Here is a 55,000-nt window from a genome sequence, read left to right as displayed (position 1 = left end):
AAAAAAAAAAAAATAAATAAAAAAAACAAAAAAAAAAAAAAAAAAAAAAAAAAAAAAAAAAAAAAAAAAAAACAATTAGAATCACTCCCCGACAACAACACCAAAATCTGGTGTCCTGTCGTAGGCAACCAAGATTAAAACCTAAAAACACATGTAGTAGTGTTAGTCAGGGTCATTCCCACGGAGAGTGTCTAGTCGAATTTAATGTTATTTGAACAAGGCTGAGGGCGGTTTTAGTAAAACGGAAACAATTTCAGAAAACGCAATTCAAACTAAATTACTGAAATCAATCAAAATGATGAAACTTGGTCTCAGTCAACATCCACCATCGGAATCTTACTACTGATCATTGATGCAAATATAGATCAATTCATACATTGAGTATTCACCGTTGGAACTATTTTCCTATCTCTCCTTATTTGTAATTAATTAGGAAACAAGCGATCTAATTAATCTTACCACTAAACAACCCTAGACAAGCGCTACAGATTTAATCTAGTGGCAGCCTTAAGAACTAGAGAGATTGATGAAGCTAAACAACACAAACTCAAGCAGTTGTATTTAATTTTGTCGGGTGTTCTTCGTAAGATTACTAATTCCTGACGTAGCAAATTATTAACCCTAATTGCTTCACAAGTTGGAGGAATCAAACAATTACCGATTTGATATCTAACTTAGCAATAGATTGCAACAATTAATAAACTAGTAGGCCTCCTAGTAATTAAATGCAACAATCATGACAATAAGCAGAGAAGAACATCCAATACTCAAACATGAAAATTGAACACTAACAAAAATAGATTAGATCTCATAGTTTATTGATTCTGAGGCCTCCGTTTCCTTCGACCAAGTTATAAAAATTAGCCGCTCATGGCCATCACAAAAATTCAAAGAGAAAATTTGCAGAAGAGAGAAAAAGAGGCGTGGTCTGTGTGTCTAAGAAAACCTAATCTGCAGTGCCTCCCTCTTAAGAATATCCAATTCGAATTTTAATTCTACTAAATCTCCTCAAAATATTCTAAAATCCTAAAATAACCTTTATCCTAATCTGACTAATTTGCAAATAAAATAAAGTCTTAATAAAAAATAGGAAAGTGGTGATTCCAGCTGTAACTTGCGTGCAACAGGTCTTCAAATCTTTCAATAATAAACTGCCCAATTGACTTGCATGACAAGGCAGAATGTTCCAGATTGTCGGCAGTGCAGGTGCGTCAACTTGAAGCCTAATTCCAATCTTGATGCAGCGATTATCTCTCCAAACTCAAAACATGAAAGTTGTAGATGTATTTCTTAGAATTCCATATTATTTTGAATCATCTGAATCGAAGCTCAGATGAGAGAGTTATGCCCAGATTATGAAGCAGTGTCAAAACTGTCCAAATTCACTTAGTTAGTTCCGTTTTGCAATTAACGCCTCCATTTGCATCCTAAATCAAAATACAATAATAATGAGTACATTTAGGCAGCAAATAAGTATAAAAGACTAGACATTAAGGGGGGTAAATATGACATTTTGCATTCCCATCAATTACCTTGGAAATCTTTAACATTCATTGAAGTAACTATTATGACAATTGGGCTGGTACTCGCTAATTGCAAATGTTCACCTATTTCTTCAGAAAACTTTCCCCATAACATAATGTCACCTACTTCCCTGAAATTAATATCAGCGTAAATTATTTAATGTGGAAGAAGAATGTAAAAATATTAACAAAAGAACTTACTCTGCCATCTACAATCTGATGTCTCTTTTTTTAGTCTTCGTTGATCTGATCTCTTCAATTTCTCCTATTGCATTCAAAACTCCAATGATATATGCATATAATTTATCATATTTGATGTACAAAAATAATTATCACGCATTTAAAATATAAATATTCAAATTAACTGTACCTGATAATAACCTTGTATCATTTGTCATATTCTGAAGATCATCAAGACCAACAAAATCAAATTTATATCTCGGAATAACAATCCTTGGTTCTTTTAATTCTTCTATAGTCGTGATCATCAGAAATTGTATACCATATTTTCCCTCAACCGGTCTGTAAGAGGGAGCAAATGGTATAACTTTTATATGTCTGATCAAATATATCGACCTTTCATGAAGCTGATTTTTAAACTTTGCAATCCTATTCTTTGGTATCGAGCCGTGCATAACTTAATTCTAAAAAACCAATGAAAACTACAAATTTCAACAAGCTTGTATAAATCGCAAATAAAAATCTTTACATTATTTTTAAAGTATATTTTATACCTGTTGATCAATCAAAATCATGCCAAGGCTCATAAGTTCATCACCCATTCTGAAATTCCTACACTCCCACAATCTAGATACTCTGACAGTAACTATCCAATCATCTCTTGATTCATCAATATCTTTAAGAAAATTATTAGACATTGATAAGAATTGCAAACAAAAAAAAATTCATCATTAATACAATAAAATAAAAGAAATAACGATACCCAATGGAGATTTTACAATTAAAGCAAATGTTATAATCTAATTCATACTATAAATATTTCTTATCACAATCTAATAGTATCTGGGATTTTTTATTCAGCATTGTAATTTTAAACTCTAGAAAAGAACTTACTGATTTACAATCGTCACTACAATATTGTTCGTCAATTTCTTTATTACAATTGTATAATATTATTATACGCAAGTTAGTAGCTTTTATAGACGAATTCATAACCCAACACATATATGCAGTATCACAATAGAAGAATGCAAATAATTGAAGGTATCACATTTACCAGTAACACGAACTATATCTAAACTATGCCAGCAATCTGTTTGCTTTTTTTTTTTTTTTTTTGAAACAATTTGATGATGTACTTTCAAATACCTCTACTTATTCCTCTTAATCGTGTACGACAACATAAACAACCACATATATATCAACACATTAATTTCAAAAGTTATGTTAAATCTTTTCACATTCGATAAACACTTTTCACACTTCGCATTAATTTCGCATTAACGATAATGCATAGCAATACAATGTATCGATCTCTTCTGGATAAATATCTATCCACAAAATTGCATCACACAATAACACTTAATAAAAAATAACAATAATAACAAAATTAAATAACATTTGGGATCTTTTTATCTTTTTAATTTTTTAATGTGACATTTGTATTCTTATTTAAATTGCATTTGACACAAATTTATACTTTATGTGACATAACAATACCATTTATTTCATCACAACACTTAATGAGAACACTACATTAAGACGACTTAAATACAGAATACCAAACATCATCATAATACCAACACACATCATCAAAGGAAATACATAACTCATATTAAACCAAATTATGATATCTTGACCATTAACAACAATATCACTTGAAAGTATCACATAACAGTACAATGCATCAATCAACTTTGCTACTACAAACTCAAAGAGAAAATAGGTCACTCCATGTTTTATTAATATTATAGTTCGGCATCGTAAAAAATTTGACTAACAAATTGTATGGAATTCGTTGCCTAACCATTGTCCATAATTATAATTGTTCAAAGCCTCCTGTGATTGATAATTTCACTGTCAAACCATTGATTTGGCTATAGAATGGTAATATTGCAAATACCAATCCATAATCTATCCATCATTTAAGAATGCTTAGAATTTCATCAAGACCCTCATTCCATTGCCGAACCATAATCACGATACATTACATTTATAATTTCTTACAACTTTTCTAGGAACAATGCTAAACCATGGATTTGCATACTCACCCATGATTTAAGGATGGACAAAATTCGGATAGCTTGATATACGAATTAATGATGTACAAACACATTAATTTCAAGAGTTATCTATAAAACCCTTCACATTCAGATAAACACTCTTCACAATTCACATTAATTTCGCATTAACAATAATACATAGCAAATACAATGTATTGATTTCTTTCAGATAAATATATATCCACAAAATTGCATCAACTTCAATAACACATAATAAACAACAAAACAATAATAACAAAATTAAATTCTAATTGTTATGTAGAAAGCTGTAATTCTTATTTAAATCGCATATGACACAAACTTATACTATTATGTGACAAACAATACCACCTATTTTATCAACACTTTAATAAAAACACAATATTAAGAACCACATTAAATATCAGAATACCAAACATCATTGTAATACCGAACACATCAATAAAAAAGAAAGTACACTAACCATTCATACTAATATCACATTGAAAGTATCACATTACATTAAATATCAAAATACCAAACATCATCGTAATACCGAACACTTCAATAAAAAAGAAAGTACATTAACCCATAATTAAACCCAAATTCTCATATCCTGACCATTAATACTAATATCACATTGAAAGTATCACATTACATTAAATATCAGAATACCAAACATCATCATAATACTGAACACATCAATAAAAAAAAAGTACATTAACCCATAGTTAAACCAAAATTCTGATATCCTGACTATTAATACTAATATCACATTGAAAGTATCACATAACAGTACACTGTACCTATCAATTTTGATTAAATATATATCTTACAGGAAATGGTCTATTACAATGCAAGTCATAAACTTTATCGTTTATATATTGATACTGAAATTTTCAACAGAAAGAGACTTCAAATCGTTTCAATTTTTTTATTAATATTATATTTAGGCACCTTTAAAAATTGTCTAACAAATTCTATGGAATTCGTTGCCTAACCATCGTCCATAATTATGATTCCTCAAAGCCGGCTGTGGTCGATAACTTCATTGTCAAACCATCAATTTGGCTATAGAATGGTAATAATAAGGCAAACACTGATATATAATTCATCCATCATTTAAGAATGCTTGAAATTTCAACAGATGAAGGTATCATGGAGGTCTACATTGCATTGTCGAACCATAACCATGATGTAATTAATTGCATTTATAATTTGTTTAAAATATTGATTTTTTGTTATAATTCATTCTCATAAAATATTATGATTCAGAAAGCACACCTTTGATATATTGCCTAAGTATTAATAAATACATAGATGATTGAGACACAGTTGAATATCTCAAAATCACCTTATATTGAATACAACCAATAAACCTTTACATAATTAAATTTCAAACCGCAAATGTTCATGCAGGTAAAATAACTTGCACAAAAGCAACTATCACAATCTAGCAACACTGAACCGGAATAACCAAATCTTATGTCGTGGACTTTCCTGCTGACTTGAATGAATCATTGACATCCACAATGACCAACTCCGATACAATAAGATTCCGTTCATAAATCACAAAATCAAACCTAAACTACTATCGGATAATGCTACTTTCTGACAACGATGCACCAAGCAGCACAAATCGATAATAGTTGAGGGCTGATTGTGTCACCTAAGAATAGAGCCAGTAGAAACAATACTCGTACAAGCCTTGTTAACATAAAACGTTCAGTCCCAAAACAAATACTCACATATCGACTGGAACAAATAGATAGCATGATAGAAAAAACAGTAAAGCAAAATTTAAACAAAATACAAACTATCAACGTTTAATGTTACTCAGCGTCAACAATACAGGGAAAAACTAATTGTCCATAGTATGAATATACCGTCAATAAATGCTCACTGCTCGGCCGAAGCTGTAAGCCAATCGATTCATGTTATTTCATGTACTTCACACAGTTCAGCTGCAACCACAGACATACCAAATCAATAACCTTACCGAAGACTTACTCAACACAACTTGATATAGAAAATTGATGCATTGTAACTACAACATGCATAAATAGCAAGTGCACTAATCGTAAAAAATAATAAAGTGATGAGTGAGTATCGTTCCCACGAGGATAGTGTTACTAAGTATCGATTTTTCTAGTTCAAGTCCTAATTGAAGCAACAATAAATTGGATTGATGGAAGATTAACAAACTAAATACAAATGCAAAACCCAACAACTTAACTAATTAAACAATGCTAAAAAATTGCTAGGGTGTTGATTTCACCTAGATATGCTAACCCAAATCATAGAATCTATTATCCAAGTTCTAATTCCTTGATTGAAAATCGAATTCCCTAAGTTGTAAAACATACCTTNGATAGCCTTTTAATTAAATGTAAACTTCAAATGTCTTTTTAATAAACTCCCCCAATTTTCGATGAAGACTTAAGGTGCGTTTGGTTTAGTATTTTGGATAGGATTTTGGGGATAGTATTGGGTTATTGGATAGGGGAGTATTACGAGGTAAATTTTAAAAATTTGTGAAAAAGCCCTTAGGTTTACTAATTTAATTAAAGACCCTAATATATAAAATGACAAAAACACCCCCACCACCTACAGTGCCAGATTCCGGCCACCACCGCCGGAATCTGGCAGAAAAATTTCGTTACGGCACAGACCGGTCGGATCTGTGCCGTAACACGTCGTTATGGCCTTTTCTGGCCAGATCCATGGTGGATCTGGCCGGAAAAGGCCAGATCTACGGTCTGTTATGGCAGTCGACGGCCGGAAAAGGCCAAACGATGGCCATCTTTGGCCGTCAGCGACGGCCAAAGATGTGGCCGTCGTTGACCGTCAATGACGGCCATTTCTTTGGTCGTCGCTGATGGCCAGATCTGGCCGGAAAAGGCCACATCGGTGAACTTCCGGTCATTTATGGTCGGAAGTTAGGCCGTTGTACAGATTCCGGCTATCACCGACGGTGGTTGCTGGAATCTGACAAGTTGGGTTGATAGGGGTATTTTTGTTAATTTTTAAACTTTTTTTTAGGGGGTATTTAGTAAAATTAATAACCTTATGGGGTTTAAAAATAATTAAAAAAATAGGGTAATATTTTTGGAATAATGTGCCAAACATTATTTGGAGAATAGGATCCAGAATATGGATAAAAATATTACGCCAAATACAGCCTTATATTTTAATAGCTGTCTCCTGTACCTTGTCGTTGAAAACCATCGCCAATTTTTCTGAATAAAAAATCCCCTTTTCCCGAAGATTGAAATTCGTCTTGTTTTGAGGGCTTTCAGAATTGTTTCATAAACCAAATTGTTGAGAAATTTGTAGAAGAATAATGGGCCAACCTGTAGAGGAATGGTACAAACAGATGCCAATCACCTGCACCTATCTCACAGCCACTATCGTCACCACAATCGGTTGCTCTCTCGATGTTTTTATCTCTCTCTCTTTCCTTTCTTTGTGTGTTTTTTATTTTCTTTTCAATAGAAAGGGCTTGAATTTTTTATTGTTTTGGTGTGCTTTTTAAGGGTTTTGGGGGTTTGATGGTGTAATGCGTGGTGATTTTGTTCCTGGGTAAATGGGTTTCTTTGTTTTGAGAGGATTTTAACTGCGTTTGGTTCATATTTGAGAATTTTGGTGCTTTCATTGAATGATAGATCCTGAGTTTTAGTTTTGTATTTAGCATGAAAATGATTGGTTTTGATTTTTTTATTAAGATTTATTATTATTGCTTGGTTTTTTGTTTTGATTGGGTTGTAATTTTGAGGAGCTATTGTTTACTATTCTTATGTATTTGCTGTTTTGTGTTACAATTTCATAGATAATATCACCCTTTAATCTGTGCTTGCATCCAACACTTGTGGTTAAGCAGTATCAGTTCTGGCGCCCAATCACTAATTTTCTTTTCTTCTGAAAAATGGTTAAGTTTCTGATTGATATTGGTAAAAATTTGTTGTTTCCTTTGAGTGTCTCTTTTGCATCTTGATTATACTGCTTGAGATTTACTGTCGAAACATGGGTTCGTTAGCATGTAGAGGAAGGCACATCAAGTATACCTCTACATTTACACATGCTCCACAGTAACAACAATGTTCTTGTTTGTCAAAACCTGTGAATTGTTGATCAAATGAAGTTACTAGGCTTGGAAATGATTTGCGGATTTTCTTCATACCTGTAATGTCTGAGTATGACTATATGAGCATCTCTGCATTAATTTTTATGAGCATCTCTGCATTAAATTTTTACGTTCACAAATAGCTACATTACCAAATTAGCAAGTTTATGGTTAATACATGATGGTAATGTAGGTTTTGTTTCTCTATAAAAGTTTAGATAGTCAAGTTTGTCGTTAAGACATGCTGACCTATAGCTTTTTCACTATTAAGTAACCTTCTTGTCCTGTCTGATGCCTTTAACGTAGTCCCGAGGTTAGATTTTATTAATTCAAATAACTATGGGGAGTCTGAAGTCTATATTTGTCACTCTCTCATCTCTCTTCCAACAAAAAAAGTTATTTATATTCAATAACTTGACATGACTTTCATGTTGCAGTATGAAGTGTATTTATTGACATCGAAGTGAGAATAATTTTTTTCTTAATTTCTTTCTTCTCACATACCCCCTATTTCGTCAGTTCATGCTTCAATATAATATTATAATGTAGAGAGATATGGGAGCAGAAGAGGTTCGTGCTGAGATATATGATATATATGGTTACAACTTACAATGTGGTGACAATGATTTTAATTTGGATAAATTCAATGCTTAGTGACATCTGACATCTTGCTTTTGCAATGAATGGTTCCATCTATTTTTAATCTTTTAGAGCTCAGACAACTAAGTTTTATTTCAGAAACTTTTGAGCCTAGGATCAAAATGTATTTACTTCTGACGTTTAATATGCAAAAGTAATATTAATTATTTGTTTATGTTTCGGATACAATCGTAATAAGTTCATACTGATTTTTGTGAATTACTTAGTCCTCATTTTCTGATAGCTGTATGAGTGTAATTAGGGGGTGTGGTGTGGGAACTGGAAAAACTTGTCAATTACGAGCTTATATATTCCGGAGGAAGTGTTTTGTTTCAAATACAAATACTTACAAGGACGGGTTTCACGTTCATTCTTCCACAATCACGTAAACACTGTAAACTAAACTAGTGGGCTTATCATGTATCAAAAATAAAGATTTAGTTTGGGATGAGCCTTGACCCAAAATCAATGTTTCTCACAGAGCCCAAACTTAATACGATTCTGTGAATATTCTTTAGCCCTGGGCTCCTGGATAATTGACTATATTTACTTGGCCCTGTATTTTTTGCCTCATTCACAAATTTACGCTGATGAAATTATTCAGTCAAGAGCCATAATTAGAAGCCACCTACAAATGATTGTTGTTCTCAACTACGATGATGAAGGAACAAGTACAAGCGTATGTTCTATGTACAGTGGAAGATGTTTAAATTTAGCATTCAAAAGAGCAGGGCATTTATTGACATGTTTGTTTCATTGTAATGCCAGATTTGGACTATTTGTTCCATATGTTCTTTCTTGGTCGATACTGCAAGCTTGTTGAGGAGAACTCTTTCAGGGGAAGGACTGTAGATTTCTTTTACATGCTTTTGTTTGGAGCAACATTTTTAACAGACACTGTTCTTATTGGGGGAATGATACCTTATTTGTCAGAATCATTTGCGAAATTCATATTCCTTAACAATTCATTGACACTCATGATGGTTAGTTTTCATTTTTCCAATTTGCAACATTGTTTTATTGGTGATATTGTTGTTGATAATCACCTAGTGGCCATCTAATTTTCTTAAACCATACAGGTGTATGTGTGGAGCAAACAAAATCCTTTCATCCATATGAGTTTTTTGGGTTTGTTTACATTTACCGCAGCTTAGCTACCATGGGTGAGTAAGTTCTTTGTAAGGTTCCAATAGTTTCTGGTTTTTATTATTTTATTCTTCATTATTTGTAACTATGTACTGAATTTATCTACTTTTAATCTTTTATAGTTCATGGGGGAAAAAATATACATAGATGCAGAGATCGAAGAGAATGGACGATGTACGTATCAAACGTTTTTTAGTTATTGATGTTTCATTGATGTCAAGGCGTCAATGATGGAAGAAATATGTATCAAACTTTTGTTGAATGATATGCTACTATTGTTGAATTTTGTTTACTAAATTAATTGAAAGATTGTTGAATGTTTAAATTTATTTATGAATTGTGATAATTGTTGTTGGTTGAGGAATATTATGAAGAATTTCATTGTATTATTCCATTATTTAATTGGTAATAATCAGGAAAATAAATTAATTACAAAAAATAAAAATAAAAAATTCCTTGACGGTTTAAGACTATCAAAGATGAAAAATTATTGTTAATAAAATTTGATTATTATTATTATTACTAAATTAAATTTTTCATTTTTTATTTTTGTTAAAATCTCTTGACAATTCGAAGACTGTCAAGGATTGGTTAAAATTCAGTTAAATTCTTGACGGGTTATAATTGGCAAGAGATCTGTCAAGAAATTTTTGACAGTTCAAAGATGGTCACCACCCTTTCTTGACACTGGCTTCAATGATGGGTGAAGAACTATCAAGAAACCCTCTTCTTGACAGTTATTACCCATCAAGAAAGGGGTTTTTTCTAGTAATGTAATACCAGTACTATCATATGAAGACATTAAACTATAAGGAACAGTATCACTTAAATGAATTTTAAACAAACTATCAATCATAGTACCATTTCCTATTAAGAAAATTTTCTAACTGTGAGCTAACATTAATTATATGTTAGTTTTGATTAAAACTGGGTAAATTGATAGGCCACTGCTTTACTAATGGGTTTAATGTGATCATATTAAAGTTTAGCCTATTACACTTCATTTGATTAATCTGGATTGACAACAAAGTGTGGGCCTTAGGGTTTATTGGGTCTTTAATGGGAGGGCCCAACAAACTATTATTAAATTGGCTAAGTCCCCTTTCCATATGAGATAAAAGATAACTGAAACCCATTTTGGAAGTTATCATTAGGTTGCATTATTGGAAATGAAGACTTACGCTCTCTACCTTTTGGGGAAAAAACAGTCGCTCCTCTTCTAAGAAATTCAAAGATCAAGAATCATGGCACAACCAAGTTTGTCAATAACCCTTGACTATAAATTTTAGCATTCTATAATTTAAGTGTTGATCTTTTGGATGTTGTTTTTAATTTAATTCTATTCACATTGTCAATAGAATGAAGTAGAATTCATGTTTTAATTTTATAATGTGTGGTATCAAAGCCAAACACTTTAGATTATAGGATCTGGATTTTTTAAAATTGAAATCAAGGTCTTATTCAATTTTGTGTAATTAGGGTTCTTGTATAAATTAGGTTTTCTTTTAATTCTTAGATAATCCCAATTTGGGGTTTCTATAATTTGAACCCATAATGGGTTTTTTTGGCCATTAGAAAGGCTTTTCTAGCCATTAAAGGTGATAAAGGGACGAATTTTGGCCTTTAGAGTGTAAATATTGAGATCTGTTTTTTTTTAGATTGTAGGGGTGAAAATGCAGTTTTATAAAACTTTTGGGGCTACATGAAATTTTATAAACCTTCATGGGGCAAACAATATTATCGTATATATCGAGTCATAGCGACCCGCGACCCAGTCCAATCGGGTCAACTCGACCTAGTCAAATCGGGTCATTGACCGCGTGTGTGGAAGCATGTTGGTGCGTGGAGATGAATGCGGGCATGTGGAGGCACGTGGGTACAGTTCTCTAACGCATGAAGGCGCGTGGAAGTGATATATAGGTGTGTGGAAGCGCGTGAATGCATGTGAGACTCTTTTCAAGCACGTGATCGTGTTTTTCAGCGTGTGAAGTTGATCTTCTAGCACGTGGCAACGCGTGCGAGCATGTATGGGGGCATGTCAACACGTGATATGATGTTTCTGGCATGCAAGAGTGCGTGTGACTGTTTTTTCGATGCGTGTGGTTGCGCGTGAGCCTATTCTAGTACCGTTGAAGATGAAATTACCTTTAAATCATATTTCCCTCTATTGTTTTTAAAGTTATACTCCATTCACATGCAACAATTATATAGAGTACAATTTATAAGGAGTGATTGTTCTTTTGGTTGGAATAATTATCAAATTAAGATTGTCAAAGATAATAAGGTTTTATATCTCGAGAAATCTTAATTATGACTATTAAAATCCAAAAAGGTTATTGAATTAAGATTGCTAGAGATAATTAAGTGTATATCTCAGAAATCTTAGTATTTAAGGCAATATCATTTAGTATCAGTAGAACAATTTTGTGAGTCGTCAGAATGTTTAATTGCCAAAGCGATACATTCATTGAAGCTTGCAAGATTTTTCATTAGATAAATGATACATTGTTTTAGTTTATGGAAATATTACTCAGTATCATGAGAATATTTTTTGAGTTGTCGGAATGTTTATTCGCCAAAGCAGAGCATTCATTGAAACTTGTAAAATTATTCATTTGGAAAATGATACATTCTTCAATTTTAATGCACATAATTTCCTGCCAAAGTAGGTTATTATTTGTATTAAAATTAAAAGGTTGCATAAGGTTGAATTTGGGAAATGCACTGGTCCTGAAAAATTCAATACACATATAAGTGGATGATTTTTCAATTGACATGCATTTTCCTCTTAAGTGGAGGATGAACTATGACCTAGAAAGTTTTATCTACCCAAAAAGGGCAATAGTCTTTTGAATATCGCATGTTCTCATTAGTTATTTTTGATAACCTTATGTGTAGGGACCTAAAAGTATGTCATTTTCACTGCCAAAGTGGAGTTAATGATGATGCACCAAGAATCCCTATAAGATGTAGCTTATCAAGTTTTAAAGCTACTTTGATTATTTATTGCCTATAGTTTTATACTTGGGATCCTAATAGCGTGTCATTTTCTCCGCCCAAAGGGGAGTTAACGGTGATGTACCTAATGTCCTTATGTAAAATAACTTATGAAGTTTAAAGCTATTTTAATTGTTTATTATCTATAATCCTGGGATAGTAATAGCATGTCATTTTCTCTACCCAAAGGGGAGTTAATGGTACTGAGAATCTCTATAAAAAAAATAGCTTATAAGGTTTTAAAGCTATTTTTATTATTTGTTGCTTCTAATGCTGAATTGTTGCATCATTTTTTTTTTTTTTTTTAAGTGGTGGATTCAAGATATTGAGTTAGACCTGAGAATGTTCCATAAATCATGTTATTGTTAAGAAAATTTCATAATTCCCATGTTTCATAATTTATTATTACTGTTGTTTTATATATGCATGAATGATTGTGTATTTGTGGGAATATGTTAAAGTGAATTTATGTGCATGTTGTTAAGTACATGAATTTTATGTTTGAAGGATTTATGGGTGAGATAAACGGTAATTTCCAAAGCAATCCATTTATTAATACTCATAAATTTCTGTATCATTAATTTGGGAAGGTTGATTCCTTATACAGTAATCTACCCAAAGGGTTTTTTGTGTATTTTATAGTAAAACCATGGGTAAATCAATAGTAGCGTATCGCCAAGGTAATTTTTCATCCTAAATGAGATTAATTATCCGAAAGTTGGGCATTATTGTTGATTGGTTTATTATGAGATTTAGTTGTTACATTCCATGCATAAGGTAAGTGTGCAATATTTCAACTTGAGATCCTGTGAGAATAATAACCCCATGGTGATATATTATTAATAAAGTATTGATATTCCTTTTAAGTTATTTCTTGTTCATCTTACCATACGACTCTCCCCATGCAGTTGATTGGTTAAAGATAATCTTTAACACTTAAATAGACAAATGAGATTCAATAAATTGATCTTTATATTTGTCTTCAAAGGGAAGAGAATTTGTTCTTGATAAAAGTGCGAATGTCCTTATTAGCTTTGTCTTATTTAGATTTCTTAAAGGCTCAATTTGCTTGTAATGAGAATCAAGGTAATATGTTGAAATTGAGATCCTTTGATAAAAAGGTGTACATTTTTGTATGAAGGAAGGATACAGGAAAATTATTTTTCTATTTTTATTTATTATTATCATTATTATTATTATTATTATTATTATTATTTGTAATGCTAATTTTGTTTAACTCCTTCCTTGATGCACTACATATAGTTGAATTCTTTTCCTTGACTATCTCTGAAATTTGTTCAAGAAAATGTGAATTTTTAAGATGAAGATTTTCTTCATGCTTGTTTTAGCAATTTTGAAACCATGTTTTAAAGATGTTAAAAATTGTCAAGATTAAAAATTTTCTGCATAAAAGTTTTCTTTTTTTTTTTAAATAAATAAAACTTTAGTTTATTCTTGACAATCCCTTTATCTCTTTTAAGGGGAAGGTTTTTTTGCTATATTTTTTTTTATATATCATGATTCATATATGAGTCTTGAAAGGTTTCAAAGTATTTGTTTAAACCTTTAGTTGAAGGTTATAAATAAATTTTGAGGTAATCAGTATTGTGACGAACATGCAACTATTATTTATATATAGTTGTCTCGTACACCTAAGCAGATTGAGATGGCTGAGAGACAAAGTCGCACTAGTAAAGGTAAAGTGTTTAGGGTACAGGGATTGGACAATTTTTGGTTTGCAAGACAAATAAGACAATGATAATCTCATAAGGTTCAAATGGGTGACTAGGGAGGGATTCATTCATGGGTCGGCTGGAAAGGCTCAAACGTTCCGAAAAATGCCTAAATCATTTCCTCAACAATGTCTAATCCTAGAATTTCGCCTCAAACACTTATTAACTGGGTCTTAGAGTCCACCAACATTATCAAGACTTCACCTAACCACATAAAATGTTTCTAAGCATGTTGAAAGAATGAAAATGGTGGTTGAACCACTCAATGAACCTCAAGCTAAATCAAGTCAACCAACCTAAACTTGAAGCAATGCTTCGCATTTTCTATAAATAAAATCCCAACAATCAAAATCTCATCATGGTCTTATGCAAATCATTTAGGCAACAAACTAAATCAACACCCAACCTAAAAACAATAAAACACACAAAGATAAAAGTTAATTAAAACATACAAATACTTTCAAAAATTTTCTCTACCCCCCAAACAAAAAAAGACATTGTCCTCAATGTCAATCGATAATGAACATTGGAGTAAAGAAAAACAAGCTTAAGGTATGAGATACTCCCCCAATTAATCCATGATGATCGAAGTGCGCTCAAAACTGGGCATCCCTTCATCGTCTTCTCCATTAGCGAAATTTGTCAAAACACATAAACTCAAGGGTCCAAAATGTGTTAGAAAACCTCACAGATTATGGAAAAATTACATCTCATTCTCAAACCTTAGCAAACTAAACCTAAAACCTAAGATTGGAAAACAAAGTAACAGTAAAAAAAAAAAAAAAGAAAAAAAAAAAAAAACTGAGTTCCACTATACAAAAATAAAACAAAACAAAATGTATTCCAAGCTTCATTCATCAGCACCCACTCCGTCATCGTCGTCCTCTTCTTCCATGGCATCATTCTGAATTTGATCTTCCTCTTCCTCTGGCATTCTTGCCATTGGAAATCGGCTAAATAAATGCCCAGTTTGGAGTAGCACTTTGATTGCATCTCATACAATGTGCAAGTCTAATTTGACATCCAATCTAGACGCCTTTCCATTCTATCCATCTTTTTCAGGATATGTTGTAACAACTCTTTTATCGTGGAAGATGGAGCAGGAGCTATGGTAGAGGTTGTGGTTCTTGGTCTTTTTGAGCTTGAACTGGCTCTTCCAATGGTAGGACGATCTAGGAGCTTATGAAAATAGACTTGGTCGAAGACTGGGGCAAGATGAAGAAGTGGTTCATCATCTGCCTTCTTGACTCCAGCTTTCATACAAATCTCAGTGATGAGATGTGGGAAGGCAAAACTCGCTCTCACTGGTTTGGCTGCATGCCTTATATTCTCCATTATGATATTCCCCACATCCATCTTCTTTCCAGTGGCAATGGCATAAAGTAAGACTGCTCTCTCAAAATCCACTGAATTGTAGTGTGTTTCTGGAATCAACCTCGCACAAATAAAGTATTGCCAAATTCTAGCCATGGGAGTCAAATTAGTCCCTTTTATGCTTCTCCTTCCCTTCTTCGAGAATTCCTAAGAGGTACTTGGCTTTGCTAAAACCTTAATTATTTCATTATAATTAATCTCCTTAGCCTTGATTCTACGTACTCATCACGTTCAACTGGATCAATTTGGTAGAATTCATTGATGATCTTTGCACTAAATGGCACTTTTATACCCCTCACATACACATGCCTAGGCTCACACTCAGGGAAGTTTGCATAAAAATCTCTTACAATGGGCTCAATGGCTAGATGCTTAGGTTTGAGCATAAAGATTCCCCAATCTCTCCCTTTGATCTAATCTTCCACATTGATACTGGTCAACCCTCTCTTGGCAATAAAACTCTTGTCTTTTCTCTGAATTCCTACTTCATATCGCTCCCTAGCCTTATCGTTCACAAATCTGTTATCAACTTGCTTGCCTTTACCCTTTGGAACAGTTTTAAGCGACATTTTCTCTCAATAATGTTCTTTTCACTGTACCACCAAAATCAGCAATTCAACTGCCTAATCTAATACTACTACACACTTCTCACAGCTTCAAATCAATTCCTCAGTTCACCTTATAAATTTTGAAATCTGCACTTACACCCCAAAAATCACCAAACAGCCAAATGCACTCAACAAACTTCACAAGCACACACCCAAACTTCCTTAACAACAAATCAATCAAAATCAACATTTCCTACACTCCAAACACGAATCACAACTCTAAACACGCAAGTCAAATCAAAATTTCGAGTTCATGCATAAATATAAAGATTAATCATTCAAACATTGAGGTCTGTAAAAACAAAAGCATGAAAACTCAAAATCTTACCACGCCAAGCTTGATGGACCTTCAATTGCTCCAATTTTTCTCCAAATCGCAAAACCCCTAATTTTGGAAAACCTAGGGTTTCCAAATTTTTCTTCAAAATTTTGGTGCAAGGGAAGGTTGTTTAAGTGTTTATGGGAGTGATGGTGTGGAATGGTGAAAGAAATTTTGCTAGAAAAGGGCTGAAATTGAAAGTGAAATTCTTTTGTTCTTGGAAGCTTTTTGGACACGCATGAAAAAATGAAGAACTAACGCGAGTTTATATAGAAAATGGTTTTCGCCGTGGCGAAGTTCTTGAATTACTTGTGCAAACTGCTTGATGTCGTGGCGAAGTATTTTTTTTGTCGCGGCAAAATTTGGGAAATTTTTCCTTAAGGATCACAATGCATACAATGCCGCAGGCGAAAATTTTATTTTACCGTAGTGAAATCTAGAAATTCCTGAACTACGCATTTGGCAGTGCATACAATGCCACGGTGAAAATATTATTTTGCCGCAACGAACTCTAGAATTTTAAGAACACATAGTTGGTAGTGTAGACGTTGCCGCGACGAGATTTTTCTTTTGCCGCTGCACAATTTGGAATTGCATGAGCACATATTTGGCAGTGTAGACGTTGCCGCAACAAGATTTTTCTTTTGCTGCGGCAAACTCTGGAATTGCATGAGCACATATTGGCAGTGTAGACGTTGCCACGGCGAGATTTTCTTTTGCCACAGTGAAGTCTAAAAAATATTGTTTCATGCCAAATTTTGATTATTCACCTGAAACACCAAAAGGAAAACAAAATTAAACTATTTCCTAAGTCAGAAAACACATACACAAATTTAAAACACTAAAAAATGAGAATAATTGGTTGCCTCCCAAGAAGCGCTTGTTTATAGTCGAAAGCTCGACTTTCTCAAGTCCTTCATCAATCTGGACTATCCACATGCATCTAGTTTCTTATTACATCGGGTCTTTGTTGAGAGTTTAACCACCCATCTCCATCCCTTGGTCATTCCTTTTAGGATTTGAGCATTCTCATCGACACCTTTTCAATTTTTTAACTTTCCATCAGCATTCTTGAACTGAGAAGGTGTTGAAGTGATCTCCCGGTTAGCATTCTTTCTTAGCCCCACTTTCGTCTTGTATGATCTTATACCTAAATCTTTACAACTTCGTCCCTTGTGAAGCCAAATGCTAGATTGTGGCTCGTCTAGGTATGTTGTGTCGTCTCTTGGTTTATGCTCTTCATCTTCGATTTGCTTTGATTTGACCGTGCATTCCTTAAATGGTGGTTGAAGATCATCAATCTTGGAAGTTTTAACTGCCGACTAATCCACCGAGTCAATTTTGAAACATGAGTCTTACTTTGGCGGAAATTTTAAAGTCTCAAGGACATTGAATGTCACTTCTTCATCTTGCACCCTCATGATCAACTTCCCCTCTTATACATCAATTAAGGCTCTTCTAGTAGCAAGAAATGGTCATCCCAAGATGAGAGGTATCTCATTGTCTTCTTCCACATCTAACACAAAAAAATCTGCCGAAAATATGAATTTGTCCACCTTAACCAGTACATCTTCAATAATGCCCCTTGGATGCTTGATGGATCTATCTGTAAGCTGCAAAGATATAGTTGTAGGCTTCACTTCACCAATCCCTAGTTTCTTGAAAATAGAAAAAGGCATTAGATAAATACTAGTACCCAGATCACATAAAACTCTATCAAATGTAATATCTCCTATGACACAAGGGACAATGAAACTCCCTGGATCTTTGAGCTTTGGAGGTAGCTTCTTCTGTAGAATGGCATTGCATCCTCTGTAAGCATCACTGTTTCCTCCTCTTCCAACTTTCTTTTGTTTGCTAGAATTTCCTTGAGGAACTTAGCGTAGCTTGGCATTTGTTGCAAGGCATCAGCAAAAGGAATGTTAATGTGTAATTTTTTTAAATACCTTAAGGTATTTCGTGAACTGCTTATCCTGATTTTGTTTTCTGAGCCTCTGAGGAAAAGGAATAGGAGGGGTATGATGTGCCAACTTTGGCGGTATATCAGGAAATGACAATTTTTCCTTCTTTTGCTTTGGCATCTTTTCCCTCTTTTGTTCTTCTTCTCTGGGACTCTTTAGCTTTTCTTCAACAATGATTTCTTCCTCGATTTCTTCATTAGACTATTCCTTTTCTTCTGGTGGGTTCTCATCTTTCCCTTTTTGTTCAACCTCTTCCAAAAAAGACTGATCCACTTCTTAAAGTTATTACATTTACTTGTTCACATGGATTTGTCAATGTGTTGCTTGGTAGGGAACCTTGAGTTCACTCATTCAAATTTTCGGCTATTTGACCCATTTGTACTTCCAAGTTTCGAACCAACACCCCTTGGTTTTCGAAATTCGTCCTCATCTCACTTATAAAACCTGTGGTCTCTTGCATGAACTTTCCGAACATATCCTCCAGTTTCGAAACTCTTTGATCCCATGGTTGATGATTCACCCCTACTTGATTGTTTGGCACTGTTCTTTGATTCCGTTGATTATTCTTATAGCCCAAGGACAAGTTTGGATGATTTCTCCAACCAGGATTGTACGTGTTGGAAAAAGGATTGTTCTGTTGTCTCTAACTCCCAACCAAATAGTTGACTTGTTCTGATGATAAGGACGCTGAAGCAAAATTATTCCCCACTTGGCATTCAATGCTCGCATGATTACCTGCACAAAAATCACATGTTACTTGAGGTGTTTGAATTGAATTTACTTGCATACCTCCTAATTGTTTCTGAATTGCTGTTAGTTGGGCTGAAATGGCCATGTAAGCATCAACTTCATGAATACCCATAGACTTCTTCGGTTGAATTCTTTCATTGGGTCTCTAATAGTTGTTACTTGCCAGGACTCCAGGGAACTCAGAAGCTTCTTCAGGTTTCTTGTTTCGCAATGCTCCTCCAGATGTTGCATCCACCATTGTTTGCACATTTGTCAGCAACCCATTATAAAAGGTTTGGCTTGCATCCAAACAGGCAAACCATGGTGTGGACACTTTCTCAGCAATTCCTTATATCTCTCCCATGCTTCATAAAGTGACTAGTTCTCTTCTTGCAAAAATGACGTGATATCATTTATCATCTTTGCTGATTTCACTGGTGGGAAGTATTTAGTCAGGAACCTTTGTGCCAATTCATTCTAGGTTGTGATTGTTCCTGCTGGTAGTGCCATTAACCATCCCTTTGCTTTATCTCTCAATGAAAAGGGGAATAATCTTAACCTGATGGCGTCATCTAACACTCCATTTTCCTTGAATGTGTCGCATATCTCTAAGAAGTTTTCAATGTGTGAATTTGGATCTTCCTTTGCATCTTTCCCAAATTGTACTGACTGTCGGATCATTTGGATGATTGTCGGCTTTATTTCAAAATTGTTGGCTTGCACCGGTGGTCTAGTGATACTTGGACCACTACCATCAACGGAGGGTACTGAGAATTCCCTCAAAGTTCTGTTTTCAGCCATTTCAATGACTATTGCCTCTAATTCTCTTCTCTCTCTAACAAGTCTTCTTGTGGTTCTTTCAATCTCTGAATCAATGGGAACCACTGGATCTTATCTTGCTCTTCGCATAAACTACACAAGAGCACAAGTGAATGAAAAGAAACACAAAATTAAACTAAAATTAATTAAAACAAAAATAAAACTCCAATCTAGTGAAAACTAGAAAACTTCAATATTAACACTAAATCAATCCCTGGCAATGGCGCCAAAAACTTGATGCATTGATTTTACAACATGCAATATGTAGGAAGTGCACTATGTAAGTAATTGATCTACCATACGCAGCGGAAAACAAAAATTCAGTCGATAAATCAATTACCTTTCCTTGCCTAGATCCGAGTATAGATTATACCGTTTACATATTTATAAACAAAAATCTGTATAAAGTAAATCCATTCAAGGATTAGAATACTTACGTATGTTTGGAGGCTCCTTCGAATATCTCTGATTTCGGACAAGAACATTGTTCACGGTATTGTTCACCATCTACTTTTCATGATATTGTTCACCATCTACTGTTTATGGTTACTGTTCACCATATATTGTTTACTGTTCATCATCTACTCTTCACGTGATTTTTTGCCAATTGATCCAAAGTAGGATCGCACTCACGGAAGTCCACACGAAGATAATCTGCAGAACCCTTGATTATTTTGCTAGAACAATCAAGGGCTTTAAGAATCAAGAAAGAAGAACAAAAAAAGTTTTCTTCTTGAAAGAGAGAGAGATAGGGTGGCTAGGGTTTTTCTTGAATGAATAATTCTCTTATGTTTTAATTTTAAGTTGCACTTATATAGTGCAACAATTAAAACTTTATTCCACTCAGGAATAGCCATGGGCTCCAACCCTAGTTTACCCTTGTAACCAAACACACCCTTTATGGTATTTTAATTAATTATTATTATAATTAAAATCAATTAATATATAATAATATATTAATATTTAATTAATAATAATAATTCATTTAAATATATACAGAGATATATTTAAATATAATCTCACTAATTTAATTTTAATATTAAAATTAAATACAAGCAATAATCTCAGCAAATTTAATTGCACTATGAGATTACCAAAATACGTTTTCATCCTAAAAGACGAAAATACCTTCTCACAAATTGATTCTTAAATTATCTTCTAAGTGTGTGACCCGTAGGCTCCTCATCATATCGGCAGTGTGTAGTATCGCAACTAACACCAATTAATCGTTTCACTACACACAGACCAAGATTGACCTCTAGCAAGGCATCATGGCCACCCGATAGATTCAGTATAGAAGAATATGGAAACCACAGCCTATCAACGGTATGGTTACCGTGCAATTAAATTCTTTCATCAACTGTTATCTCATCGAGACTGAGGTATAGAAATAATGTCAACCTCAGATATCTTGACATGTTTGTATTTAGTTACTGGACCAATGACAGGAATATTAAATTGGATTGAGCATCAACTCAATCCCACTGTGGCCACAAATTTAGTATCATTGCCATTTACTAAATTACCCAGTGAGATAACTTCTCCCGTACTCAGGAGTGATGAATCCTTTGTCGATCCACCATAGTCTCGATACACTTTTCAATGTAGCCAATCACTACCGTATTGATAGCTATGAATAAAACTACGTTGGGCTAGTGTCAAACTACACCAATCTTGCGCTCCGATGATCTCAAGGCTAAAGATCATATGCACCACCATCCGTTAGAGGATTTATTCCATAGACATTGGGGTTACCATCCATATGGAATCCTCTGGTGGGTTTGTCTATTGAACTTGCCTCTAGTAAGCACCCATGCGTTGCACCAGGTTGTCGACAAACAACCTTGACAAGTGAGACCAGTCACTGCCTTTCGATAGGGTCATTCAACACTATGATAGCCTTACCGTATTATTTGTGTCATTGGTCAGAATAATATTGGAGCTACGGACGTTTCTAGAATGGCCACCATATGTAATCATAGGGTTCTCACTATCAAGATTTGAAAAACTTGATATCCTCGTCACGGTTCTACCATCCTAAGGACATATATCATTACATACACGATATAGAAGAATATGCCTTTTATTGATAAATAAACATTTATTACAGAGTCAATTTTACAATAATTGATTGGCTCTAGGGCACCTACTCTAACACACTATTTGCAAAAAGTAATAAAATGATGAGAAAAGTATCGGTCCCACGAGGATTGCATGTTAAGTACTAATTTTCCTAGTTTTGTAACCAGTTGAAGGACACAAAGATTGTTGGATTTGCGGGAGACAAAAACGGAAATTAACACAAAATCAATAACGTAAATTAAAATCTAACTAATTAAGAAAATATCATCTAATCACGAAAATATCAATTCAAGACAAAGAAGTTAGGGTTTCGACTTCACTAGTTACTCTGATTCAATCTACGGTTGATGTTGCCTTTAAACTCACATGCCAGGATTACAAATCGGGTACCCTAATCTGCAGAATATACTTTCTCAGGCTATATTCTCCTACTTATCCCTATTAAGCTTCCGCACCCAACAAAATGAAGATTAACAATTCTAAGTCTATTAAGCCAAATGGAATCCTAAAGTGATTTCATAGATCTCTGAGCCTATCTCTAGCGTTCATTAATCTATGGTATTTACTCTAAGAGGCTAATACATGAATCACTTCTCATTCTCATCATGCTCAATAATGAATTGAAACGAAGAAACGTCAACATTCAATTGCATTAAGAACAAGAATAAATACAAAATCCAAGTAATAGAACTTAAAAATAACATCTATTATAGATTAAACCATTGTAATCAAAGTTAGGTCAAAACCCTAACCCAAAAGTGGGTTAGTTCATATTCAAATTAAAGAAATTCGGAAAATAAACTGTAAGTAAAGAATTCAACATGCTAAAACAATAAAAAAATGATGAAATCTTCCCTAAATTAAGACCCTAAATGCTCCAATCTCCAGTTTCTTCCTTTTCTTCTCTCAAAATTCGAACTCCCCAACAAAAGGAGCTAAGGCTCTCTTAAATAGTCAGCCAAAACCCTAAGATTCTAATACAATACAATTAAAACACAACGTTTTAAAAACAGAAAAATTGTAGTTTTCACCGCGGCGAAGAATAAACTTCGCTGCGGCATCAAGTTGAAATCTCGCTGAATCATTTGACCCGAGGCTAGCTTGTCGCGGTAGAGAATTATCTTCGTCGTGGCGAACTTTGCTGATCCTTTTTTGAAATTACAAAATTGCCCTCTGCTTGCTTCTTCGCTTGAGTCTTTGATCTTCGTGATCCCCGATAGGAACAAGCTTCATAGTGCTTCCACACCGCATCAGAATTTCCCCAATTCCTGAATTTCTCTTGATTTCGGGTCCTGAAACTCAATTTTACTCGGTTTTGCTCCAATTGCATGTTTTGGCCTAAAACGTAAAATATATGAATTTAAGTTGCAATTCAGGCACAAAACGACATAAGACGTATCCAAAATCCTACCAAAAAGTATAGAAAATATAGTATAATCCTAGGATTATCAATCATCTTTGACTTTGATACTTGACAAAATATATATTGTCCATCCTTTAAAAATGTATCAATAAGATTTTATTATTAGTAAATCACATTGTTTATTTATCATAATAATTTAACATTTTGCCGAACCATTATTAACTACCTAACTAATATGTTGCACACTTAACAAAATATTGTTTACTGTTTTCTTTAATATTGTATAGATAGTCTACTAAGGTTTCGTATTACCTTATCCAAATCATTATTAACACTTTTTCGATCGACATGTTTATTTCTGTTCATATTCCACCTTTTCGTATCCTATTCTCCTATAAATTTTGCTCATACATCAATCACCCATTTAATTTTCTTCAGATACTATAAACTTTAATTGTTCATTTCCTCTCCCAAACTTAATTCGAAAATGGCTAACAAAACATCACAACCAAAAGAATCTGCAACGAATACCATCAACGACCTCAACAACAATAATTCTCCACCGAGGCAACCAGAAGGTATAAATGTTCCACATCTTTTGTATCCTAAATTACAAATTGCAAACAAAACAATGATACGTATTTGCGAGAATATAAAAACCATTAAAAAATTTTTTTGATATGTCAAGAGTTCATCTCATAATTATATTTACACATTCATATTACCGTTTCCATATATTTATAAAATTTGATTGTATACTGTTTATGCAATTGGTTTAGACATTTTTCAGGGAATGCTGGAATTGAGGGAGATTTTCAAAAAAGTTGAGAGCAATCTAGATGATCTATATACTGCAAGAGACAAATTCAGAGAAATTATTGACCAGATGTTACAAATCATGGAATCTATCATCGATATTATTTATAACCTAAACAAAAGAGAGCATGCATATGCACTAGAGGAACTGAGCAACTATAAGAAAAATAGAAAATAAAGTTTATATCGTCCAAACCCACTTCACAATATGAAAAAGCGATGTACGTATTTCTTTTATAATAAAAGTGTTATTCTCTATATTCAATTTTATCTTCATTTTGGTGTTACTCATTAATTGATTGAAAATTGTTCTCCATCATAACACATTAGTTTTGATTTAATTCTTCCATCTTCACACATTGGATGAGTACTAATAATAATTATATAAGTACATTACATAGGCATTCCAAAAATATAACAATTTTCAAGAAAAAACGTATAAAGATGGAAGTTAGTCTGTTTTCAAACCTTGGTTGGAAAGAATCCTATACTGTAAGAAAAAAATTTACCAATCAATGTCAAACGTGAGAATGAACTCAATATAAATTCAAATAATTGATCTTTATAATATTAATTGATATTAATGATTATAAAGGTATAATTATTAATTTTATGTTAACTCAACTATGTACATATATAGAAATTATATTTACTCTACAACTTGTATAATCTAACAATTATCATCTCTTAATCTAATTATTTTATTCTGTTAGAATAAATTTGTTTACAACCTATTTTAAAAATATTAAATAAATATATCCACGCAACATACGGACCCCATGTCTAGTTGTATGATCTACTTGGAAATGCTTGGACATAATTGCTTTTTTTTTTTTTTTTTTTTTCCTTTTTGTTTAATCTCAAGTTTACAAAATGTTTTTAATAAAAAATATTTAATGCGGCTTACAAAGAGACTTGGTTTTTTTTTTTTTTTTTTCCTTTTTGTTTAATCTCAAGTTTACAAAATGTTTTTAATCGAAAATATTTAATGCGGCTTACAAAGAGACTTGGTCGAGTGGTGCTATTTAAGCCCCACTCAAACTCTTTACAAGCCCCAAAATTAATTAAAAATATATATTTTAATTTATTCCATAATTATCCTTTTCTTAATTTTTTTTTAACTTAGTTCTCTTCTTTCAAATCGTAGTGAGAAACAACAAAATAAATATTTTAGCATCTATTGACTTTGAACTTTTTATTATAATATTGCAATAATGTTAGATGTATAAACAAAACTTACAAAATTTTTTATACAAAATAATGTGATAAAAAATGAATGAAATAATTAATGTAAAAAGTCAAACTCATCAAATTTACTTTTTCATTCATTTTCTTCCCTATCACTTTATATAAAAATCTTTGTATGATTTCTTTGTATAATATCACTCTATATAAAGTGATGTGGCATAATATTATAGAATAATGCACATTAAATAAAAAGTATTATTGTTTTATAATACTTTACAATATTATTTATAACATTTTATGTTATTAATCTGCTAACTGTAAATCAAAACATATAGCATTGAAAATAATAATATGATTTTTATTTATACAATTTAAAGTTAATTTAAATTTTTTCATGAAATACTTTAAATTCGAACATAATTTTGCATAAATAATTTTAATGGATTCTATTAGAAGTGGGGGAAAAAAAAAAAAAAAAAAAACCAAAAAACCCTTTTTTTTTTTTTTTAAACCGGTTCGGTTTCAGCCAATTTGAGAAACCGGTTTTTCAAAATTCCTAAATCTAAGACAAAAGTTCCGAAATCCAGTTCTTCTTCTTCTTTGTTTCTCTTTATCTCCATTTCTCTCTTTTTTTCTTCTTCTTCCTCCTCCTTTCTCATGCCCCCCTCTCTCCTTATCTTTTCTTTTTCTCCTCTTTCCTTCTTCTCTTTCTCTTCCTTTCATTTCTTTCCTCTTCCCCCGTTCACTCCCTCTAGTTGCCACTATTTGGCAGCCCAATCTAGCCAACCAGCCAGATCGGCCGGATTCTGACTGAAGACTAAAGCTACTAAAGCTGTGAAGCCGTGAAGACTGAAGACTGAAGCTGAAGACTGAGACTAGACTAACAGCTTCCCTGCATCTTCAAAGTTTTTAAGTTATTGGGTTTTGAGCTTTTGATTTATTTTTTTGAATTTATTTGTTTGATTTTGGTTTGTGGTAATGGATTGGTGTTTGCTTGATTTAGGATGTGGATTAGTTTCGCAAATTAATTTCTTTTTCTTTTGATTTTGTTGTTGATGTTACGGGTAGAATTGATGATTGAAAAATGACTAACCAATTTTCGTGAAGTTGGATTGGCGGTGGATTGATTTAGTTTATGAAGAAGATTGCCGAGTGTGGTTGAGATTTGCAAGATTTGAACCAATCTTCAATCTGATCGAAAACAGCACAACCAATCGTGTACCATTCTGATGACTATCGACAATGGTGATTGACGACCAACAGTTATCTTAGGTGGCTAAGGGTGTTTTGAGTATTATCCATATAAATAGTAAGAGTATTTCTGTCTAAAAAATAATATGAGATTAAAAAAATCATTTCGCACATTTGAGATAATTGTTTTTTATTAGACATATTTAATTAAAAGTAAAATTGGTATGAACAGTTGATTAACCAATAATGAAAAAATAACACCCTCTTATACGGTAATCAAATTATCCCCATTTTTACCTACAGTAACTACTATTGATATTAAAAGTTTATCGTAATCTTTCATTACTTGACACCCAAACATAATAATTTTCGAAAAATAAAATAGATTACCAGTGCTATCTTTTATGTCCCCCCGAAACAAACGCACCTTTAATGTTTTTCATAATCCGGGGATTCGGGCTGGGCTGGGACATCAATCCCTATTCGTGGCCTGAAAACAATTTGGGAATGAAATTCCACTCCCGTCCCTGACCATTCCTCAGATTTTTGCAGTTCATTCCCAGCCCAAACAGGCCACCAGGAATTTTGGCACCCTTAACTGCCAATTTGTTCAACGAAACAGAAAAATGACATGCACAGCAAACATCCTGAAACAGAGAACTTCATGGCTGCTCGAGTCTGGGCTTCCTTAAAAGATTTTTCAGACCACTTTGTACGCAGAACAAATTTTTTTTCAAGGAATAGCATAACGCAAACATAAAAGGAAAATATCAATAATGATGGAAGGTATTGCAGCTATTGAAGATAAACCATAATAAACTAGACTAAAAAATTATTAACCAAAATATTCAAAATCTCATTATATATCCTTATAAATAAATAAAGGTCAATATCCATACAAAATCCAATACAAGAGACAAGCAGTTCGAACACACCAGCACAGTACAGTTTCACCCATCTAAGGAAAGACTGAGGATCATGATGGAAGTAAATAGCATTCTAAAAGCACATAAATAACTATATCCATATTTTAAAACAGAGCAACTCTGTAAATATCTACTAGATTTAACTGGCTCTGTTCCCATCAGTTCTTTCCCAACCTAGCTCCTTAAACTGTATGATAAATGGCATCATATACGGTATGATTGGTTTTAAAAAAGAAGATAAACTGTGATCAAAGCCTTAAAACATAAGCTAACATACATAACTTCAATTTTCATAACAGTTTGTTTATCTAAGTTTCAATATTTGTGTATTTCAAGTTTTTACAAAATTGAAACTTTGAATTGTAAAGATGGATCTCCGGTTCAATTCCTATTGTAAAGCTTTTTGCTCTAATAAAATGTTTGTTTCTTTAAGAAAAAAAAAAAAAAAAAAAAGAAGAACTTCTTTGAACTCATAAAACAAATTGAATCAATAGTACATACATATTGAGTCAACCACACCGACAAAGTGATGCAACCATGGGAGAAGGGGTTACTCATTTTTTACATAAATTTAATAGTACATACATATAGAGTCAACCACACTGATAAAGTCTGTATTATTCGTTTTCAGTTCAGTATATTACTAAAAGAGTTGTAAGTAATCTCTTATTGCACATTTCTTATTCAAGTACTTCCCTCTTGTTCTCTCACACATCACTATTCACAATTATTGTGGACAACAACAAACAATTACTTCTTAATTTCTGAAGATCCCTAGCTTTTTAGTATATCCTACAATAATTTTGGAATCTGGCTGAACAAACCTAATTCTCGAATCGATGGCAAACGTTACATGGAAGAGATTCAAACTCTAGAAGCTAGACGTTCACCAATACAATTCACATCCATAAATCAATCAACTTAGGATTTTGAATTTATTAATCCTAACCAATAAGCCACATATTACAAGCACAAATTTCATCTTCATGACTCTGAAATTACAGTATATAACCAGTGATCTTTCTATAATTTTCCATCACACTACGACAAGAGTTGATGAAAGCCACAATAACATAGATTTAGCAAACAAAAGAATATGTATCATGAACAAAATGGCAGACAAAATGAACAAAGAGAATCACAGAACTACTACCTTGTTTTTTGAAAAATGATCAAATCAACATAAAGATAAACCCATAATTGATAATCTATTCCTGGCCATTTAACGCATAAATTGAAATTCTTAATCCACACAATCCATTAAGCAACCTCAAAATAACCTCATATAACCCGGGATCTTAGTACAAAAGCCACAATAACATAGTGCTCTGCACGCTTAACATCACGTAAAGAAATGTTTTAGCGAAAATTAATTTGAAGACAAGTGGGCTGACGCGTAAAGGAAAAAGATTTAGCAAGCAAAAGAATATGCATCATAAACAAAATGGCAGACAAAATGAACAAAGAGAATGGCAAAACTACTACTTTACTTTTGAAAAAGTATCAAATCAACAGAAAGATAAACTGATAATTGATAATCTATTCATAGCAAATTATAGCATATGAAAACTAAAATTCTGAATCCAAAACAACCAAATAAGAAACCCGAAAATTCACCTCATATAACCGGGGATCTTAATACGAATAAAAAGCATACTCATAACATAAGCGATAAGAAGGGATGAGATCCCAGCAGAGGCATAAGAAACCTTCACACTTTTAGCCCTGTTCTTATCAAGAGCCAGATCCAAGAGCACGATCCCCATCCCACCAAGCACGAACATGAACCCAGACGAGAGACCCTCGATGATGTACTGACCGTTGACGCGTCCCGGGAGGAACACAACTGGCCGAACCGACCCCGTGGCAGGGTCCTGGGTGGACCCGATGCCTGGAGGCTCTACAATCACATCATAAACGATCCCTGAAACCACCATGAAGTAGGTGAGAAGAACGAGAGCAAAGACGGTCATCGGGGAAGGGAGAGTGAAAGAGGGGAGCTTCAGGCGGAGCCTGGGTGGGCGGATAATGGAGTAGGGGAGGATCTTCAGTATGTGAAAGAAAGGGTCCATGGATGAAGACGAAGGATCTGCTTGTGTAGAGAGGCTCTGTAATTGTTCTGATTTGGGAGCCATTGTTGTTGTGTTGGATCTTGTTTGGTGGGGGTTTTAGAGTTTGCTTGAGAGATAAATATCTTTCAACTCCTCTAATTTTCACTTTTAAACTATAGACATCCTTTAATCTTTATGAGTTATAAGTTGTAATTTTAATAATTTTTTTAACTTAAAATTTTAACATGAATTGATGCAAATATGTCCACCAACCTTCGCGCGGATCAAGACAAATCCAAATGGTTGTCAGATATGCTTTTTAAAAAAAATAAAAATTTTCTAAAAATTAATATCATCCCTAAGATTAATGAATGAATTTTGTGATTTTATTAGTTTTAAATTATGGTATTACATAATCAAAATTAATCACAATATTAAAATCTATATCATTTCCTCTAAACCATTTATATCATTTCCAAGATCAATATCAATATCTATATCTCTATTTGTGTTATTATTATCATGCAAAATGGGCAACACATATTCCTCTTCACTTTCTTCATGCGAAATGGGTAAATTTGGGTGGGTTTTAGTGAACCAGGTTGGGTGACCCGGATCTGACCCTATCTATTTCAACTTGACCCGAAATTTGTTTTGGGCCTTTGGCTCAAATTAATAAAGTTGTATCAATTTGTATCAATATTTTTAAGGATACAAACGGATACGTATCGTATCGTAGGATACATATTAACTTATCGAAAGGTTTTGGATACACTCTCTGATACGTATCGTTAGCAACCCATATCGAATTGTATCGTAGGATACATATCATGCATCGTAGGATACTAATAACCATGAATCCAAGGGGAAATTAGTCCAAGGAAATTCGGCCTAGGCTAAGAAACAATCATAGCTTCTCATGAAAATTTGGCCCGAGTCAAAAAGGTCATGCAAGATGAGCAAAACCATTCGGTCTAAGTCAAAATAGCCATACAAGGTGAGCCCATGTGGCCTAAGGCAAGCCAAGCTCAATTCCTAAACCCTATGTAATACCCAAGATGTCAAAGGTATATTCCTAACTCAAAATAGTCATTTAGATGTTAATTTTATGTTAAAAAACATAAAATCTAACTAAGGGCAAAATAGTCAATTCATTCGGAACGATATGAATCAATTATCCATAGAAAGGCATTAGGGGCAAAATAGTCATTTTGCCTATGGATAAGCATTGAAAAAGTCAAGGATGAGTAGGCTTAATTGTATTTAATGACATTAATTAAGTAATAATTATGTTTAGTGCGAAATGACCAAAACGCCCTTATATGAAGAATTAAGGACTTATAAGTTATACAATTAAAATAATTGGATCAATAGATAATTTTGGAAAATAAATGAAATGTTTTCCTATAAATGAGAGGAAATTCGTTCAAGCTAAGGGAGATAGCATTTCTTCAACCTTTCTTCCATTTTCTCTCAAATCTTCCATGAAACAAGCCTTCTCACTCTAAGTTTTAAAGGAGTTTTGCATAATTTTTCAAAGAAAACAAGACAGGAGCCTTGGATCTTTAAGTTGAAGAGTTTAAGGTAAGGATTAAAAACCCTAATTTTGATGTGATTTGATGTAATAGCCGATTTCTACTCAAATACCCATAAAACATATACATCATAAAATACATATAAAATAGTATAAAAAGTTGGGCCCAAATTCTTCTTTCATTAAACATATACATTTTTTTATATAAAATTCGTATCATTTACAAAACTATCAAAAACAAGGTGGACAGTGTAGCCATTTCCCTTCGCTTGTCGACACCCATCCGACCGTGTCCTCACCTAGATCCTGCAAAACATAGGAAACAACGGGGTGAGCACTAAAACAATGCTCAGTAAGTAAATCCTCTACTCATCTAACCCTGTAACTCTTTCTCTAATTCTTTCCTTACAATGCTCATTTACTCTTGCTCTTACACTTCTCTCTAATTTCTCTTTCTCATAACTCTTTTCTATTAACTCTCTTTAGTAAGTCACGGCCTCATCTTACCGGAGTCACGGCCGGGACTCGCTCCCGTTCTACGTGACTTCTACTCATTCTAGCCGATCAGACTCGGTTATGGATGGATTCGGAACCCTTGGCCATGTGAGTGTATAAACTCTCTCTCGGGTAATCTCGGGTATAGCCCTCATCCGCATGCACTCTCACGGGCTACACCACTTCGCTCTCTTATACTCATGCCGCTCTCTCAATGCGGCGTACATGTGGGAATACTTTACCCATAACTCACGAGTTCCCCATCGCACAACCTACTCTATTCTTTTTTTCTCTCTTTTCTCTTAATAAAGCTCACACTCAAAATGCTCTACTCTTTTTCTCTAATGCAATTAATGCATATGGATAACTCATGCTCATTAATGCACTCATGAAATGCAATTATGCCATGTAGCAATAATTAAGGTTCTCTACTCTTACTCATGTCTTACTCAAGCATTTCATTATACAACTCATGTGCATATAAAACTCTACTTGCTCTATAACTCTTCTCCCCTATTTAATCATCCCAAAATGGGAGAAACTCCCTCATGCTCTCTAAGTTCCTGTCAAAGAAAGACACTCCCAAAGGATTTGGCTCAAAACTCTCTCCAACTTCCATCAAGCTCAACTCAAGGTCAACTCAACATCATAACATCTCAACTCTTCTCATAACTCAAGTATATACAACAATAAATAGAAATAACCATCCATCTCATCACAATTTCTCAATAAAAATAATATATATACATACATACATAAATCTCTACTCAAAAGAGTTCTTAAATCTCAACTTGAGTTGGATTTACTTACTTTATGGGTAAGTGACTTCTCTAACACTTCTCCATTCCCTTGTTGTCTTGTCTTCTCTCTATAACTTTAAACAATAACAATAACAACAATATAAGACTTCAATCCAACTATAAGAAAACTCACATCTAAAGCAAGAATCCTTACCTTAGGATGCTTAATATTCAAGCTCTACCAAAATTACCCCAAAAGCTCCCTAAAACTCCTTAGAAATCTTGGAAAATTGAATGGAGGATTGAGAGGAAGTAGAGAATGAGAATGGCGGTGGAAATGGGTGAAATGAAGGGATAATTCTTTGTTAGCTCAATTTACAAACAAACATTCCCATTTTACCCTTGCTCTTCCTTGAAAATTCCATCTTTGTATTTTAATTCATTACAAACACACCCCAACTCCAACACATTCTCTACTAAATTTCCTTACATTTTACTCCCCACTCTTCCTGCTAATTAGGGGTAGAATAGTCATTTTCCCCCTATGGAGAATGCTCTAAAAACCTCAAGAAAACTTTTCTGCCGTACCGTTGCCGCTGCGAAGAAAGTTCCGTCGCCCCGGCGAAAAATTACAGAATCGACATCGCAACACAGAGCTGACATCGCCGCGACAAAGACTATTCTTCGCCCCGCCGAAGACTGTACTACCAAGATTCCTCAAATCTCAACCAATTTCAACCAAAACTAACAACATACAAACTCAATTGAAACTGGATCAATGAACATTTAAGTAATACAACAAATCTTAACTACGTACCTCAAGCGGGGCGTTACAATTCTCCCCCCTTAAAAGAATTTTGTCCCCGAAATTCACACGAATAACTCCGGGAAGCGATTCTGCATGTCTCGTTCTACCTCCCATGTCGCTTCTTCTACCTTGTGATTCCTCCAAAAGACCTTCACTAGTAGAATACTCTTGTTTCGGAGCTTTTTAATCCTTTGATCTAGAATCTATACTGGACGTTCCTCATACATGAGGTTCTCTGCTAACTCAATGTCCTCTACACTCAGGATATTGGAGGGATCACTTACATACTTCCATAGCATCGAGACATGGAAAACATCATGCACCTTGTCCATACTGGGTGGCAGTGCCAATTTGTAGGCAACCTTTCCCACTCATTGCAATATCTCAAATGGACCTATGAATCTCGGTGCTAACTTCCCTTTGTTCCCGAAGCGCATCACTCGCTTGTAAAGGGAAACTCTTAGAAACACTTTATCACCCACTTGAAATTCCACTTCTTTTCTCTTCAAATCGGCATAACTTTTCTATCGATCTTGGGCTTGCTTCATTCTTTTTCTGATTAATCTTACATCCTCTATCATCTTCTGAGTCATCTCTAGCCCAAAAGCGGTACTCAACTCATCTTTTTCACCTATCTCATCCCAATGTAATGGAGACCTGCATCGTCTACCATACAAAGCCTCGTAAGGCGCCATCTTATTTGTAGACTGATAACTATCATTGTAGGCAAACGCCACCAAAGGTAACATTTCATGGCATGACATTCTATAATCCATACAGCAAGCTCTCAACATATCCTCAAGCACCTGATTTGTTCTTTCTGTTTGGCCATCCATTTGAGGATGATAGGCAATACTGAATGCCAAACGGGTACCCAAATTTCTCTGTAAACTAGTCCAGAAAGCTGAGACCAATCTCGAATCTCTGTCTAACACTATAATCTTGGGCACACCATGTAACCGGACTATCTCTTTCATGTAGATCTGAGCCAACTGATCCGAGGTGGTACTCTCCTTTACTGGAAGGAAATGGGCGGACTTAGTTGATCTATCCACAATCACCCATATAGCATTATAACCTCTCTGTACTCTAGGGAGACCTATGATAAAATCCATCAAAATGCTCTCCTATTTCCATTTTGGAATACTAAGTGGCTGAAGCAACCCTGACGGCCTTTGGTGTTCTGCTTTTACCTGTTGACACGTCAGACATTTAGCTACAAACTCTGCAATATCTCTCTTCATACTTGGCCACCAGTAGCCTGACTTTACATCTTGATACATCTTGGTTGCTCCAGGATGAGCAGTGTACAGTGCGTCATGAGCCTTTAAAAGAATTCTCTTTCTCAACTCATCGTTCGGAGGAATGCACAACCGATTCCTGAAATAGAGGACACCATCAACTAAGTGGAACTCCATTGTCTTGCCCTCAAGCACTTGCTGCACTAATCTCTGACACCACTCATCGGCCATTTATTTTTCTTTAACTTCCTCCAATAAATTAGACTGAATCTCTAACCTGGCAATCCTTCCCGGAATCACTTTGATCTGCTCTCTACATAACTCTTCTATTAGTTCTTTCTGCTTGGTGAGCCGGGATAAATAGGCTTTTCTACTCAAGGCATCAGCTACTACATTGGCTTTCCCTGGTTGGTACTTGATCTCACATTCATAATCCTTAACCAGCTCTAACTACCTTCTCTATCTCATATTCAGCTCATTTTGAGTGAAGAAGTACTTTAAACTCTTATGATCAGTGTAAATGTTACTTTTTGCACCATAAAGGTAATGCCTTAAAATCTTTAAGGCAAAGACCACGACCGCCAACTCTAAATCATGCGTAGGGTATCTTGTCTCATATTCTTTCAATTGCCGAGAGGCATAAGCTATTACCCTGCCTAACTGCATTAACACCGCGCCAAGTCCTTGTAATTAGGCATCCGTATAAATATCATAATCTACACCCTCCTGTGGTAACAGTAACACTGAATCTAATGTTAACCTCTTCTTCAACTCTTGGAAACAGTCTTACAAGCTTCTGACCATACAAAAGGAGTCTTCTGTTTGGTAAGAGTTGTCAATGGTTTAGCCAACTAGGCGAACCCTTCAACAAATCGTCTGTAATAACCTGCCAGGCCTAAGAAACTTCTGACCTCTTTTACTATCTTTGGCCTCTGCCACTCAAGGATTGTCTTTATCTTACTCGGATCTACTGAAATCCCTTCCTTAAACACTGTATGGCCCAAAAATATTACTTGGTCGAGCCAAAACTCACACTTAGAAAATTTAGCATACAACTGCTTTTCTCTCAACCGTTGCAGCACTATTCTCAAATGTTCCTCATGCTCTTCTCTCGATTTGGAATAAACCAGAATATCATCAATGAACACCACTATGAACTGATCTAGACAGTCATGAAACACTCTGTTCATCAAATCCATAAAAACGGCTGGGGCATTTGTCAAGCCAAACGACATCACTACAAACTCATAATGCCCATACCTTGTACGGAAAGTAGTCTTAGCTATATCCTGCTCAGCCACTCTTACTTGATGGTACCCTGTGTTAGAGTAGATGCCCTAGAGCCAATCAATTATTGTAGAATTGACTCTTTGTAATAATGTTCATTAATCAATAAAAGGCATTTTATTCTATATCGCGTAAATCATTATTATTGCAATATGTATTGATATATGTCCTTAGAATGGTAGAGCCATGACGAGGGTATCAAGTGTTTCAAATCTTGATAGTGAGAACCCTATGAGCACATATGGTGGCCATTCTAGAAACGTCCGTGCCCCAGTATTATTCTGAACTAAGGCACAGATAATACGATAAGGCTATCATATGTGTGAACGCCCCTGTCGAAAGGCAGGTACTGATCTCACTTGTCAAGGTTATTTGGTGACAACCTGGTGCAAACATGGGTGTTTGTTGTAGGCGATTACACCACAGCAAGTTCACTGGACTGACCCACCAGGATTCCATATGGATGGTAACCCCAGTGTCTATGGAACACATCCTCTAACGAATGGTGGTGCATGTGATCCTTAGACTTGAGATCACCGGAGCGCCTTGTGTACCGATTGTGTAGTTTGACACTAACCTAACGCACTTCTTTCAGAGCTGTCAATACGATGGTGATTGGCTGCATCAAGAGTGTATCAAGACTATGGTGGATTGACAGGATTCATCACTCCCGTACGGGAAAGTTATCTCACGGCGCAATTCAGTATATGCAATGACACTAAAACTGTGGCCACAGTGGGATTGAGTTGTTGCTCTATCCAGTTTATAATACGGGTCATGGTCCAGAAACTGAATAAATAATATCGAGAGTAACCGAAGGTTGACACTATTTCTATGCCTTCGTCTCGTCGAGATAACGTATAATGAAAGGATCGAATTGCACGGTAACCATATCGTTGACTAGCTATTTTGCTGAATCCGATCTATCGGGTGGCCAGGATGCCTTGCTAGGGGCCAATCTTGGTCTGTGTATTAGTGAGACGATTAATTGGTGTTAATCGCGATACTATACACTGCCGATATATGAGGAGCCTATGGGTCACACACATAGAAGACAATTTAAGATGCAAGGAGAAAGAAGGGCGTTTTGTCTTTTAGGGCGAAAGGGATTTTGTAATTTCACAGTGCATTTAAATTTGCTGAGGTCGTAGCCTTATTTAATTTGTTAGAAAAATTAAATAAGTGAAATTACGTTTAAATGTGTGTTCGCACATATTTAATATATTATCATTATTGTAAATGTTAATAATATTTATATATATTAATTGATTTTAATGAGATAATGATGGAAATTAAAATAAATCAAATTGGGAGTGTTGGCAACATGGGGCGTTTGGGTTGGAGCCCAAGCCTATTCCGTATGGGTTAGGGCAAATTGTTTTAAATATAAAAGGAAATGTGTGTGATTTTAATTATGATTTTTTCTTTGTAAAACAAAAAACCACAGCAGCCCCTTTGTATACACTCATACGGCAGATTGATTGGCTTTGGAATCAATTTCACTGATTCTTCTTTTCTTCTTAATCTTGAAGCCAAAGAGGATCTAGCAATCCCTCTTTGGTTCTTTAAGATTGTCTTCGTGTGGACTACCAGGTCGATCCTACACTTGGATCGGTAGCAAAACGTTCGTCGACAAATTTGGAGGAGCCTTCAACGTGCATTTGTTCTCTTAACTCATGTTGAATATTTATGCAGATTTTATTTAATACAAATTGTAAAATCATACCCTTGATCTTGGCTCATGTAAACGATCCTGTTATATTATATTTTTCGTTTCCGCTGCGTATACGGGACCGTTTACTAACACCCTGACCTCAAATCAATCTTGGAAATACTGCTGCTCCCTTCTGATCAAACAACATCTTCCAGGTAACGGGTATTTATTCTTCACTGTCACCTTATTCAACTCTCTATAATCAATGCACTTCATAGTGACCCATCCTTTTTCTTATAAATAGAATTGGAGCTCCCCAGGAGAATGACTCGGTCGGATAAAACCTTTATCTAAAAGCTCTTGGAGTTGCTTTTTAGTTCCTGAAGCTCTGCTGGGGCCATCGGTAAGGGGCTTTAGATATAGGTGTTGTTCCTGGTGCTAGTTCAATACTAAACTCACCTCTCTTTCCGGTGGCAAACCTGGTAAATCTTCCAGAAACACATCTAAATTCTCGAACTATCGCACCCTCTGAATTTCTGGCTGCGGAACATCACCACTTTGCACTACATGGGCAATGTATCTAGAACACCCCTTTCTCAACATCTTTCTAGCCTTTACACTACTAATCAACATACTCAACTGGATCCCTCTCCAAAACTAAACTTATCTCCACTATCGAGATTAAATCTCGCTTTTTCTTCCGACAATCAATCTCTACACCATACCTCCCTAGGAAATCCATGCCCAATACCCATCAAAGTTAGGCATATAAAAATTATCAAGTCAACTGCTAACTCTCGACCCTGGATCACTACAGACTCTCCTAATAACATCTCCTAAGTCAACACACTCACCCCATTAGGTAACTCTATCTTAATAGGTTGACTCACTCTAATAGGTTTCAAACCTAATCTCTCTATCATCCCATGAGAAATAAAGAATGGTAGCCCCATAATTAATTAAAGCATATAAAGAAACAGCATGGAATAACAACTGACCAGTTACAGCTGATGGACTGGCCTCAGCTTCACCCTGTGCCACTGTAAAAACTCTGGCATTGGTACCTCTAGAAGTCTGAGCTACAGGTGGAAGAGGAGTCAGTGGAAGAGGAACTTTACAATCCCCATCAGATGCCTTGGCTGTCGGCACCTGTAACATACTTTATGTCCCTCAAACACTCTCTTGAATGGTTCCTCCTGCATTTAGCACAAGGGGGAAACCTTCTATCATCGGCCGTTTGTGCTGCTAATCTCTTATATCTTCCTTGGTTGGAACTTCTTCTTGGCCCTTGCTTCTCTGTTCCTTGTGATATCTACTCTCTCCCTCTTGGGGATGGTGGAGCTCACTAGATACCGTTAAGCCAACCCTTCTGCAAGGTATTTGTTTACATAGATCTCTGCCCTTAAAGCCCGTGCTAGAGCTTCACTATAGGTATGAGGGGGCTCGGCTCCTGTCATTACATCTCGGGCATATCTGATCTCAACCTTGCTAAACTTATCTCTCCTTAACTCCGGTGTATACACATCCCGGGTGCAAAATGAGTAAGGGATTGAATCTTACTGAATATTCTTTCACAGTACTAGTCCCCTGCTTCAGATGAATAAACTCTTGGACTTTCTTAGTACTCATCTTCTATTCGATACTCAACCTCAAACAATCTTCTGAATTCTTCCCAAGTCATCGAGCCATATCATGAGTCTCCCTCATAATTCCCATCAAATTCGAGCATCTCCCTTAAATAAGAAACTGGCATATCTGATCCTCTTCCTATCATTCATGGAAACAGTGCAGCCATCTGCTCTACAGACTTAAACCACTCCTCTGCCTTTAGCGGCTCCCTAGTACCCCAAACGCTGGTGGCTGGTGCTGGTTTGCAAGGCCCTGAATCGGATCAACCTGAGTCTGTACTGTCTGAGGTACCAGTCCTTCTCGCTCTTGTCTTGTGGCGGTACTCTATTGGGGGTCTCGGTTTCTCCTAACAACTCTCCCTAACTCTCTGCTAATACCTGCTGTACATGGTTCGAATCATCGTCTCATCAAGGGTAGGGGAGTTGATTTTGGTGGGTTAGAGGATTCTCCCCCGTTCATCACACTCTTACCCTTCCTCCTGTTACTACGCCTCATCTACAAAACAACCATACTTGATCAATTTAAGAAAACACTTAATGTAAGGAAAGAATTAACTCACGCAGTCGGCTCTTGGACATCGTAGTGACGAGAATGGTACACTGTCAAATCCAAAATCTCGGCTCTATACCAAAAATGTAATAGCCGATTTCTACTCAAATACTCATAAAACATATACATCATAAAATACATATAAAAATACATATAAAATAGTATAAAGTTGGGCCCAAATTCTTCTTTCATTAAACATATACATTCTTTATACAAAATTTGATCTGTACAAAACTATCAAAAACAAGGTGGACAGTGTAGCCATTTCCCTTCGCTTGCCGATGCCCATCTGACCGTGCCTCACCTAGATCCTACAAAACATAGGAAACAACGGGGTGAGCACTAAAACAATGCTTAGTAGTAAATCCTCTACTCATCTAACCCGTAACTCTCTCTCTAATTTTCCTTACATGCTCATTCTCTTTTCTCTTACATTTCTCTTTCTCATAACTCTTTTCTACTAACTCTCTTTAGTAAGTCACGGCCTCATCTTACCGAGGCACGGCCGGGACTCGCTCCCACTCTACGTGACTTCTACTCATTCTAGCCGATCGGACTCGGTTATGGATGGATTCGGACCCTGGCCATGTGAGTGTATAAACTCTCTCTCGGGTAATCTCGTATAGCCCTCATCCGCATGCACTCTCACGGGCTACACCACTTCGCTCTCCATACTCATGCCGCTCTCTCAATGCGACGTCATGCGGATACTTTACCCACAACTCACGAGTTCCCCATCGCACACCTACTCTATTATCTTTTTCTCTCTTTTCTCTTAATAAGCTTACACTCAAAGTGCCTACTCTTTTTCTCTAATGCAATTTACATATGGATTACTCATGCTCATTAATGCACTCATGAAATGCAATATGCCATGTAGCAATAATTAGGTTCTCTACTCTTACTCATGTCTTACTCAAGCATTACATCATACAACTCATGTGCATATAAAACTCTACTTGCTCTATAACTCTTCTCCCCTATTTAATCATCCCAAATGGGAGAAACTCCCTCATGCTCTCTAAGTTCCTGTCAAAGAAAGACACTCCCAAAGGTTTGGCTCAAAACTCTCTCCAACTTCCATCAAACTCAACTCAAGCTCAACTTAACATCAAACATCTCAACTCTTCTCATAACTCAAGTATATACAACAATAAATGAAATAACCATCCATCTCATCACAATTTCTCAATAAAAATAATATATATACATACATACTAAATCTCTACTCAAAAGAGTTCTTAAATCTCAACTTGAGTTGGATTTACTTACTTTGTGGGTAAGTGACTTCTCTAACACTTCTCCTTCCCTGTTGTCTTGTCTTCTCTCTACACTTTAAACAATAACAATAACACCAATTAAGAGTTCAATCCAACTATAAGAAAACTCACTCAAAGCAAGAATCCTTACCTTAGGATGCTTAAGATTCAAGCTCTACCAAATTACCCCAAAAGCTCCTAAACTCCTTAGAAATCTTGGAAAATTGAATGGAGGATTGAGAGGAAGTAGAGAATGAGAATGGTGGTGGAAATGGGTGAAATGAGGGGATAATTCTTTGTTAGCTCAATTTACAAACAAACATTCCCATTTTACCCTTGCTCTTCCTTGAAAATTCCATCTTTGTACTTTAATTCATTACAAACACACCCCCAACTCCAACACATTCTCTACTAATTTTCCTTACATTTTACTCCCCACTTTTCCTGCTAATTAGGGGTAGAATAGTCATTTTCTCCTTATGGAGAATGCTCTAGAAACCTCAAGAAAACTTTTATGCCATCCCGTTGCCGCGGCGAAGAAAGTTCCGTCGCTCCAGCGAAAAATTACAGAATCAACATCGCAACACAGAGCTGACGTCGCCGCGACGAAGACTATTTTTCGCCCCGCCGAAGACTGTACTACCAAGATACCTCAAATCTCAACCAATTTCAACCAAAACTAACAACATACAAACTCAATTGAAGCTGGATCAATGAACATTTAAGTAATACAACAAATCTTAACTACGTACCTCAAACGAGGTGTTACATTTGAAGATTTGAAGTAGATGTTGAGATATAATGTTATATATGCAGGATTAAGGTGTAAAAGAAGACAAAGGCAAATGATTTGTTGGAGGAATTCTTGAAAAAGGTAAGGAAGAACCTCCCATGACTTTAGGGATTATGCTAGGGTTTGTAGATTTTTATGAAACCTTAAATTAAGGCTTTAATGCATAGAATTATTTGATGGCAAGTGCAGTTGAACTCATTTATTCTACTTATTGCCTTTAATTCATTATACATGAAGTTATTGCTATTTATGTTTTATGAGTTGTTATGTTTGATTGAAGAAAATGAAGTTGTGGATGCTGATTGTGGGAAAACTTGTAGTATTAGAGGCCACGTGGTGTTGAATGGTTGCTATTAGAAGTGTTGAGGTGTTGTTTGCATTAGCTTACAATGTTATAACAATAATGGATGATTATGGGAATGAGATTTTACACTTTCTTTAAGATGTTAACAAACTAATGTGCCCAAAGAGAAGCCTTGTCAGATCGCGAGAGATCTTAGCTCGGTAATCAACTACTCCTTAGACCCTTAGCCCATTAGACACAATATCGTTGGATAGGTTTGTTACCCTTGACACCTAGCCCTATAGAAAAAAAGCTTCTTCTAGAAGTCTTACAAACCCTTATGGCATAGTTAATATGAAAAATTCGGATTTGGTAAGCTTAGGGGTTATGTTAAACATGCTTCAGTATTTCGATCATAACTTGAGTTGTTAAAATCTAAATGAGATGATTCTTCAAGCATTAGAAAGTTAAGACATAGACCTATAACTTTTATGTCATGCCAAGAGCCAATTCATTTGAGAAATGGATGGAAAATGGCTTGAAGTATAAACTTCTGGTTATTAAAGTTTAAGATTTAACATGATCAATTCTTATGATTATTAATTGATTATTAATGTATTATTGTAATTATGTCATGTACTAATGTTTACCCATTAGTTAGATGATCATTGAAAGATATACACGGTCATGATGTCAATGCATGATTAATGTTATGAAATGGCATGAAGATTCAATGTAATACATGTTTTAAGATGATGTATTTGAGCAAGAGATAAATGGATTGATAATCCATAGATGAATTAAAAGTATTAAGCTCACCAAAATATGTATTTACATGCCATAAGATGTTGGAGATGCATATAGACATGATAGAGATGCATATAGACATGATGAGAAACGCGTAAGCATATCCTCGTATACCGGTTAAGGAAAGATGAATATATGCTTTAGATGTTAAATAACGCGTAAGCACGCCTCCCGATGCTATGGCTCTAGATGAATTTGAGGCTAGATGATATGAAGTGCTTAAGACGCTAAGAAAAGTCTGATCGGCTACACGTTAAATGCTTCATATGCATTTAGTTGCACTATATGAGTTATGATGTTATTTACATCATGAGATGATTTATACTCATGTGAGATGATATTTAGATGTTATATCATGACATGTAATGTGTGTGTACTATGTTTACATACTTATTTGTATGTGTATGCATTGATGTTTATATAGCCATGGGATAAAATGATGAAAAACATATGAAATAGAAAGGGAAAAAAAAGGGGAAGTATCCTTATATGTAAAAGATAAGTGGTGTGTTAACAAATATATTTAAATGAGGATCAAATAGCACATTTAGAATGCAATGGATCATTCCTTACTGAGCGATTAGTGCTCACCCTTTCATTGTTGATTACTTTGCAGGTAGACTAGAAACGAAGGATGCTAGAGACAGCAGGGCTACACGTAAAGGGAGATGATTTATTGTCATCTTGATGTTTTTATTTTAATGTAAATAATGTAAATGATAAATGTTTGTGAAACACCTTTGGAAGCTTCCACCCTATAAATATGCTTTGATTGTGTAATTTTTGGTTAAATTCTTAAAGTTTCTGAATTATAAGTTTGGATCCCGCGTGACATTTTATATGCATGTTTTGGATATTATTATTATTATCCTTACACAGGTTTTTTCTAAATACAACTCGTTCTCTAGACATGTATCCTCGAGATTCTCATTGAGGGATATTCAGAGGATACCTGACTGGATGGGGGTTTTACACCCTAATCCAATATTTGGCTACAATTTAATTTCATGGGAACCAAGGAGTCAAAATGGGAGGAAAAGTTCAAATATGGAGGAGACAAGCTATGACAATGCAACTCAAGACTTTCCATTTCAGGAGAGAACACTTTATGACATTCTCAGCTGTTGTCCCCTTTCCACTTTTGGAAAGTCAAAGAATCCATCATTTTACTTTTTTTTAGTTTAAGGATGACCTAGTCTAACTTTTGTGTGACTTGTGTCCTTGTATTTTGTGTTTAGCTTTCTGTTTCCTTGGGGTGCCACATGTGACCCTTTTTATGTGTCATTTTTATATTTTATGTTTTTATTAATTTGTGAGCACTATTTTTGTAAGGCTATATAAAGTCAAACTATGCTTTGTAATGGGTTAGCTTTTATGAATGAGAAATTGAGCTCTTCAGAGAGTTTTCTTCAATCCTTTATCCAAGCTTTCGCCAAACTTGGTAGTGGAAAATCCAAGTCGGTGGCTCAGTCGTTACGTTTGGATCTCTTGGTAGGTGGCTTTGCCTTTAAGCCTTGAGGTTGGTCGTGTATGTTCATTGTGTTATTTATTTGTTATTTGACTTGTTATATTTGGTTGAATTAGTTTTTGTTGCTGGAGTTTTTGGAGTTATTGTTTGGAGATATTGTTGAGTAAACCCGAAATTTGGTTGTGTTGTTGTGAAGTTTATGATGGAAGCTAGTTTAACTCACTCATGTTTTAGTGTAAATGCATCATGAATCCCAGACAAGAATTGCGGTAGGTTCGGTATGAATCTGATAATGTATAGTTACAAACTTGTACCGATTAAAAAAAAAAAAAAAAATTTATCATCTCTAGGGATTTTTATAATGACCCCTTAGTTGTATACTTATAATACAATAAAAGAGATTAAGTTAATAAAGAGATGAAAGAAGCACAAAAGTGACAGATTCAAGAGATATGAGACTTGATTTTTATTTGAGGGCTTTGGAATAGAAACTGTTTAATGCTTCTTTGCTCTTCACTGAGTATGTTTCTCTTACAAACATATAAGCAACAATGGGCTTATTTATAACCATTTCACAACCGCCTTTTGAATATTAGATATTCATCAATAAGGGATCCTTGTCCTTTTAAGCATTATTTACCATCTTATTTTTTATTTTATTTTATTATTTATAACTGCAGTATCCGAGCCAGTTTGCACGCACCTGAACTAATCCCCGAAGCCCATTGAACACTTTACGAGCCCAATGTTCCAAGTAAGCCAAAATATGATAGGTGACCCCAAGGTGGTTTGAATCCATGAAGTCAATGAAAGCAGCAAACCTTCTTTATTTACCATTTTATTAAATCAACCATACGCTTTATTACATAATTTAAGGATATGGCGAAGGATGAGCATATTAAGGCTCTTCTAAAAGAGAACGGGGAACTACATGTAGAGGTGTGACAGATGGAAGGGGCTATCAGCATTCTTCAGAGAGAGAACACGGCTCGAGCGCCTCCTTGCGTCACTTCAAGGTGTAGGATCTGAGGCCTCATCCTATCCGAGCGAGGACTGAGACTCGTTTGTCTTGGCAGTCTCTTTTTCTCTCTCTCTCACTTTTTTTTTTTTTTGGTAATGTAATCCCCACGTAAATTGACAATAAATAAAGATTTACCTTTTTTGTCCCTACCTTGCCTCATTTTGCTAGCAACTTAATTACTTCGGATGCATGTATTTTTTTTTTTTTCTGGAATCTCTTGAAAAGTTTCCTACTCGAGCGCAATGAGCGTGTGCTTTGCCCCCGCAAATTGTTCGTTGTGCTGAGGACTGCCTCGACGAGCTTACCTATTTGTAGAGGTTGAGAGTTCATAGTGTTTCGATGTCCAAGAGGGCTTTGCTTTTGAAAGGGTAGAAATGCAATTTCAATCAGGGAAAATCGAGGAGTCTTATCCGCACATTTAATGGGGCATCAGGCAGATCATCATACCAATGCAAATGGCAGGCTTTTTCCATTCTGTCTGACAGGTTGATGCCTCGATTACTGGGATAGCAATTATTTTCCTCATCCCAGATGACGCCACATGGATTGGTGGAAGGTTTCGATTGTTCCTTGTTGAAGCATGCTATAAAAAGCATATTGCGCTTAGGCTTTCTTACTTTTGAGTTTTGAAAGCTACTTCTAATGAGTGTTGGAAATGTGGATATATTTAGTGATTTGGGGGTGAGATTGTAAGGAATTTATGGTTTAGTGCATTATTTATGATGAGATTCCTTGCATGTTTCGTTATCTTCCAGAATCACGAGTTACTGTTGTGTTTTCAGGTATTTAGGTGCAAAAAAAAGGATTATTCGTGCTTGTGTTGGTCTTCAAACATCTTGGACCCGTTCGAGTGAAGATAAATTAGACAAGCTGAAACTTCCAGTCACATTGTAGCACGATTTCATGCGCTGCGGCGTGGATCGACACAATCCAAGTTGTACTGCAGTGAAGATATCTTGCACCGCAACGTAAATCGGCGTAAACTGCAATACAACACAGTTCCTTATGCCGTAACACAAATCGGCGAAATCTGTGTGGCGCCGCAGCGCCATTAAAGTGAACTGTGGCATGGTATAGGTTTTGTCGAAGTAAAAATCACCTAGAAGTATGCCACGGCACCATTCAACCATGATGCAACACAAATCGTCCAAATGCAAAAATAATACATTTCCAACCCTAATTTGAGTTACCAGCGTTGGTTTTCGGATTGATTATGCAACAGAAAAATAAAAGATTTTTCGATCTCAAAAACCTTGAAACCCAACGATCTTTATACAGATCTACATCATTTTAGTATAAACAAATATATAATCATGTGATTGAGATTATACCAGCGTTTGGAGGGTCCTTCGATTGATGTGAATCGCTCCCACTCCTAGATAGGAATGAACTCCCGGTATCCACACGTAGACAGGACAACGATCGCCAAGGGATTCAATGTGCTAGCAAACCCGCAAGGATCAAGAATAAAAATGCAGAATTTTTTTTTTTTTGAAAAATTCTCTTCTCTACATTGAGAGAAAATATGTGAGAGAGAGAGGGGAGTGGCTAGGGTTTCAATTAAAGTATTTTATCACTTGTTTTAATTTTAAGTTGCCTTTAAATATGCAACAAAATTAAAACCCTAATCTAGTTAAGAATAAGTTTATTCCATAACTACAATAGTAAATCCCCATTACCAAACAAGGTAATATTCCATATGGTTTCTTATTTAAATTCAAATATGAATTTCATATATATATTATCTTCACTAATATTAATATCATCAAAAAAATAATATATAAAAATTTAAAAATTGAATATATTATATATATAATATAATATATATATATATAATAAGTACATAATCTCAGTAATTTTAATTTCCATATAAAATTCAATATAGGCAACGACCTCAACAAATTTAATTGCACTTTGAGATTAGCACAATGTTCTTTCATTTCAAAAGATGAAAATATCCTTCTCTCCTATTTATTCTTAATCTGTCTTCTATATGTGCGACTCGAAGGCTCCTCATCATATCAGCAATGAGTAGTCTCGCGATTGACACTAATAAGTCGTCTCACTAAACACATACCCAGATTGGCCTTTAGCAAGACATCATGACCACCTGATAGATTTGGATTTAGCAAAACAGCTTACCTATCAACGATATGGTTAACTTGCAACCCAATCCCTTCATCATATATTATATCATCAAGGTTGAGGTACAGAAGTAGTGTCAACCTTGGATATCCTTGATATCTCGGTGTTCGGTTATTGGACCAACAACCAAAATAGATTGGATTGAGCTACAACTCAATCCCACTGTGGCCACAGATTTAATGTCGTTGCCATCTACCGAATTACTCAGCGAGATAATTTCTCCCATACCCGGGAGTGATGAATCCTCTATTGATCCACCATAGTCTCATTGCACTTCTAGATGTAGCCAATCAGTACCATTTTGACAGTTCTGAATATAACTACATCGGGCTAGTGTCAAACTACACCAATTGGTGCACAAGGCTCTCTGATGATCTCAAGTCTAAGGATCAAATGCACCACCATCCGTTAAAGGATTTATTCCATAGACACTAGGGTTACCATCTATGTGTAATGCTCTGATGGGTTTGTCTAGTGAACTTGCCTATGACAGGCACCCATGTGTTGCACCAGGTTATCGACAAACAACCTTGACAAGTGAGATATGTCATTGTCTTTCGACATGGTCGTTCAACACTATAAGAGCCCTACCATATTATGTGTCCTTAGTTAGAATAATATTGGGGCTACGGATGTTTCTAGAATAGCCACCATCTGTGATCATAGGGTCCTCACCATCGAGATTTGAAGCACTCGATACCATCATCACGGCTCTACCATTCTAAGGACATACATTATAACACACACACACACACACACACACACACACACACACACACACACACACACATATATATATATTAAATACAAATTACATAGTGGTTGGTCATGTCTAGGGAACTTGCCAATTATAAGCACCCATGCGTCGCACCAAGTTGTCACTGTTAGAGCAGGTGCCCTAGAGCCAATCAATTATTGTAAAATTGACTCTGTAATAAATGTTTATTTATCAATAAAAGGCATATTCTACTATATATATATATTAAATATGAATTACGTAGTGGTTTGTCATGTCCAGGGAACTTGCCAATTATAAGCACCCATGCATCGCACCAAGTTGTTACTGTTAGAGTAGGTGCCCTAGAGCCAATCAATTATTGTAAAATTGACTTTGTAATAAATGTTTGTTTATCAATAAAAGGCATATTCTACTATATCACATAAATCATATTATATGTATTGATATATGTCCTTAGGATGGTAGAACTATGACGAGAGTATCAAGTGTTTCAAATCTTGATAGTGAGAACCCTATGATCACATATGGTGGCCATTCTAGAAACGTCCGTAGCCCTAGTATTATTCTGACCAAGGACACAGATAATACGGTAAGGCTACTATGGTGTTGAATGACCCTGTCGAAAGGTAGTGATTGATCTCACTTGTCAAGGTTGTTTGCTGACAACCTGGTGCAACGCATAGGTGCTTGCTAGAGGCAAGTTCACTAGACAAACCCATCAGAGGATTCCATATGGATGGTAACCCCAATATCTATGGAATAAATCCTTTAACTGATGATGGTGCATGTGATCCTTAGACTTGAGATCACCGGAGCGCCTTGTGCACCAATTGGTATAGTTTGACACTAGCCCAACGTAGTTCTATTCAGAGCTATCAATAAGATAGTGATTGGCTACATTGAGAAGTGTATCGAGACTATGGTGGATCGACAAAGGATTCATCACTCCTGGGTACGGGAGAAGTTATCTCACTGGGTAATTCAGTAAATGGCAATGACATTAAATCTATGGCCATAGTGGGATTGAGTTGATGCTCAATCCAATTTAATATTCCTGTCATTGGTCAAGTAACTGAATATAAACATGTCGAGGATATCTGAGGTTGACACTATTTCTGTACCTTAGTCTCGATGAGATAACAGTTGATGAAAGGATTTGATTGCATGATAACCAAACCGTTGACAGGCTATGGTTTCACTGAATCTGAATCTATCGGGTGGCCATGATGCCTTGTTAGGGGCCAATCTTGGTATGTGTGTAGTGAGACGATTAATTGGTGTTAATCGCGATACTACACACTGCCAATATGATGATGAGCCTACAGGTCATACACTTAGAAGATAATTTAAGAATCAATTTGTGAGAAGGGTATTTTCGTCTTTCAGGACGAAAGGATATTTTGGTAATCTCACAGTGCAATTAAATTTGCTGAGGTTGCTGCCTGTATTTTATTTTAATATTAAAATTAAATTAGTGAGATTATATTTAAATATATCTATGTATATATTTAAATGAATTATTATTATTAATTGAATGTTAATATATTATTATATATTAATTGATTTTAATTATAATAATAATTAATTAATTAAAATACCATAAAGGGTGTGTTTGGTTGCAAGGGTGAACTAGGTTTGGAGCCCATGGCTATTCCTAAGTGGAATAGGGTTTTAACTGCAACTTAAAATTAAAACATAAAAGAATTATTCATTCAATTAAAACCCTAACCACCCTATCTCTCTCTCTCAAGAAGAAAACTTTTCTTGTTCTTCTTTCTTGATTCTTGTAGCCCTTGATTGTTCTAGCAAAATAATCAAGGGTTTAGCGGATTATCTTTGTGTGGACTTCTGTGAGTGCGATCCTACTTTGAATTGATTGGCCAAAAATCACGTGAACAGTACGTGAACAATGTTCCTATCAGAAATCAGAGATATTCAAAGGAGCCTCCAAACGTACGTAAGTATTCTAATCCTTGAATGGATTTACTTTATATAGATTTTTGTTTATAAACATGTAAACGGTATAATCTATACTCGGATCTAGGCAAAGAAAGGTAATTGATTTACCGATTGAATTTTTTTTTTTTTCTGTTGCGTATGGTAGATTAATTACTTACAGTCACTAAACAACTTTAACATGTAAGAGCCATTACTATCTTTCGATAGGGTCGTCCAACACTATAATAGCCTTACCGTATTATCTGTGCCTTTACTTTAGGATAATACTAGGGTTACGGACGATTTCTAGAATGGTCATCTAATGTGATCATGGGGTTCTTACAATCAAGATTTAAAGCACTTGGTACCCTTGTCATGATTCTACCAATGTAAGGACGTATATCATAACATATATGAAATACGATTTACATAATATAGTCAAATTGCCTTTTTATTAATATCAACATGTTTTACAAGTAGTTAGATGCTACAATTTGATTGGCTCTATGGCACCTACCCTAACAATCTCTCACTTGCCCTATAGTTAATCATTCATGTACTTAATACCGGATAATGCTAAGTATTTTTCATGCTTCTGTTGTGATAGGGCTTTTGTTAGTGGGTTTGCAATATTATCCTCAGTAGGAACTTTGTAGATATGCACATCACCTCTCTGAACAATCTCTTTAATCGGATGGAAGTGTCTAAGCATGTGTTTGGATTACTAATGAGACTGTAGTTTCTTTGGCTTGAGCAATGGCACTAGTGTTGTCACAGTAAAGCTTTACTGGATCAACTATGCTCGAGACCACTTCAAGTTCAGTGATCAACTTCTTGATCCAAATTACCACCTTGGCCACATCTGACAATGTGATATACTCCGCTTCCATTGTAGAATCTACTATGGTGCTTTTCTTGGAGCTCTTCCAACTCACTGTAGCACTATTGAGGCAAAACATGTATCTTGATTGCGATTTATCAGTCTGAAAACTAGCATCATTGTATCCTCTGATAGTGAGCTCTCCATCCCGCCGTAAACCAAGACTGCATCCTTAGTACTTAAGGATATTCTTGACTGATGTCCATTGTTGTTCACCTGGATCTGATTTATATCTATTACAAGTGCTCAAGGCACATGAGACATCAATCCTAATACATAACATAGTGTACATGATAGACCCAATAACAAATGCATATGGGATTCTACTTATCCTGTCTCTCTCTTCTTGAGTTTTTCATTTCTACCCATGTGGGATTTTGCTAATGAGCCATTTCTCTAATGGTAAATACTTTTACAACGATAAAAATGTCGTTGTTTTACCATTTTATGTATATGCAACAACAATTGTTCACTGTTATACATTGGCAACACCACCGTTTTACAATAGTTAAAACTCATTTGTATATCTGCCACAAAAGACCTTTTTTCAACGATTTTACAACAACATTCTACTATTGTAAAAGGCCCTTTTTTGTCATGTGTTTTTCTTCTCTTCTTCTTCTTCACTCCATTGCTCCTTTCCATAGTTTTCTTCCTTTTCCTTACCTTTTCTTCACCATGATGCATCTTCAACCACTCCAACCAACTTCGTCACAACATGCCTTATTCACAATAGCTCACTTTTACATGTGAGCCACAATCGTGACGGCGCACCTCTTGGCCACTAAACCTAGCACCAGGTAACACTCTTCTTGACCACTTGAACTAATGCCACAGCTAAAATCTTCTGGTCATAGATGGCCGTGATGTTACAGGGTTATTAGGTGAGATTGTGGAGATTTTGGGTTTCACATTACTCAATGTTGCAAATTTTACATGGATGAGTTTGTGGACTTTTTAATTTGGTTTGGGGTTGCAAATTTGCATTTGTGGGTTGCCGATTGTGAAGTAAATCTAAAATTGAGTTTGCCGATTTGGTGGGATTTGTGACTTGTTTTTTTGTCTTTTGGTTGTTTGAGGTGATCATGTGGATCTGAAGTTTTTTTTTTAATTATGTGTGATTGGGTTTACAATTAATAGTGGTTATAGATGATGTGTAACATTGCCTTGAAGTTTTGAGTTTAGGATTTAGGAGTTCCTTTTTCCAATAATGAATGGTAAAAAAATAGAAGGATCTGAGGTTGATAAGTTGGGAGATGAAGAAATTAACTAACTTGAAAAATTAAGCATGAAAGAGAAAATAAAACGAAAGGAAAATGTAGAAGAAAATAAAATGAAAAGAAAAGAAAAATTACTGTAATATACAAAGGTAAAATGGACTTTTAATTCTAAAATTTTATGGATCTCTAAATATCACCAATGGCATAGAAGTTTTTAATATTTTCTTAACGAAGTGGATGAGTTTAATATTAATTGATTATATAAAGGGTGTTGTGTGTGATTTTTCCATCAAGCTCGGAGAATTACGAGGTTAAAGCTCGACCCAGGATCAGTTTGACTCAATCAATTGTTCGACCCAGCATAAGCTCGTCGACTTATAGCTCGACCTAGCACAAGCTAGTCGTGCCAATCCCTACAGTTGTTCAACCAGCTCACAAATAACTTCAGATCCTGGATATCTTGGAAGGGATCAGATCGACAACAATCTTGGTGCAATCTCAATGCTCAATCACGAAAATATCGAAGTTGAATTTTAATCTTAATTGTAATCCCTTTATTTGCGCTCATTCCTTTGTACAAAACTTGTATATAAACCTCATCCAACGATGGAGAAGGGGTTAACAAATTGTTCTAGGATTATTATTGTAAGCTCTCAAAGCAAATACAAAGATTAGTGGATATAGGCTCAAGAGTATAACTCGCCGAACCACTTTAAAAACTCTCCGTGTTATTTACTTTACTATTTCCAATTCATTACATTGTTGGTTACCCATAATAACATACACATCTGTTCCAATTCCACCAAGGTCAATCGGATCACTCTAGTTGGTTTATTTTTTGAATCAATATTTTGGCATGAGAATGAAGGCCTCTGCCATAATCTCAGAATTTTTGACAAAAATCCTAGTGACCCGATCACTCAAGGCCCACAATTGTTCATACATGATAAAAAAACCACCACCAAAAACCGTGATAACGTGGAAACCACCCACCAAGAGATGCATCAAGATGTCGCCGGGCGCCAACTACTAGTGTTGCCAGCACAACAGGCCGCGAATAACCCAGAGGTAGGGACGTCGAATCTCAAGAACAACCAACTAGTGGAGATGACCAAAATAATGGTTGCACAGGCGGTGCAACAGATTGTGGTTGAGCTAAGAAATCAGCAACCAACCCCTTATGATCTTAACCAACCATATTTCACATATGTTACCCCGACAGGTTAGAATTCAATCGGCAACCAATCTGGTTCATTGGCACCAAGGGGCGACCGACATCTCTGATGACATAAGGTACATTTTGCTCACGAACGTGAGTCCCGCAGGCAAACTAACCTCGAGAGGCTACCAGGAAAATAACCAATGGGGGGAAAAGAAGGCAATGGTCGCCCACGAGACACTCGACTTGCTCAATGATACCCCCAACGTTAGCATGCCAGTTTTAACCCACACCAAAGGCAGGTTCAGATCTTGCAAGTTCACGAGACTAGTCATGTGTGTTAATCTGGCAATGACCAACGTTCTGGTTATAACCAACGTCATGAGCAACGCACTGATGAGAATGATAACACCTACTAGCCCAACCATCATGACTCAACCTCACGCATCAATGCGCATAATGGAGGGGGCTTAAAAGTAACAAATTTGCAAACTCACTTGCTCGAGGTAAGGCTAAACAGAGCCAACCAGGGCAATCCTCACAACAAAGACCTAGATCGGGTGCAGAAAATGTTCGACGATCTAAGAGCTCGCCAGAACAATGTGATAGAAAAGATAGGGAGCTCTCCCTTCATAGAGGAAGTTTGCCAGGCCCTGCTTCCCCGGGGATTTAGGGCGCTAGAAAGCAAGTTCGATGGGAAAGGAGATCCTAGAGACCACTTGGACACTTTCAACAACCTGATGGAACTACACCAGGTTTGTGACTTGGAAAAGTGCTACTACTTCCCAGTCACATTTGTAGAAGATGCCAAAAGGTGGTACAAAAGGCTCAGGGCGAACTCAATTTGCTCTTGGTAATAGTTCTCCTCACGGTACCTACAACAATTCCAAGTGAGGAGAGAATTCACAATGCCGCTCAGGTACCTGACAATATTCATCAGGAGAGAGATGAAACGCTGACCTTGTATCTAACGAGGTTCTAGAATGAGCAGGTAAAAGTTGTGGATGCACCTAAATAGTCGATCCGGACTTTGCTAATTATAGGTATCAGGCTGCAGACAAAGCTATGGAAAGAGCTCCAAAGCGAAGACTAGGTGTGTAAACCCCACGTTATTATTCCGATGCCCTAAGGTGTGAAATTTACCTTTTCAAGTAATTTTCTTTTTTGAATGGAAGGGTAAAATGGTCAATTTACATGCATTTCGAGATGTGGCCATTATAAAGTGTAAAGGGTGAGGTCATTGAAGAGAAATGAGGGTAGAATGGTCATAAAGTTGATTGATAAGGTTAAATGGCATAAATGGTAACCAAGGGTATAATGGTCTTTTCATACAAAACCATATGATTTAAGTGTCCATAAAAATTCACCAATGGTAAATTAGTCATTTACCTAATAGAATTGCTTAATGGTTAAGTGTTTTAAAGAAGTCAAATGGCATTAAATGAGTACTTATCTTTATGTTGTGGTAGAAATGACCAAAACGCCCTTATATGAAAAATTTATGCCAAATGACCTTTATATCTAACTTTTATTGACCAATCACATTAGAGTATCAATGGAAT

The 55,000-nt window shown here is 35.3% G+C and overlaps 1 protein-coding gene, 1 long non-coding RNA gene and 1 other non-coding gene across 3 annotated transcripts; 2 read left to right on the top strand and 1 right to left on the bottom strand.

The window, feature by feature from the left end:
- Positions 1-6,917: 6,917 nt before the first annotated feature.
- Positions 6,918-9,944, top strand: LOC116116709. Its single transcript, XR_004125840.1, has 4 exons — positions 6,918-9,165; positions 9,255-9,469; positions 9,566-9,649; positions 9,755-9,944. It is a non-coding gene; the product is annotated as an uncharacterized LOC116116709 (long non-coding RNA).
- Positions 9,945-19,669: 9,725 nt separating this feature from the next.
- LOC116116735 lies at positions 19,670-19,776 on the top strand. The gene has a single exon (XR_004125848.1). It is a non-coding gene; the product is annotated as a small nucleolar RNA R71 (small nucleolar RNA).
- A 9,463-nt stretch (positions 19,777-29,239) lies between these two features.
- On the bottom strand, positions 29,240-29,925 carry LOC116116693 (oligosaccharyltransferase complex subunit ostc). Its single transcript, XM_031402741.1, has one exon. The coding sequence runs from the start codon at positions 29,871-29,873 to the stop codon at positions 29,352-29,354; it is 522 nt and encodes a 173-aa protein (XP_031258601.1). The 5' UTR covers positions 29,874-29,925; the 3' UTR covers positions 29,240-29,351.
- Between the last annotated feature and the right edge of the window lie 25,075 nt (positions 29,926-55,000).

This window comes from Pistacia vera, unplaced genomic scaffold (assembly GCF_008641045.1).
Source record: "Pistacia vera cultivar Batoury unplaced genomic scaffold, PisVer_v2 Contig78, whole genome shotgun sequence".
In the NCBI taxonomy this organism is placed as follows: domain Eukaryota; kingdom Viridiplantae; phylum Streptophyta; class Magnoliopsida; order Sapindales; family Anacardiaceae; genus Pistacia; species Pistacia vera.
The sequence above is the reverse complement of the archived record's forward strand: the minus strand, read 5'-3'. Positions and strand labels throughout refer to the sequence as shown.

What these genes read in the sequence shown, in the direction of transcription:
- LOC116116693 (XM_031402741.1), bottom strand. Translation starts at nt 29,873, where the DNA reads ATGGCTCCCAAATCAGAACAATTACAGAGCCTCTCTACACAAGCAGAT.